General features: G+C 41.5%; 1 protein-coding gene across 1 annotated transcript; it reads right to left on the minus strand.

The window, feature by feature from the left end:
- Window positions 1–1,835: 1,835 nt before the first annotated feature.
- optc (opticin) lies at window positions 1,836–34,510 on the minus strand. The gene is made up of 8 exons (XM_029684137.2): window positions 34,362–34,510; window positions 29,158–29,340; window positions 27,724–27,936; window positions 27,324–27,495; window positions 26,489–26,647; window positions 6,352–6,554; window positions 5,989–6,084; window positions 1,836–2,570 (listed from the first exon to the last, which is right to left on the minus strand). The coding sequence occupies exons 3-8, from the start codon at window positions 27,919–27,921 to the stop codon at window positions 2,403–2,405; spliced, it is 996 nt and encodes a 331-aa protein (XP_029539997.1). The 5' UTR covers window positions 27,922–27,936; window positions 29,158–29,340; window positions 34,362–34,510; the 3' UTR covers window positions 1,836–2,402.
- Window positions 34,511–72,089: the final 37,579 nt, after the last annotated feature.

A 72,089-nucleotide genomic window follows, 5' to 3' on the forward strand; every position in this document is an offset into this window, starting at 1 on the left:
ATTATATCGCTGCCAAAGTTTTAACTTGGTGGCACAACAAATTATCTCTGTTGATCAATATGTAAAGAGTAATTTAAGAAGCCACTTCAGTCACACTGTACACTAGATGCATGCATTTTGAGCGAAGCTCCAAATGTACAGTGCATTCAGAAAGTATTTTTCCCACATTTTGTTGTGCTACAGATTGAATATAAAATACATTGAGATTTTGCGTCAATAGCCTACACAATACCCCATCATGTCAACGTGGAATTATATTTTTTAGATATGTTTACAGGTGTCCTTCCTAACTCAGTTTCACCATGACGCCAATGGTGACTTTAAAACAGTTACAAAGTTGAATGGCTGTGATAGAAGATATCTGAGGATGGATCAACAACATTGTAGTTGCTCCACAATACTAACCTAAATGACAGAGTGAAAAGAAGGAAGTCTGTACAGAATAAAAATATTCCAAAACTTGTGTTCTGTTTGCAATAAGGCACTAAAGTAATAATACAAAACATGTGGCAAAGAAATTAACTTTATAGCCTGAATGCAAAGCATTATGTTTGGGGCAAATCCAACACAACACGTCACTGAGTACAACTCTTCATATTTTCAAGCATGGTGCTATGGCTTCATCATGTTATGGGTATGCTTGTCATTGGCAAGGGCTAGGGAGGCTTTTAGGATAAAAATAAATGGAATAGAGCTAAGCACAGGCAAAATCCTAGAGGAAGACCTAGTTCAGTCTGCTTTCCAACAGACACATTCAGCTTTCAGCAGGAAAAACACCTACAACACCAGGCCAAATATTCACTGGAGTTGCTTACCAAGACAACATTGAATGTTCCTCAGTGGCCTATTAACAATTGTGACTTAAATTGGCTTGACAATCTATGGCAAAACTTGAAAATGGCTTTCCAGCAATGATCAACAACCAACTTGACAATACTTGAAGAGTTTTAAAAATAGACTTTCCAAAAAGGACTTGCCATTGTAATCACTGCCAAAGGTGATTGTAACATGTATTGTCCAAGGGGTGTGCAAATACTTATATTTATGTATTTAATTTTCAATACATTTGACAACATTTCATAAAACATGTTTTCACTTTGTCATTATGGCGTATTGTGTGTAGATGGGTGAGAAAACATATATTTAATCAATTTTGAATTGAGGCTCTAACACAATAAAACGTGGAATAAGTCAAGGGGTATGAATACTTTCTGAAGGCACTGTATTGAAAGACTGTGAGGAAAAGAAAATGGAAGTATGTAAACTGACTGAGAATGATTATTTTGTTGACTACATGGAAAAAATTAGTAGGTGACTGTGAAGGCTTCTGTGGGCATAATGTACCTTATACAAGGCTTTGGCACCGCACTATCAAATGTTAATCGAGGCCTTTTCACCACATATAGTTCATACGGAAATCCAAAGAGATCCACCGCTGTAAAGATCTTGATCACCACATAGTTTGCATTCAATTCATATCTATGTCATCAGTCTCTTTGCATAGCTAGCCCTCTACACACTATGCACTCGTGGAGATCTGAGAATATTGGGGAGGTAAAAGCACTTTGGCGGAAATTACACGTAGCCAATCAGTAGGGAAAGTGGACCAACACTAAATTGTAATCGCTCCCCACAGATCTACACAAATCCATAACGGACAGGGGCTATAGGGTTCAATTTGCGATTGGTAGATGTTTCTCTCTGACTTCACTGCTGTTTTACTGAACACAACCCAGTGATGAGATAATAAATGGAATTGAAAATAAACCAAATACAATATCATGTTGATCTGGCTACTCTACCTTTAAATGATATTAATACACGGGAAGTGACAATCATGGAGCAGTGTTTATACTTTAATTGATTAATTTACATTGTCGATTAACAGCCAAACTAAGTGAATCACAGTTGTTTTTATTATGGTCAACCTATAATAAAGAATGACGATCTCATTGTGAGGCGACACACATGTTTCAGTTGGTCTAAAGTAGCAGTCAGACAGGCAGACATACAGACAGTCGATGCAGTGGCAGCTGTTTTCCTCTGCCCAGGTTGGATTTCAGCGTGATTGATATCTGTCAGGTGCAAGCAAACGGCCCCTCATTTATCTGGCCATCTGCCAATCAATCATTCAGCCTCTTACTGGCGTGACATCACAGGTGTCTCAGGATTGAGTTAGCAGCTAATATTAAAGAGATAGCGAACCAGAATAGAATGAACAACTCCCCCTTTCCATCCTTCCTTTCCCCACCCCTCACACTCATCTCTGTCTTTGATTTGCTTTTTTTAAATGAATATTTTCTCTTTCCTTTTCCTCCCTCACCCTCCCTACCACCGCCTTTGTAGACCCATCCCTGCCTCCCTCTCTGCAGAGCCCCTCCCTGGCCCCCTCAATGCTCCCCTCAGTGACTCCCGATAGGCAGGCGAGGCAGGCAGATGTAGGACGAGGCAAACAGGTTGATGTTGACAGGGTTTCCATCCAGCCTGATGTCCTCCAGGGAGCGTCGTATGTAGTTACGGTCGTGGCTGTTACAGAATGTGTCCACATGAAGATTCTGGATGTTGTTGTTCTGGTGGGGAGAGGAGAGGAGGAGAGAGTGAGACAGAGAGACAGAGAGAGACAGACAGACGGACAAACAGAGAGACGGGGTGTGTGGGGGGTTATGTGTTACTTTGAGGAGGAAATTAAACTGGATGAAGCTGAGACATGATGGCAGACGTCATTAGAGTAATTCATTTAATCTGGAGAGCTGCTCCAATTTGACTCTGTACCCGTTGAGAATCCATGACTACAGAGGAGAGGAGAGAGAAACCAGGTCGTCACTATCTGACCAAGTTGCAATGTCGGAAGCTCCTCCTAGTTCTACAATTTCTCTTTTTAAATTATGATTTTAAACCTAACTCTAACCCAAATCTTAACCACACTGTTAACCTTATGCCTGCCTAAATTAAGACCAAAAAGCTAATTTTTGTTTTCAGAAGTCATTACGACTTTGCAGCTTGGCCATTTAGTGGTTATCGAAAAGCCAGGTTATACTGGATCTGAAACAGTATGGGGGACAGCCTGAGGATTGCTGTAGAGATGTGTGGGGTGAAAAGTTAGTCTCCTCTATTTTCAGCCCTCAGAGAATACTAGGTTTGAGACAGAGTCTGCAGAAATGTGTACGCTAGTCTGGTTGTGCTGGGTGTGGGGAGTACCACAGGAAAAAAAATTGAAGTATACAGTACTGGAATTACTATATTTATATATTATACTATTCACTCTAGTGTTTTCGCGCAGTGTTTTTGTACAAAAACACTAAAGTGAATACTGTAATATTTAATTGAGTGTTTTTACAGATATGACTAGTATATTGTAGTGTTTACTGTGTTTTTTTGCAGACATTGCTGTAGTATTTACAGTAGTATTTTTGCAGACATTATTGCAGAATACTGTAGGACAGTACTATTTTTTTTGCTATCTTTTGGGGGATTTGTCCTTGAGTGAAACCTACTGAACAAATACAAATATAGAAAATTGTCCATAACCTGTAAGGAGTTAGAATTGGGAACTGAACGGCTGCTCCTTTCAGTAATCTGTAGGTAGGTAGGACTAGAACCTGATTGGATAGTTCAAAGCTTCTGCTCTTTTCTATCCATTTCATCTCGTGGGATGAGAGGAGGAGGCAAGGCAGGCAGGGGCAAGGAGGGCGTGGTTGACTCAAGGCTTGGTATTAAGTGTGCATTGAGGTGCGGGGGTCGCAGGAGTTTGCAGATTTTTTTTTAACAGTACGGCCTTTTCTTAGTAATTCTCTATGGGTTGACCCTGTGACCTCAGTGTCGGGATTGTGTTGTCCTTTGTATTTCCATTAAGACTCTTTATTGTCTGCCAGAGATGCATGGGTTGGAGTCTTTGCCAAACTGTTTCTAGAATGAGGTCCAGGTATTCTGGTTCTGCAGGGTAAATTGTTATTTGATATGTTTCTGAAGCTGGTTTATTTATGATTTGGTGTGGGAGGGGGGGGGGATCTGGTCTTGATGTATTTTCTCCTTAATTATATTTGGACAAGGTAAGGTGGGATTTGTTGTTTTGGTAGCCTGATGGTAGTTAGAGAGATGGTATCCTCCCATACCTGGATAAGGACATTCCCCAGCCTCTCCACCAGCTGATAGAGCAAAAATTGGGATATGGGCAGGGGAATGGGCAGGGTATATGCTAATGAAATATTAGCATATCTGTAGCCATGAAGTGCTTTGAATGGCTAGTCATGGCTCACATCAACACTATTATCACAGAAACCCTAGACCCACAAAAATGTGCATACCGCCCCAACAGATCCACAGATGATGGAATCTAATTTGCACTCAACACAGGGGCCCCTCAGGGGTGCGTGTTCAGTCAGGGGTGCAGTCAGGGGTGCGTGTTCAGTCCCCTCTTTACTTCCTGTTTACTCATGACTGCACGGCCAGGCACGACTCCAACACCATCATTACATTTGCCGATGACTCAACAGTGGTAGGCCTGATCATGACAACGACGAGACAGCCTATAGGGAGGAGGTCAGAGACCTGGCCACGTGGTGCCAGCACAACAACCTCTCCCTTAACATGATCAAGACAAAGGAGATGATTGTGGACTAGAGGAAAAAGAGGACCAAGCATGAACCCCATTCTCATCGACGGGGATGTAGTGGAGCAGGTTGAGAGCTTCAAGATCCTTGGTGGCTACGCCACCAACAAAGTAACATGGTCCAAATACACCAAGACAGTCGTGAAGAGGGCACAACAAAGCCTATTCCCCCCCAGGAAACTGAGAAGATTTGGCATGGGTCCTCAGATCCTCAAAAGGTTCTACAGCTGCACCATTGAGAGCATCCTGACAGGTTGCATCACTGCCTGGAATGGGAACTGCTCGGCTTCCGACCGCAAGGCACTACAGAGGGGAGTGTGAACGGCCCAGTACATCACTTGAGCAAAGCTTCCTGCCATCTATGACCTCTATATCAGGCGGTGTCAAAGGGAGGCCCTATAAAAATTGTCAAAGACTCCAGCCACCCTAGTCATGGACTATTCTCTCTGCTACCGCACAGCAAGAGGTTTCGGAACGCCAAGTCTAGGTCCAGAAGGCTTCTAAACAGTTTCTACCCCCAAGCCATAAGACTCCTGAACATCTAATCAAATAGTTACCCAGATTATTTGCATTTCTCCCCCCACCCCGCTTTACACAGCTGTCATCTATGCATAGTCACTTCAATAACTCTATCTACATGTACATACTAGCTCAACTAACCAGTGCCGCCACACATTGACTCTGTACTGGTACCCCCCTGTATATAGTCTCACTATTGTTGTTTTACTGCTGCTCTTTAATTACTTGTTACTTTTATCTATTATTCTTGTCCATATTGTTTGGAAACTGCATTGCTGGTTGGGGGCTCGTAAGTAATTATTTTACTGTAAGGTCTAAACCTGTTGTATTCGGCGCATGTGAATAATACAATTTGATTGTATTAGTCACATATAGTATTCTACAATATACTACAACTTTCTATAGTAAGCACTACACAATCGAGGGGTACTACAGTATTATACAGTGTGGAGTATTCTACAGTATTCTTCAAAATGCTACAGCAAGTACTACACGTGATCGAGGGGTCCTTTTTTGTTGTTGAGGATTTTAAAGTATACTAGAGTTTACTACAAAATGCAATAGAATGATATAGTAAGTACAATAATATTCTCTAGTAATCTGTAGTATTCTTTATGTGGGGCGTGTGAGGTGTATGAGCGGTGTGTGTGGGATGCATGAGGAGTGTATGAGAGGTGTGTGCGGTGTGTGTGAGCTGTGTGAGGGGTGTGAGTGAGGTATATGAGGAGTATGAGTGGTGTGTGAGGTATGTGAGGTGTGTGTGAGCTATATGAGGGGTGTGAGTGAGGTATATGAGGAGTATGAGCGGTGTGTGAGGTATGTGAGGTGTATCAGGGGTGTGTGTACATGCATGTTGATACCTGCAGGTGTAGTACTCGGAGGCTCTCAGGTAGTGGGACAGGGATGTAGTCCAGCTTGTTATCAGACAGATACAGGAACTCGAGCAGGTTCATCTCCTGTTTAGGCCAGATGGAGTAAAACAACAATGTAAAACATCAATAAAAGCCACCAGAGGGAGCTCCATCTCTATTCAGTCAAGAGGAACTGTATCCTACAATACTGTTCAGCTACTTTGGTATTTACTGTTCGATGATGTTGTCAAAAGGAATTCCTTCTGGCATTTACATCAAAGAATTAATCAAAATTATAGCTAGAGTGTATGTGCGCATGTGAATGTATTTATGTGTGTGTGTGTGCAAATGTGTGTGTGTGTGTGTGTGCACCTTAAACCCATCTGTATGTAGTCCATTGCTGATCAGTCTGTTGTTGCGCACATCAATGTATCTGAGGGTGGGTGGGAGTTCTGGCAATGCCTGCAGGTTGTTATCAGCCAATAGGATGTCCTGGAGCTGTGATAGGGGGCGGAACGCATCTTCATCCACACCAGAGATCTGGTTCCCTGTTAAGTCGATGCTCTTCAGCTTGTCTGGAACGCACAGACCAGGGGGTTGAGGTGAACATATACTATATCACACACAGTGTTGGGTAGGTTACGTTCTGAATGTAATCCGATACAGTTACTAGTTTACAGTTACTAGTTACCTGTTCAAAATTGTAATCAGTAATGTCATTTTTGGATTACCCATACTCGGTAACATAATCAGATTACTTTCAGTTACTTTTGGATTACTGGTATTATGCCCCCCACACACATGCTCACCTCCTTCTTGACTTTTCCTAAGTCTGTTTAACAAATGCATGTTAGAATTTCGACATCACAAACAGAATCTGTGGTATAAAGCAGTCTTAAGAGGACATTATTTTCCCTGAGTGCCAAAAAATGTATTTTTCAAATCTTTCTACATGCAGGTAAGAAGTTTTGATTTCTGTATATTTGATTTGTACATATAGTATCCGAAATATCAGAGGATAAGGTTTCCAAAAGACTTGCCATTGTCAAATAACTCTCTCAAAAGTGAAGAGATGAGCTCTATTTCAAAATATCACTGCTTCCAAGAATAACTACTGTTCCCACTCCACACATGTCAAAAGACAGGCTACAGCAGGGGTACTCAGCTCTTACCCTACAAGGTCCGGAGCCTAATTAGCATAATATAAAAATCTCCATAAGAATCTGTCAAATTGACCTTTTCACGTGTGAGTTCCAAATATCTCTAACGGTCGCCCCAGCTTGAGTTGTTTTATTCACATGTCAGAATGCACTCACTGTTCCAAAATATGATTATTTCGCAACAGGACAGTTAACATGCACTGCCTGCTAATTATCTATAGGCTATGTTTCAACTTGTCAATTTCTAATTATTTTCTAACAACAGTTTGAATTGAGGTGTGTTCCGCCGTCTCATTAATTCACAGAGAAGTAGCCCATTTCAGCGTCACGGGTCATTTATGTTTGAGGCTTTACTGAGCCAGATAAAATATCTCTCTTCCAAGAGAACACACCAAACTTCACACGTTTGCACAGATCAAGTATGCAAATAATAGCGCAGTTTTGCAAGAATTTGAAAATGTTCTTGCTGGTGCTGGCTTTCCCTTCCATGTTGTTTTCCTTATTTTCTGTATATCGTGTTCTCGTTTCTACTGTAAGCGCATACCGTATGTATGTACAGTTGAAGTCGGAAGTTTAAATGATGAAATCTCGCGTCTTGTGACGGCCGGCCGCCCAACAACCTGCCCGCTTGACCCTATTCCCTCCTCTCTTCTCCAGACCATTTCCGGAGACCTTCTCCCTTACCTCACCTCGCTCATCAACTCATCCCTGACCGCTGGCTACGTCCCTTCTGTCTTCAAGAGAGCGAGAGTTGCACCCCTTCTGAAAAAACCTACACTCGATCCCTCCGATGTCAACAACTACAGACCAGTATCCCTTCTTTCTTTTCTCTCCAAAACTCTTGAACGTGCCGTCCTTGGCCAGCTCTCCCGCTATCTCTCTCAGAATGACCTTCTTGATCCAAATCAGTCTGGTTTCAAGACTAGTCATTCAACTGAGACTGCTCTTCTCTGTATCACGGAGGCCCTCCGCACTGCTAAAGCTAACTCTCTCTCCTCTGCTCTCATCCTTCTAGACCTATCGGCTGCCTTCGATACTGTGAACCATCAGATCCTCCTCTCCACCCTCTCCGAGTTGGGCATCTCCGGCGCGGCCCACGCTTGGATTGCGTCCTACCTGACAGGTCGCTCCTACCAGGTGGCGTGGCGAGAATCTGTCTCCTCACCACGCGCTCTCACCACTGGTGTCCCCCAGGGCTCTATTCTAGGCCCTCTCCTATTCTCGCTATACACCAAGTCACTTGGCTCTGTCATAACCTCACATGGTCTCTCCTATCATTGCTATGCAGACGACACACAATTAATCTTCTCCTTTCCCCCTTCTGATGACCAGGTGGCGAATCGCATCTCTGCATGTCTGGCAGACATATCAGTGTGGATGACGGATCACCACCTCAAACTGAACCTCGGCAAGACGGAGCTGCTCTTCCTCCCGGGGAAGGACTGCCCGTTCCATGATCTCGCCATCACGGTTGACAACTCCATTGTGTCCTCCTCCCAGAGCGCTAAGAACCTTGGCGTGATCCTGGACAACACCCTGTCGTTCTCAACTAACATCATGGCGGTGGCCCGTTCTTGTAGGTTCATGCTCTACAACATCCGCAGAGTACGACCCTGCCTCACACAGGAAGCAGCGCAGGTCCTAATCCAGGCACTTGTCATCTCCCGTCTGGATTACTGCAACTCGCTGTTGGCTGGGCTCCCTGCCTGTGCCATTAAACCCCTACAACTCATCCAGAACGCCGCAGCCCGTCTGGTGTTCAACCTTCCCAAGTTCTCTCACGTCACCCCGCTCCTCCGCTCTCTCCACTGGCTTCCAGTTGAAGCTCGCATCCGCTACAAGACCATGGTGCTTGCCTACGGAGCTGTGAGGGGAACGGCACCTCAGTACCTCCAGGCTCTGATCAGGCCCTACACCCAAACAAGGGCACTGCGTTCATCCACCTCTGGCCTGCTCGCCTCCCTACCACTGAGGAAGTACAGTTCCCGCTCAGCCCAGTCAAAACTGTTCGCTGCTCTGGCCCCCCAATGGTGGAACAAACTCCCTCACGACGCCAGGACAGCGGAGTCAATCACCACCTTCCGGAGACACCTGAAACCCCACCTCTTTCAGGAATACCTAGGATAGGATAAAGTAATCCTTCTCACCCCCTTAAAAGATTTAGATGCACTATTGTAAAGTGGCTGTTCCACTGGATGTCTTAAGGTGAACGCACCAATTTGTAAGTCGCTCTGGATAAGAGCGTCTGCTAAATGACTTAAATGTAAATGTTTAAATCCACTTTCGTTGGAGCAATTAATACTCGTTTTTTTCAACCACTCCACAAACAAACTATAGTTTTGGCAAGTCGATTAGGACATCTACTTTGTGCATGACACAAGTAATTTTTCCAACAATTGTTTACAGACAGATTATTTCACTTATAATTCACTATATCACAATTCCAGTAGGTCAGAGGTTTACATACACTAAGTTGACTGTGCCTTTAAACAGCTTGGAAAATTCCAGAAAATTATGTCATGGCTTTAGAAGCTTCTTATAGGCAAATTTACATAATTTGAGTCAATTGGAGGTGTACCTGTGGATGTATTTCAAGGCCTACCTTCAAACTCAGTGCCTCTTTGCTTGACATCATTGGAAAATCAAAAGAAATCAGCCAAGACCTCAGAAAACTAATTGGAGACATCCACAAGTCTGGTTCATCCTTGGGTGCAATTTCCAAATGACTGAAGGTACCACGTTCATCTGTACAAACAATAGTACGCAAGTATAAACACCATGGGACCACGCAGCCGTCATACCGCTCACGAAGGAGACGCGTTCTGTCTCCTAGAGATTAATGTACTTTGGTGTGAAAAGTGCAAATCAATCCCAGAACAACAGCAAAGGACCTTGTGAAGATGCTGGAGGAAGCACAAAAGTATCTATATCCACAGTAAAACGAGTCCTATATCGACATATACTGAAAGGCCGCTCAGCAAGGAAGAAGCCACTGCTCCAAAACTGCCATAAAAAAAGCCTTTTTTGCAACTGCACATGGGGATATGTGTATCGTTCATATCTGCTGGATATATGCGACACAGTCCCTCTCCAAAAAAACACATATTTGGTTAGTAGAGACCCTACTGAGTATTTTCCAACCCACTTTAGCTAAGACAGGTAGAAAAGTTTACACTCTACTGTTTTGAATTGAAAACCTGGTCTAGGTGTGGAGAAATGCTAAATGCGAAATATAAGGCAAACAACTTCTATATTTAAATATTTAATAGACAAATACAGACAGAGACAGACAAATACAGACAGACATCGACAGTATAGTATCCTGGGAAGTCTGGGGGTTGGTGACAGAGGGAAGGTACATGCCACGACATTGGCTCCTTCTGTTGGGAGTACACGGGCTGGGCACCCCAACGCGGATGGCTCCATGTAGAGGTAATTAGGGGAGAGTGCCAACCAGCCGTGCAGGCCACATAAAGGGAGCACCGTGGCACACCGCGAGGAGGGACAGAGAGACAGACAGAGCAGAACCTGAGAAGAAGGACCGAGCCAAACCCACGTTATTTTGTGATGTTTATTTTGTTGCCTTGTAAAGTTGTGTTTTCTGACTAGAACCTCCCTTTCTCTGTGTTAATCTCTGCGCGCACAACCCAAACCCCACGGTTTACCACAGACGTAGAAAGACAAATACAGACATAGACAGATGTATTGGAAGACAGACACATTCCTCGAACAGATTTGTTCACAGCAAATCTCTCCCCCTCCAGCTGGCAGGGCTGACCTAAATACACTCTTGCCTTCGCTGTTTGCTGTTTCACCCTTTTGTGCCTGGTGCCAAAGCATTAAATCAAGGCTGAGATCTTGGGGTTGAATAGACTATACATTTGAAACATAATTGCTTAAGGACACCTATGGCTGATTTTATGGCTCAGGGGCCCATATACCAGTTACTGAGGCCTGCTTTACGGTGACCTCTGGCCTGAGAGAGGGTACCTAGAGGCCAAATTCCAATAGGGAATAAATATTGGAAAATATAATTATTAACACTACAAGCCAATTTGTATCCCATGTACAGTCCATTGGTGGCTATGGAATTAAGTGCTACTGGATATATACGACACAGTCCCTCTCCAAAACGACACATATTTGGTCAGTAGAGACCCTACTGAGTATTTTCCACCCCACTTTAGCTGAGAGAGGCAGAACATTTCTCTCTCTACAGCCCAATATTCTCAACATAAGTGTGAACCTACACTGATTGTACAAAACAGTAAGAAAACCTGCTTTCGATGACACAGACTGACTAGGGGATTGCAGGTGAAGGCTATGATCCCATATTGATGTCACTTGTTAAATCCACTTAGATCATTATATATGAAGTAGAGGAGACAGGTTAAAGAAAGAGTTTTAAGCCTTGAGACATGGGTTGTGTATGTGTGCTAATGGAGGGTGAATGGGCAAGATAAAATATTTAAGTGCCTTTGAACAGGGTATGGTAGTAGGTGCCAGGCGCACCGGTTTGTGTCAAGAACTTCAACGCTGCTGTTTTTTTTTACACTCAACTGTTTCCCTTGTGTATCAAGTAATTGTCTACCACCCAAAGGACATCCAGCCGACTTGACTGAACTGTGGGAAGTATTGGAGTCAACATGGGCCAAATGAACATGACGTCATCAAGTCATCCCTTTTAAAGCCTGTGGGGAATATAAAACGCCGCACCATGAAATGCAATGGCACAACCAAAGAAAGCTTTTTCTAGACTGAAATATAGGTGCTATGGTCAGAGGTCGAGAACAACCAAAATATAGTATTTTATTTGACACGCTCAGTTATGACTTGACAAGTAAAAATATAAAACATAGCTATAAAGAGAGAACCATTAAGACAAGTTGCTTGAGTAGGCAACTAAGACATCCATTGTAAACAGCTCCCTCCTGTAGTCGTATAGGCAAACATTTCCGTTCTTAGGCCAAATTGCTGTTCTGCTGAATGAACAAGTCATGCGTTCCACCTGGCCACCACATTCAGCAGTGTATTTTGCACATCACATAACCTATCACCTGCATATTAAGTGAGGGGAAGCGTTTTCTGTTCACATATTTGAACTTGTTTTGGGATGCTGCTTTTATGGAGATGTGGGTGCCATCTATTGATCCATTTATAAATGGGAATTGATTGACGCAACCTGGACTCAGGGGTAGACCTATCATAGTAAATATAAATCCAAGACATGCCAATTAGAAGTTATGTTTCGTATTGGTAAGTATTTGTGGATGTTACAAATTTGTACAATATGTTTCGAATTAGCAAAACATATGATATGTAATGAATTCCCATTTGTTGTGGCTAACATTAGCTAGGTGGCTAATGCTAACCTTAGCTAGGTTCTAATGTTAGCTAAGCTAGGGGTTAGCATTAGGGGTTAAGGTTAAGATTTGGGTCAGGAGTTAGGTTAAATGGTTAAGGTTTGGGGAAGGGTTGGCTAACATGCTAAGTTGTTGAAAAGTAGCTAAAAAGTAGTAAATCGTTGCAAGTTGTTAATTAGCTAAAATGGTCCATGATGAGATTCAAACAGGCAACCTTTGAGTTGCTAGACGTTTGCCTTATACAGTCGTGGCCAAAGGTTCAGTCCTGTGTCATGCCAACAGTAAAGCATCCCGATACCATTCATGTGTGGGGTTGCGTCTCAGCCAAGGGAGTGGGCTGACTCACAATTTTGCCTAAGAAGACAGCCATGAATAAAGAATGGTACCAACACATCTTCTGAGAGCAACTTCTCCCGACCATCCAGTAACAGTTTGGTGATGAACAATGCCTTTTCTAGCATGATGGAGCACCTTGCCATAAGGAAAAAGTGATAACTAAGTGGCTCGGGGAACAAAACATTGATATTTTGGGTCCATGGCCAGGAAACTCCCCAGACCTTAATCCCATTGAGAACTTGTGGTCAATCCTCAAGAGGCGGCTGGACAAACAAAACCCCACAAATTCTGACAAACTCCAAGCATTGATTATGCAAGAATGGGCTGGCAGTGGGTCAGGATGTGGCCCAGAAGTTAATTGACAGCATGCCAGGGCGGATTGCAGAGGTCTTAAAAAAGAAGGGTCAACACTGCAAATATTGACTCTTTCCATCAACTTCATGTAATTGTCAATAAAAGACTTTGAAACTTATGAAATGCTGGTAATTAAACTTCAGTATTCCATAGTAACATCTGACAAAAATATTTAAAGACACAGGCAGCAAACTTTGTGGAAATTAATATTTGTGTCATTCTCAAAACTTTTGACCACGGCTGTACACCTAACCATCCACCCTGACTAACCACCCTACTTTAGTTTGCGCTTTAAGTAACCTTCTGTCTTATGTAACTAAACCAAAGGTAACATCATACTAACTTGAGTGTCATAAATTTACATTTACTATGTCATGTCTAGTCTATGAGACCAGGCTGATTGATGGCCTGGTCTCTCTATGAGACCAGGCTGATTGATGGCCAGGAAACCTCTCTTCACTTCAACCTGTTTTGCGATGGTCTATGGAAATTGTATGTAACTGTTCATTTTGCTGATGATTGCATCCAAAACATTGGCTCATGGAGGGCTGTGAAATACCCATCGTCAAGTTCTAGCTGAAAAGTGCCCGTTGACAAAAACCTGAGGGTGGATATAAGCACTTGGATGTGCACCGGAATGGCATGCATGTTTGTCTTTCTAAAGTAGGTTTTAAATCCTCGCAAAAATATTGGTTTTGGGAAACGATATCTGATGAGCCAATCCCACCTTTCTCTAAAAACGGGCTCTCTGCGAAATGCAATATGTGCAAAATCTTCCAACAGAGAAAGATCAGCCATCTCTCATTCAATGCCCCAGTATCTCAGTCTTTTATAATATTTCAACAATAAATTAACTTTCACACGTGCCTCTAGTTGCTGTACTTTACATGGATTATTATTTAAAAATGTTAAATGATTTACTCTCACAATTTCACACATGTTCAACATACATTTTCCCCATTCACTAGGCTATGCTTGACAAGCAGTGCCCCTATTCCACCACTTGGCACTGTGCGTCACGATCATGGCTGTGAGTAATTTATGCACACGCTCAAACAAACGTTCATAGTGATAGATCTCACACTTTGTAAATGATCCCATTCATGGTATCACTCAGATATAGGACAGACACTTCAGGGCAAACTTCCTTTTGATTTTCTTTGGGACTATCTGTTGTTCTATGTTTGTAAGGACTAATAGCAGTAAGGCCAATAAAAATGTTCATCAAATATTTTTTATACAGTGCATTTGGAAAGTATTTAGACCCCTTGACATTTTCCACATTTTGTTACGTTACTGCCTTATTTTAAAATATATTCAATTGTTTTTCCCCGTCATCAATCTACACACAACACCCCATAATGACAAAGAAAAATCCTGGTATTTTATGTTATTAATGTTAGCAAATTTATAACAAACCCCCCCGAAAAAATCACATTTACATAAGTATTCAGACCATTTACTCAGTACTTTTCGGAAGCACCTTTGGTAGTGATTACAGCCAGTCTTCTTGGGTATGACACTACAAGCTTGGCACACCTGTATTTGGGGAGTTTCTCCCATTCTTCTCTGCAGATCCTCTCAAGCTCTGTCAGGTTGGATGGGGAGTTTCGCTGCACAGCTATTTTCAGGTACCTCCAGAGCTGTTCGATCGGGTTCAAGTCCGGGCTCTGGTTGGGCCACTCAAGGACATTCAGACACTTGTCCCAATACCACTCTTGTGTTGTCTTGGCTGTGTGCTTAGGGCTGTTATCCTGTTGGAAGGTGAACCTTCGTCCCAGTCTGAGGTCCTGAGCACTCTGGAGAAGGTTTTCATCAAGGATCTCTCTGTACTTTCTGATCTGCTCTGTTCATCTTTCCCTCGATCCTGACTAGTCTCCCAGACCCTGCCATTGAAAAACATCCCCACAGCACGATGCTTCTACCACCATGCTTCACCGTAAGGATGGTGCCAGTTTTCCTCCACACGTGACGCTTGGCATAAGGGCCAAGGAGTTCAATCTTGGTTTCATCAGACCAGATAATCTTGTTTCTCATCGTCTGAGAGTCCTTAAAATTCCCTTTGGCAAACTCCAAGGGGGCTGTCATGTACCTTTTACTGAGGAGTGGCTTCCATCTGGCCACTACCATAAAGGCCTGATTGGTGGTGTGCTGCAGAGGAGGTTGTCCTTCTGGAAGGTTCTCCCATCTCCACAGAGGGACTCTGAAGCTCTGCCAGAGTGACCATCGGGTTCTTGGTCACCTCCATGACCAAGGCCCTTCTAAGGCCCTTCTCCCCGATTTCTCAGTTTGGCCTAGTGGGTAGCTCTGGGTAGAGTCTTGGTGGTTCCAAACATCTTCCATTTAAGAATGATGGATGCCACTGTGTTCTTGGGGACCTTCAATGCTGAAGAAATGTTGTTGTACCCTTCCCCAGATTTGTGCCTCTACAGAATCCTGTCTTGGATCTCTAATAACATTTCCTTCCACCTCATGGCTTGGTTTTTGCTCTGACATGCACTGTCAACTGTGTGATTTTATATAGACAGTTGTGTGCCTTTCCAAATCATGTCCAATTAATTAACCAGAAGTTGTAGAAACATTTCATGGATGATCAATGGAAACAGGATGCACCTGAGCTCAATTTATGTTGTGTCTCATGTCAAGGGGTCTGAATACTTATGTAGATACATTATTTATAATTTTATTTGTAATACATCTGTTTTCTCTTTGTCATTATGGGGTATTGTGTGTAGATTAATGAGATAAACAATAATTTAATTTGTTTGGTATTAGGCTGTAATGTAACACAATTTGGAAAAAGGGAAGGGGTTCGAATACTTTCAGAATGCAATGTATATAAAAACAAAGATCTAAATTCAGTAGCAAAATTATCCTTGCTATGACCTACCTAAAACAATTCCATATAGCTTAGTAGAACCCCCCCAGACTGTAATGGATTAATCATACAAAGAGCATCAATGTCTCCACCACCACTACTGACCCCATCGTAAACCATAGCAAGCACTGTGTCAAAGGTGCACTTGGTAGAGACGGATTCCTGCTCTTTCAAATCTAAATCAAACTTAGTGCCAACCTTTAGAAGTATGGCTGCAGTGCCATACTTGTGTCCAAACTTACTAGTAGCATCAGTGCAAAGGGTGAGCTTATTCAAAGCATCCTCCAGATGTCACATTGAAACCTGTCATGCCTCCAAAACCATGTGAATGCAGAATATTGGACCTGGTCACCTGTCAACCTGTGACCCACCAAGTTTTTCCAAAACAACCTTGACAACCTGTGATGCTTTTACTGAAACAACACACATGGTAGTGATAAAATCCATACAAACCTCTCTAACAGCATCTGTGTAACAGCTTCAGCCTCATCTATCCTTTCCTTGTACAGCCTCTCCCCTCCCTGAGACGCTCACACTCCTTTTCCAGGTTCCTCCTACCACCAAGTTCCCTATCTAACTCCTCTACAACAGAGTCTGTCTCTCGAGCACATTCCAACACAGCAACACTGTCATCTTCATCACAATCTCCTACAAAAAAAGTATATCCTGACTCTAGCATCATTTTAGGAAGATGAAACACTCTCTTATCAAAACACCCTGTTTCAGTCCAGCTAAACGTTTCCTGTTTGCTTTCATTCAATGTAGACATCAATCCACTGATAGATTGCGGAGAGTTTACTGTCATCAGCAATGTAAGCCCCAAGATCAAAGTTTTGCTGCAGCACATCTAAAATCAAGTCATGACTCTGACAGTGGGACAGTCACCTGAGCGCGGTTGCTTATCTCCAACATAATGCCATTAGTCAACTGGTCATCACCAAACTTACATGGCCCTTATATAGACAAATAAAACTCAATTGCAAAATCCTGACTTCCCCTACCGTCCATACTACAACTGCTGCTGTGTCTCCACCTCCCCACAGGCCGAAGTAACAATTATCCCTGGCAGTGCAATCGTTTAGCTGGACACATTGTGCCTCATTGGCTAAAATACAGACAATCAGATCATAAAAGCCAGTGGTATAGACATGTAAACACAGACAACCCACTACTCTCTTCAAACACACACCTGGCAGTTATTTGGGGAAAAAGTTCAACAAAATATAGCTGTGAGCAGTAGGACCTGGGGTTCACAGGATGACAGAAAGGACACCGGAAGTGTAGGATAACAAAACGAGCACTTTATCGTGTATGAACTATCTTCAAATATGTACAATCAGTGAAAGCATTACTATGTGTACCCGTCTATACCACAAGGATGACGCAAGTGAAGTTTAGTCTAGTGCTTTAGGTTGGTTATCTTTGAATGCAGCAGGTAATCATTCTTAAAGTCAATACTTAATGTATTGAGTTTATATTCCAATTATGGGGTCAATTTGACTAATGGTTTCTGTTAATATTTGTGTAATATGTTCAGCATTACTTTGAATTCAGCAGCGAATCATTCTTAAATTCATTAGAAGCTAATTCGTTGAGTTTAAATACCACATGGAGTCAATTTCAAATCAAATCTAAATGTATTTGTCACATGAGCTGAATACAACAGGTATTACAGAACAGTGAAATACTTACTTTACAAGCCCTTAACCAACAATGCAGTTTTAAGAAAAATATGTGTTAAGTAAAAAATAGATAAGTATAAAATAAGAAATAAAAGTAACCGCTTTACATTGCAGTAGCAGAGAGAAAAGTCTATGACTTCGGTGGAAGGAGTCTTTGACAATTTTTAGGACCTTCCTCTGAAGCCGCCTGGTATCGAGCATGGCAGGAAGCTTGGCACCAGTGATGTACTGGGCCGTACGCACTACCATCTGTAGTGTCTTACGGGCAGAGGCCGAGCAGTTGCCATACTGCGATGGTGCAGCTGTAGAACTTTTTGAGGATATGAGGACCCATGCCAAATATTTTTCAGTCTCCTGAGGGGGAATAGGTTTTGTGGTGCCCTCTTCACGACTGTCTTAGTGTGTTTGGCCTATGATAGTTTGGTGTTGATGTGGACACCAAAGGACTTGAAGATCTCAACGTGCTCCACTACAGTCCCGTCGATGAGAATGGGGGCGTGCTCGGTCCTCCTTTTCCTGTAGTCCACAATCATCTCCTTTGTCTTGATCATGTTGAGGGAGAAGATGTTGTCCTGGCATCACACAACCAGGTCTCTGATCTCCTCCCTATAGGCCCGTCAGGAAGTCCAAGATCCAGTTGCAGAGGGAGATGTTTTGTCCCAGGGTCCATAGCTTAGTGATGAGCTACAAGGGCATTATGGTGCTGAACACTGAGCTGTAGTCAATTAATATAATTCTCACATAGGTGTTCCTTTTGTCCATTTGCGAGGTCAGTGTGGAGTGCAATAGAGATTGCATCATATGTGGATCTAATGGGGCGGAATGCAAATTGGAGTGGGTCTAGGGTTTCTGGGATAATGGTGTTGATTTGGGCCATAACCAGCCTTTCAAAGTACTTCATGGCTACAGATGTGAGTGCTACGGGTCGGTAGACTTTTCGGCAGGTTACCTTAGTGTTCTTAGGTACAGGGACGATGGTGGTTTGCTTGAAACATGTTGGAATTACGGACATACAAGGTGATGTCACTTGCCTTGTCTGTCACTTGCCTGTTGGCCAGCACACTCTTAGAGTATACTTCCTGGAAATCCGTCTGGCCCTGCGGCCATGTGAATGTTGACGTGTTTAAAGGTCTTACTCACATCGGCTACGGAGACGTGATCACATAGTCTTCCCAGAACAGCTGATGCTTTCATGCATGTTTCAGGGTTACTTGCCTCGAAGCGAGCATAGAAGTAATTTAGCTTGTCTGGTAGGCTCGTGTTACTGGGCAGCTCGCGGTTGTTTTTCCCTTTGTTATTTGTAATAGTTTGTAAGCCCTGTCACATCCGACAAGCGTCGGAGCAGGTGTAGTACGATTCGATCTTAGTCCTGTATTGACGCATTGCCTGTTTGATGGTTCGTCGGAGGGCATAGCGGGATTTCTTATAAGCTTCCGGGTTAGAGTCCCCCTCCTTGACAGTGGCAGCTCTAGCCTTTAGCTCAGTGCAAATGCTGCCTGTAATCCATGGCTTCTGTTTGGGGTACATACGTGTACTCCTCAATGCCATCGGAAGAATCCCGGAACATATTCAAGTCTGTGCTAGCAAAATAGTCCTGTTGTCACGACTTCCGCCGAAGTTGGCCCCTCTCCTTGTTCGAGCGGCGATCGGCGGTCGACGTCACCGGTTTTCTAGCCGCCACCGCCACTTTTCATTTTCCATTTCTTTTGTCGTCATTGTACACACCTGGTTTCCATTCCCATAATTATATGTTCCTTATTTAACCCTCTTGTTCCCCCATGGTTTTGTGCATGTTTATTCGTTGTAAATTGGTCTGTATTTCTGACCTTATTATTATTTATTATTATTTTCCTTCTTGGAATATTTGATGTTTTGAGTAAAGTTACGTGAGTAGAGTTACGTCCCACTTCCTGGTTGGATTTTTCTCAGGTTTTCGCCTGCCATTTGAGTTTTGTTATACTCACAGACATCATTCAAACAGTTTTAGAAACTTCCGAGTGTTTTCTATCCAATACTAATAATAATATGCATATATTAGCATCTGGGACAGAGTAGGAGGCAGTTCACTATGGGCACGCTATTCATCCAAAAGTAAAAATGCTGCCCCCTATCCCAAAAAGGTTAACTGCTAGGCTACCTGTCGCTGTCAGTGTATGCCGATGACTCAAGTTTTTTTAAAGTCCACAATCTGGATCCCTGCACAGTCTCATTGAAGATTTTGATCACTTTTCTAGCCTCTCTGGAAAAAACCTAATTATACTGTTTTAAGTTTTGGATTGCTGAAAGACAGTGTTTACACTACCTTGTGGTTTACCAATAAAATGGGCAGATGGTGAAGTAGACATACTTGGTATTCACATCTCAAAAAATATTAATTAATTTATCACAATCAATATCAATAGAAGGTTTGCAAAAATTGATACGATTCTGCAACCATGCAGAGGTAATGTTTGTTGAAAGATCTCATTTGGTCCTATCACAGTTTACTTACTTACTAACGGCGCTGCCTACTCCAGACGACTCATTTTTTAAATCATATGAACAAAATATATTTCACTTTATTTGGAATCCTAAGCCAGACAAAACTAATCGTGCCTAATTATATAATGAAAATTGGTTTGGGAGACAAAAATTATTAAATATTAAAGCTTTAAACCTGTCCCTAAAAGCTTCATTCATAACCCAAAATGGTTCTCTAGTAGATTATTAAGAAAGGCTCATTCTTTTGGCCTTTATACAGACTTCTCATTTCCGACAAATGGAAAATTAAATTTTGTTTAAAGTATCGCCCTTTCTTAAACAAGTCATACAAAGCTGGTTACAATTTCAGTTTTATCCTCCAGAAATGTTATGGTTAAACTCAAATACTGATTAATTTAAAAAAAAACATTCTTTATGGGAAAATGTAAAAAAAAATATATATATATTTATTAATTAAATTACGAATAGAAACGGTGGAGTTATGTCACATATGCAGATATCGGAAATATGGGAATGTCTGCTCAATCCAAAATAGAGGAGGCAAAGTGGAAAATGGAGAAGGTAGGGTGCTTGTTTGCCTGCCATATATTAAAGATACAAATTGGCTGAAATGAATTGGCATAAATAGAAAAATATACCAGTTTAATTTGAGGACAACAGGTTGCAAAATAAATGGGAAGAGATTTTCGATTACCGATTCCATAGCACATGGTTTATGAACTGGTACAAAAAACAACACTTGATTCAAAACTTGAGAGTTTTTAAATTTAAATTATTATATAAAATTCTTGCATCCAACAGAATGCTATATATATATGGGGCATACAACAATCTCAGCTCTTATATTGCCCTTATGTAGCTTGTTTCTGATCACAGGTTCCGTAATGGTTCAAAAATCACAACATGCACTTAAAATAAACCTTACAAATAGCAGTTTTGAGCAATTTGGAAAGCCAGAGTCAGTCAAAAATAATATAATAATACTCATAGGAAAAGTTTTCAACTTTAGCTCATAATCTGTGGATACTATACAATTATAAAGGTCAAATAATTATGTAAAACATCACAGCACAATTGAAAAAGATATGGATAATGGAAATCATACAAGGGTGGTCTATAGTGATAGATGGGACACACACACACACACACACACACACACACACACACACACACACACACACACACACACAGTTGTTTTAATGGAAGGTCTTTCATGGCCATGCAAGTGCTAGAACATGCAAAACAAAACAAAAATGCTCTAAAACTTTAATACATTCTTACATTTTTATTGTACTTTAATTATCTAGCTATGATCAACAAACAATTTGAGCTTGAAGAATTTACAAAATAACAAAGGGCAAATATTGTCCAATACAGGTGTGCAAAGCTCTTAGCGACTTACCTAGGAAAATTCACAGCTGTAATTGCTGATTCTAACATGTATTGACTCAGGTGTGTGAATACTTATATACAATTATTTCTGTATTACAATTTCAATACATTTCTAAAAACATATTTTCACTTTGCCATTATGGGATATTGTTTGTAGATGGGCATTTATTTAATTCATCTTGAATTTAGGCTGTAACACAACAAATACGGAATAAGTAAAAGGGTATGAATACTTTCTGAAGTTACTGTAGATTTGTGTTAAAAAAATACAAATATTTCCTGAGTGTTTTTAGATCTCCTGGATATAGGCCATACACTTAAAATCCGTATTCCTTAAGATGTATTTTTAGACTGTCTAAAAATGTATGCATTTGTATGGGCTATAGTAGTAAATTAATATTTTTCTCAAGTCATTGGATACCGAAGAAAAAGTGCAGAGAAGCAAAAGATTGAACTTTCCCCCTTTAACACTATCAACGTTTCGCTCTACTGTGGGAATTGTGCTCAAATCATCACAATATTATCCACTTTCAATGTAACAAACTGAAACAAAACAAACTATGCAAGACTTATTTTGCAAAACAAACTGTGCAAGAGATTCTATTGCATTGACATGCAAAACTCTCGAACGTGCCGTCCTTGGCCAGCTCTCCCGCTATCTCTCTCAGAATGACCTTCTTGATCCAAATCAGTCAGGTTTCAAGACTAGTCATTCAACTGAGACTGCTCTTCTCTGTATCACCGAGGCCCTCCGCACTGCTAAAGCTAACTCTCTCTCCTCTGCTCTCATCCTTCTAGACCTATCGGCTGCCTTCGATACTGTGAACCATCAGATCCTCCTCTCCACCCTCTCCGAGTTGGGCATCTCCGGCGCGGCCCACGCTTGTATTGCGTCCTACCTGACAGGTCGCTCCTACCAGGTGGCGTGGCGAGAATCTGTCTCCTCACCACGCGCTCTCACCACTGGCGTCCCCAGGGCTCTGTTCTAGGCCCTCTCCTATTCTCGCTATACACCAAGTCACTTGGCTCTGTCATAACCTCACATGGTCTCTCCTATCATTGCTATGCAGACGACACACAATTAATCTTCTCCTTTCCCCCTTCTGATGACCAGGTGGCGAATCGCATCTCTGCATGTCTGGCAGACATATCAGTGTGGATGACGGATCACCACCTCAAGCTGAACCTCGGCAAGACGGAGCTGCTCTTCCTCCCGGGGAAGGACTGCCCGTTCCATGATCTCGCCATCACGGCGCTAAGAACCTTGGCGTGATCCTGGACAACACCCTGTCGTTCTCTTACTAACATCAAGGCGGTGGCCCGTTCTTGTAGGTTCATGCTCTACAACATCCGTAGAGTACGACCCTGCCTCACACAGGAAGCAGCGCAGGTCCTAATCCAGGCACTTGTCATCTCCCGTCTGGATTACTGCAACTCGCTGTTGGCTGGGCTCCCTGCCTGTGCCATTAAACCCCTACAACTCATCCAGAACGCCGCAGCCTGTCTGGTGTTCAACCTTCCCAAGTTCTCTCACGTCACCCCGCTCCTCCGCTCTCTCCACTGGCTTCCAGTTGAAGCTCGCATCCGCTACAAGACCATGGTGCTTGCCTACGGAGCTGTGAGGGGAACGGCACCTCAGTACCTCCAGGCTCTGATCAGGCCCTACACCCAAACAAGGGCACTGCGTTCATCCACCTCTGGCCTGCTCGCCTCCCTACCACTGAGGAAGTACAGTTCCCGCGCAGCCCAGTCAAAACTGTTCGCTGCTCTGGCCCCCCAATGGTGGAACAAACTCCCTCACGACGCCAGGACAGTGGAGTCAATCACCACCTTCCGGAGACACCTGAAACCCCACCTCTTTCAGGAATACCTAGGATAGGATAAAGTAATCCTTCTCACCCCCCTTAAAATATTTAGATGCACTATTGTAAAGTGGCTGTTCCACTGGATGTCTTAAGGTGAACGCACCAATTTGTAAGTCGCTCTGGATAAGAGCGTCTGCTAAATGACTTAAATGTAAATGTATGTAAATGACTCATGGACCGACTCTACACAGACCGGTGTACCATAACCAATCAGAGCTGCAGTACGACTATATGCAAATAACTATTGCCATATCTGGATCTGTGCCATTCATTTTGACCTGGACTTTGTTAACTTCTTATGGCTGCAGGGGCAGTATTGAGTAGCTTGGATGAAAAGGTACCCATTGTAAAAGGCCAGCTCCTCAGTCTCAGTTGCTAATATATGCATATTATTATTAGTATTGGATAGAAAGCATTCTGAAGTTTCATTCTGAAGAGTATAACAGGACTGATATTGCAGGCGAAACCCTGAGGAAAATTAAACCAGGAAGTGGCTTCTATTTTGAAAACTTCATGTTCCATAGCCTCCCTTTGCTCCATTTAAAGGGATATCAACCAGATTCATTTTCCTATCGCTTCCTCAAGGTGTCAACAGTCTTCAGACATAGTTTCAGGCTTTTATTTTGAAAAATGAGCCAGAAAGATAACATCGCGTCAAGTGGTCGCATGAGTTTTGCTAGCGCAACAGAGTTTGGACAGCCATTGCTTTTCCCTCTCCTACTGATGAAGACATTCGCGGTTGATATATTATCGATTATATATTTTAAAAACAACCTGAGGATTGATTATAAAAAATGTTTGACATGTTTCTGTGGACATAACGGAAATGATTTGGAATTTGTCTGCGTTGTCGTGACCGCTCTTTCCTGTGGATTTCTGAACATAACGCGCCAAACAAACGGAGGTATTTTGGATATAAAAATAATCTTTATGGAACAAAAGGAACATTTATTGTGTAACTGGGAGTCTCGTGAGAGAAAACATCCGAAGATCATCAAAGGTAAACGATTAATTTGATTGCTTTTCTGATTTTCGTGACCAAGCTACTTGATGCTAAGTGTACATAATGTTTTGTCGAGCGATCGATAAACTTACACAAAAGCTTGGATTGCTTTCGCTGTAAAGCATATTTTCAAAATCTGACACGGCAGGTGGATTAACCTCTCTAGGATAGGGGATGCTAGCGTCCCACTTGGCCAAAAGCCAGGGAAAATGCAGCGCGGCAAATTCAAATAAAATGATATAAAAATCAAACTTTCATTAAATCACACATGTAAGATACTAAATTAAAGCTACACTCGTTGTGAATCCATCCGTCATGTCAGATTTTAAAAAGGCTTTTCGGCGTAAGCATAAGAAGCTATTATCTTTGTTTACAACAGTAAACAAAGATAGTAGCATATTTCAACCCTGCAGGCGCTACACAAAACGCGGATATCAAATCTAAATCATGCCTTACCTTTGACGATCATCTTTTGTTGGCACTCCAATATGTCCCATAAACATCACAATTGGTCCTTTTGTTCGATTAATTCCATCCATATATATCCAAAATGTCAATTTATTTGGTGCGTTTCATCCAGAAAAAAACAGCTTCAAAATTTGCGCAACGTCACTAAAAAATATCTCAAACGTTACCTGTAAACTTTGCCAAAACATTTCAAACTACTTTTGTAATACAACTTTAGGTATTTTTAAACATTAATGATCGATCAAATTGAAGACGGGTCTATCTGTGTTCAATACAGGAAGACAACAAAAGTTACTTTTCAAGTCTTGCGCAATCTCAACAGTGTTACCCAGTTCCGAGATGGCCGTACCTCTTCATTGTACAAAGGAATAACCTCAACCAAATTCCTAAGACTGGTGACATCCAGTGGAAGTGGTAGGAACTGCTAACAAGTGCCTAAGAAATATCGTTTCCCAATGAGAATTAACTGAACAGACAGAGACCTCAATTTTTTTTTATTCTGAATGGTTAGTCCTAGGGGATTTGCCTGCTACATAAGTTCTGTTATACTCACTGGGCATGCTATTTATCCAAAAGTGAAAATGCTGCCCCCTATACCTTAAGAAGTTAACAAAAGGCTAAGCTGTGTTTTCCTATGTTGCACTTGTGATTTCATGAATATAAATATTTTTAGTAATGTTCATTGAATGTGGCTATGCAATTCAGCGGTTGTTGATGACAATTATTCCGTTAACGGGATTGCAGCCATAACAAGTTAAAAGCATGAGCGGTTGCGCTTGTTTTGAGATCAAAGTGAGAGCTACATGTAGTCACCTGTGCACATTTGTTAATATTCTTTGCTAGTTAGTGAGTTAGTAGCCCAGTTATAGCTAATTTGGAGTCAACAATGGGTGAGTGGTTGCTTCCTATGAGAGCACAAGATCTTTGAAAAGCAAGTCAGGTAAAGAGCTTTTTTATATCTTAAAGGGGCAGTATTGGATTTTGAGACTGTCTTTAATAAGCTAAGCAGCCAATAGGCAGAGGGTAGCATAATTTGTCTGATTCTCTGTAATAATGATATGGGAATAATAATGAGTTTTACTTTGTAAAGTGGTTTCTTGTATCAAACAACACAACATTTTCAGCCACTGCCTTGTCTGAAGGACAAGTGGATAAACAGGTTATTGTCAAGCTGTGTACGTTTATTTTCAGAAGTATCAGGGATTTTAGGCCTACATTGACCACCACACCTTTTCTGCTGCTGTAGACTGAATGATAGAACAGCTATTTCTATGTTCAAATGTTATGAGATGCATTTTTATCCATTGTTTTCCATTTTATCCATTGTAGGCCACTCTGGTAGGTCTACATTATGATCAAATAGCCGCAGCAGCCCGTGTAATCACCCTCACTACTTGCAGGGTGATTTGTGTGTGTGTGTGTGTGTGTGTGTGTGTGTGTGTGTGTGTGTGTGTGTGTGTGTGTGTGTGTGCGTGTGCGTGTGCATGCCTCTGTGCCTGTGTGTGCGCGTGCCTGCATATATCTTACTGAGGTTGATGAAGTCAGTGTTCTTGACGTGTCTGATACTGTTGAAGCGTCCGTAGAAGTGTGTGGTATCTTTAGGCAGTGGAGGAATCTGCTCCAGGTTAGCATCATCACAATACACACTTCCACTGATGCACACACACAGCAAACATGTAGGCATACCTGCACAGAGACAGAGAGAACATTACAGACACACACACACACTCCTACTGGTATGCATGCATGACTGTAAGTCACTTTGGATAAATATTATTTATAAATATTATTAATACTATTATTACCCATATTATTACCCTCTTGCTCTTTTGCACCCCAGTATCTCTACATGCACATAATAATCTGCACATCTATCACTCCGGTATTAATGCTAAATTGAAATTATGTTCACCTCTAGGGCCTATTTATAGCTTACCTCCCTACTCTTCTACGTTTGCACAAACGGTAAATAGATTATTATTTTTTTTCCTTTTGTACATTTGTTTATGTGTAACTCTGTGTTGTTGTTTTTGTCGCACTGCTCTGCTTTATCTTGGCCAGGTCACAGATGTAAATGAGAACTTAACTTGCTGGCCTACCTGGTTAAAAAAAGGTGAAATAAAACATGTAAAAAAATGTATGTGTCTGCTAAATGACATATTATTATTATTATTATTATTATACACACAGCAGACACGTAGGCATACCTGCACAGAGAGAGATTACATTTTGCGCACACACACACACACACACACACGTAGGCATACCTGCACAGAGAGAGATTACATTTTGCGCACACACACACACACACACACACACACACACACACACACACACACACACACACACACACGTGGCTCACCCAGGCCAGTGTCGGGTCCAAACAGGCCTGGTCCTTTGAAGTCCAGAGTTACTGGAGCCAGCGGAGGGGTCGGTCTGGGGAACAGGGTCATCTCCTCCTCATACTCAGGAGGGGGCATGTTGGCTGGGGGAGGGGTCTCAGGAGCAGGGGGTGCCACCGTCCCCACCTCGATCTGCTCTCACAGAGAAGAGTACATTAGTAGATTGACCAATTCACCTCTCTCAACCACTCTCTCTAGTTTCCCTTCTTTCACTCCCATCATTCCTCCCTTCCCTCTCACACCTATTCCTATCGCCCATATTGTCCACTCTTACTTTTCTTCTCTCTTTATCTTGCCTCTCCTCTCTTGTTCCTTCTTTCTCACCCGCTAGTCTCTCCTCTCTCCTCCTCTCCTTCTCACCTCTTGGTCTAGGTCTTCATAGTCATAGTTTTCTCCATTGAGGTCCAAGTTTTCCCAGTCTGTCTCTCCATTCATATCAAAGTCATCCAGGTCATAGGGCTGTTCGTCTGGCTCTGCCCCCCCCTGAGGGGCACACACACTGGGGCAGGGGCCTAGCAGAGTCAGGGCAAAAGCCACAACCACACACAGCAGGGCCATTCTCAGGCTACACACCTGGGATAAGAGATTGTCAGTCAAAGCGTTAAATTCAGTAGGCTTTGGTTAGTGCTAATGCTAGCATCTAAAAATGTACCAAATCATCTTAAAAATACAGCACTTGGTTTCAATTCATGATAAAGCAACTGTTGTAAATTAATTCTGTATGATCGCAATCAGGGATAGTAACCTGGTAGATTTTTTGGTTAGTAAACCCCATCTGCATGGTAATTTATCTATATTTTACAGGCTCTTCTATTTTGTTTTTAACAAGGGCATTAGTCCAATGTTTGCATGACCTCTAGGGTCCACCTCTCCCTACTGCCTCCGGCCTGTCTAGCCTAAGTATAGCTGGAGATGTCTTGGTTCACACACACGCGCACACAGACACAGATACACACACACACACAACTCCAGATGTCCACTGTCTCAGACACAACCACCTCCAAGGGCAAATCAAATGCAACTGGATATTTCAAACGATGTACAGTCTTTTTAGGTTAGATCTCCACATTTCCCTGTTCTCCGAATGTGACCCTGTATGTTTTGGTGTTTGTTTCTGCACCTCAGATCTGACCTCAGATCAGACCTAAGGTTGCCAAGAGGTCACATCTAGGATCCCTGTTGCTTTGGAACCAAGGGAGTATTGTTGAGTTGTTGGTAAGAATGCAGATGGAATGTTTGCTCTGAAAGCAGACATGAGTGTGTGAGTCTGGCCTTGGGTTTGTCTGGTGCCAACAGAACTTAACACAAGTCATACACAAAACAGGATTATGCACCAGAAGTTATATTATTTGATGACCAATAAGGTCTATTGAATGGAATATTGAGATGACTGATATTATCAACAAACTGAGTGCTGATATTGTACTAGTCAAGCTACAGCTACAGAAACAGCAGGGATGAGTTTCAAGGGATGTCAATTGAATGACTTAAACGTGTGCATAAATAGAAATGATATTGTACGTAATGAGTCAGCAAAATCACAGTAATGTTGTTGCCAATCAGACAAATATCCAAATCACACTCTGGGACATGACACTAACAAAAGTGGAATTATACCACTTTATGATGATGTGTACCGATTGACATGACCAGTTTATTGTATTAGTCCCTTACTAAATACAAACCCCATTGGCCCTTGAGTCATTCTCTAGTGACAGTGGGGTTTAGCAGCACAAGAGTATGCTTAGAGAGAAAACCAAAAACACTGTGTAGTAGTCATGAAATATAACTTACCAGTGTCAGGAGTTAACTAATCCCCTTTTTATCCTCTCTCTTCTCCTGTTTTCTCCTTTAGAGTGCTGGTCCAGCAGGGTTCAATAATACCCTCTCCTTGTCTCTCCTATATTGTCTTCTCCTTTAGAGTGCTGGTCTAGCAGGGTTAGCCAGTGGAGGAATGGACCCCTGTTGTTCAGTTGGCTGGTGAGGGACGTGGCCAAAATAATGGGTCATTATTAGGAGAGGTACATGGGAGGGGGGAGAAAAGGGTGCATTTGAGGGAAGGCAAGGTCATTTAGGTCAACATGTACTCAGCTGTTACTAATCCCCCCCCCCCCCCCCCACCACACACACACACACGTACACACTCTCACACAGGCACACATTCCTACTTCTCCCAGACTGGAACTCCACATCCAAGCCTTTTCACCAGTTACAGTACCTTCAGAAAGTATTCACAACCCTTGACTTTTTAAACATTTGGTTGTGTTACAGCCTGAATTTGTGAAACTGCATTACACACAATAACCCATAATGTCAAAGTGTAATTATGTTTTTATAAAATTTTACAAATGAATTAAAATGAAAAGCTGAAATGTCTTTGAGTCAATAAGTATCGAACCCCTTTGTTATGACAAGCCTAAATAATTTCAGGAGTACAAATGACCTTAACAAGTCACATGGACAAACTCTGTGTGCAACAATAGTGTTAAACATGATTTTTGAACAACTACCTCTTTGTACCCCACACATACAATTATCTGTAAGGTCCCTCAGTTGAACAGTGAATTTCAAACACAGATTCAAGACCAGGGAGGTTTTCCAAGGCCTCGCAAAGGGCACCTAAATGGGTAAAAATGTAAAAAGCAGACATTGAATATCCATTTGAGCATGGTAAAGTTATTAATTACACTTTGGATGGTGTATCAATACACCAAGTCACTACAAAGACACAGGCGTCCTTCCTAACTCCGTTGCCGGAGAGGAAGGAAACCGCTCAGTGATTTCACCACGAGGCCAATGGTGACTTTAAAACTGTTACAGAGTTTAAAGGCTGTGATAGGAGAAAACTGAGGATGGATCAACAACATTGTAGTTACTCCACAATACTAATATAAATGACAGAGTGAAAAGAAGGAAGCACTTACAGAATAAAAATATTCCAAAACATGAAACCTGTTTGCAATTAGGTAATAAAGTAAAACTGCAAACAAATTGGCAATTATCTTTATGTGCAGAATACAAAGCGTTAGGTTTGGGGAAAATCCAACACAACACATCAGTGAGTACCAGTCTTCATATTTCCAAGCATGGTTGTGGCTGCATCGTGTTATGGGTATACGTGTCATCAGCAAGGACTAGGGAGTTTTTCAAATGGAATAGAGCTAAGCACAGGCAAACTCATAGAGGAAAACTTGGTTCAGTCTGCTTTCCAACAGACACTGGCAAACAAATTCACCTTTCAGCAGGACATAAAATAAAATGGCAAATATGCACTGAAGTTGCTTACGAAGACGACATTGAATGCTCCTGAGTAGCCTAGTTACAGTTCTGAGTCAAATCGAATTGAAAATTGATGGCAAGACTAGATAATGGTTGTCTACCAACTTGAGTTTGAAGATTTAAAAAAATAACAATGTGTACAATCCAGTTGTGCAAAGCTCATAGAGAAAGCCTCACAACTGTAATTGCTGAAAAATTTAATTCTAAAGTATTGACTCAGGGGTGTAAGTACTTATGTAAATTATATATATATGTATTTAATTTTCAATACATTTGCTAACATTTCAAAAAATATGTTTTCACATAGTTATTAAGGGGTATTGTGTGTAGATGGGTGAGAAAAATTATCTATTTCATACACTTTTTATTTAGGCTTTAACACAACAAAATATGGAGTAAGTCAAAGGGTATGAGTACTTTCTGAAGGCACTGTATAGATATTGTCCTGTGGATGACAACATTCTTGGACATCCTGGATGCGATTTTTGGATGAATATTTGGATGAATATGAATATTTATTTTTATTTTTGCCCACTTATTCTAAGCGTCCTATCTACCCCAAATGTGTTGCAATGGGTTAGAAGAGGTTTCAAATGTACTATTCAACATTAGGTTTTTCTAAATGTCCCATCCTTCCAAATGTTTTATTTGTGACCGTAGGCATACCCCCCAAGGACTAGGGTAAGAGTGAGGGTTAAGGTTGCACTGAATGACCTAAATCTGTTTCAACACATCCCACCCCGTGAACATGACCCAGGTCACCAGCACAAGGAACTCTAGCCAAACAGAACCCTTCTCTCATTCTCTTTCAGAAAACAAATGGATGGCATTGGAAGTTTAGTGGATGGCAGTGCATGAGGTGATTTCCCCCTCTCTCAATATAACACACTTTGAGCTCTTAGGAAAAACATGTGCTTTATGTATTTTACCTAATGGAGTTGTGAAAGCTGAACTCTCAAGCTAAACTCTAAACCTGTTCTCCGCAGACTCTCCTGTGGTCACTAGTCAAAGGGTTTGACATTAACCCTTGTGTGGTGTTCAAGTTTGTTTGTTATTCACCCAATGTTTGCGGGTCTGATGAACCTACAACATTATTGGGTTTTCAAAACAATACAGCCATAATAATTTATGTAAAAATACTTAATTCTTAATACATAGATGTTGACTTACATCAATTACAAGCAATATAGACACCATTAACTGTTAATATTTTCCATTTACCTCTGCTAGATCAATTTTTTTTTAAAGCACAATAAATTAAATTATAATGAAGACATGGGTGGAATAAATCATGTTTGTCTTGAACAAAAATAAATGAAGCAAGGTTTCCATCGCTTTTGATGTTTTGCTTTGAACTGAACAAATTTTACATACAGTATTTTATGGAAATGATAAATGAGAACCGTTGAAAACAAATTAAGGTCAGTTTATAAACCACAGAGTTTTACTGGGTGTGTGTTGCAAATGTACTTGCAAGTGTACTGTGTCTTCTTGTCCTTCTTGGGTCCACACACATTGCAGTGCTTCTTCTTTTTGATACCGGATGAAAACACTTAGCTTAGGAATTTTACTCACTCACTCACTCACTCACTCATATAGTCACAGCAGGTAGGAGAGTCAGACACACACACATGCAACAACATCACTCACACTTACTTCTGGTATTGGAGTTGCTGGTTCTGTGGGTCGGGCAGATAGGGCACCAGCATCCTCTTCCTGAATCCTCCTCACGATGGCTGCAGAAGCTGGGGTCATTGGGATATGTTAAATTTGAGGTCTTGCCCAGCTCCTCAAGAAAGAGCCGTCACCTCTGGAGCTTTCCATCTTTTCCAATCTGGGTTCAACGCCATCCAGATGATAAACGCGTTGTACGCCGAGATGTCCAGGATGCTGAAGAATATCCCAAGTGTCCAGTGTAGGGTCCTTCTTTTGCAGCTGTAGCCAGTCACTAGCCTAAATTGTCCAACCCTCCTTTTTGAGGTCCATTATGATTTCTGGTTTTTGATGTTCCTGGCCATCTCAGGGGCTCCTCCATCTTGCTTCCTCGTATACACTTGCAAGTTCGACGCATATGATGAAGCAGCATCACAGGCAGCCCAGATCATGATTCCATATTTTGTGGGTTTAGACGGTATGTACTGCCTGAGGGGGCAGCGGCCCCTAAATGGCATAAGCTGCTCATCAACGTTAACATTGGGCCCAGGGTTGTAAAACAGGGGAAGCTGGTCCACCTACTTGTCCCACACTGACCTGATTGCAGCTAGCTTGTCTCTCTGCCGCCGAGCTGGTCTGGTGTCTCTGTTATCGAGGCGGATAATCCTGGAAATAATGTGAAAGTTTTCCAGAGACATTGATGCACAGAAAAGTTCTATGTTAGTTTCTGCATCCCACATGGATTCTGTGGATTCCCCATTGGATCTGAAAACACCAGCAAGGATAAGAACCCCAAAGTATGCATGTAAATTAGTTTGGTCCATCCCTTTCCATCTCTCTCCAAAAACATGCCTTCCCTCCAAATGATTGCAGTCCAGATTGATTTTCTGGATGGTTTCTGGGTTGAATAGTTCAAAAGAAGACTTTATGTCCTGCACATGAGTAACCGCCACCCTTGCTGGCCCTGGTTGCATCATTATCACATTGGCAGCCATGTGGGGTGGTTCATTCCTTGGGCAAGAAGACTATTCAATTTCACATTTTTTTACATCTAAATTTCTATTTATCCTGCAGGCTGCTGATGGGCTGGTCCTGGGGCTGGCTGAGGGTCAACCTCACCCTCTTCAACCAACTCACTGTCAGACTCCAAATTGACAGTGACATTATCCTCATATCTTCCAAAGTGGAAGACGCTCCTTCCACACTAACTCTGCAAAAAAGGCCCTATGAGCAGAGATCATTTTTTTGCCATACTAATTGATTGTGGTAAGGAGCCACACATGCAACGCTATTTATTTGTTGTGTCCCTCCCCCAATTGGCACCTGGCTGGGGTACAGTGTGGGAAAATACAGATTTGTTTTTACAATGGTTGAAAATAATATATTGTAATAACATTGTGTAGGTTCCCAACAAGACATTGTGTATAGTTTCACACACTACAAAGGGTAAAGAGTGCGAGAAAAGCAGGAGACAGGCAGTGAGATAGACAGGTTCGTCGTGCTATGTTGAAACAGCACTTTTGAAGACAGAGAAGGCACACAGCAAACATTTTTGTTTCATTTTTACTTGTCTTCACTTACACACACACACACACACACACACACACACACATTGATTACCCTCGGGTAATAGTGGACCCGAACATCACATATGTAGTATAAATGTGTAGGGGGGTGCACAATGCAAATGTTTCTTTACAGAAAATGAGCCAAGGTCAATGAGTCTCAAGTTGAAAAAATAATTCATTGTATCATTTTTCTTTTAGGAAACATTGAAAATGGGTGCCACAGACCCAAACACCACCCAAGGATTAAGTTCCAAATCCATTCAACTAAAGTATGACAGACACTATGATGTGTGATTTGTTTTATTCTATCAACTTCATGTTGTTTTCAACTCACTTCATTTAGCTTTCTGTCTCAGTTTCTGCTTCACAACACTTTTCAATTGCTCTTTCATTTCCATGTTTTGGCTGCCGTAACTCGCAATACACTACCTCTGCATTCCCACAAAATCCCATTAGGATTACCATAACATTGGAATTACTTACGAATCCAGTACTCACCTGTCACATTGATTACTTGAAAATATTCCAGTTATTCCTCATGATAGTTCTGTCAGACTCGAGTTATAATAGAGAAATTGTGTGTGGTGCATGCATGCGTGCATGTGTGAGTGCGTCCGTGTATGTGTTTGGCTGGATTAGCCAAAGAATGAACTCAGCCCCCTGGCAGCAAAGAAAGCTGGGAACAAAGTAGAATATAAATGGGCCAATATGGCATTATGATTAGAGGGAGATTGAGAGAGACTGTGTCAAGGGCTATACTGATTCAGTAAATGTGACTGTTACTGATCAACTGTTTCAAGAGGGTATCTAATACATTACGATTACTAGTGGTGTAAAGTACTACTTAAATCGTTTTTGGGGGTATCTGTACTTTTACTTTTACTCCACTACATTCTTAAAGAAAATATGTACTTTTTACTCCCATACATTTTCCATGACACCCAAAAGTACTCGTTACGTTTTGAATGCTCAGACAGGACAGCAATGTGGTCCAATTCACACACCTATCAATATAATGCGTTGTCATCCCTACTGCCTCTGATCTGGCAGACAGTGTTTACTGAGTCTGCCAGATCAGAGGCAGTAGGGAAGACAACGCATTATATTGTCCGTAAATTTTAAAACAAGAAAATATTGCCCTCTGGTTTGCTTAATTAAAACGTCTTATGGCTGGGGGGCAGTATTGAGTATCTTGGATGAATAAGGTACCCAAAGTAAACGGCCTGCTCCTCAGTCGCAGTTGCTAATATATGCATATTACTGTTAGTATTGGATAGAAAACACTCTGAAGTTTCTAAAGCTGTTTGAATGATGTCTGTGAGTATAACATAACTCATATGGCAGGCAAAAACCTGAGGAGAAATCAAAACAGGAAGTGAGAAATCTGAGGTTGGTATGCATTCAAAACAGTTCCCATTGAAATCTCCTTCAGATATTAATGAACTTGCACTTCCTAGGGCTTCCACTAGATGTCAACCGTCTATAGAAATTTGAATGAGGCTTCTACTGTATTGTGGGACTAAATGACAGCAGAATGATTCAGGTGTCTGGCAGTCAGCCATTTCCTGGTCACGCGCGTTTCACATGATAGCGACCTGCGTTCCATGGATCCTCAAGACACAAAGGAATACTCCGGTTGGAACTTTATTGAAGATTAATGATAAAAACATCCTAATGATTGATTCTGTACTTAGTTTGAAATGTTTCGTCGACCTGTAATATAACTTTTTTATAAAGTTTTTGTCCGACGTAAAACTGAGCGAGCGTTTGGATATGTATACCAAACGCGCTAACAAAAGTAGCTATCTGGACATATATAACGGACATTATTGGACAAATCAAGCATTTATTGTGGACCTGGGATTCCTGGGAGTGAATTCTGATGAAGATCATCAAAGGTAAGGGAATATTTAGCATGTAATTTATCGTTTATGTTGACGACAACATGGCGGCTAATTTGACTTGATTGTTTTGAGTGCCATCTCAGATTATTAAATGGTTTGCTTTTTCCGTAAAGTATTTTGAAATCTGACACAGCGGTTGCATTAAGGACAGGTATATCTATAATTCCATGTGTATAACTTGTATTATCATCTACATTTATGATGAGTATTCTGTTGAATTGATGTGTCTATGCAAAATGACTGGATGTTTTTGGAACTAGTGAATGTAACGCGCCAATGTAAACTCAGATTTTTAAAATATAAATATGAACTTTATCAAACAAAACATACATGCATTGTGTAACATGAAGTCCCATGAGTGTCATCTGATGAAGATCATCAAAGGTTAGTGATTAATTTTATCTCTTTGTGCTTTTTGTGACTCCTCTCTTTGGCTGGGAAAATGGCTGTGTTTTTCTGTGGCTTGGTAACATAAACGTTTGTGGTGCTTTCGCCGTAAAGCCTATTTGAAATCGGACACTGTGGCTGGATTAACAACAAGACTACCTTTAAAACGGTATAAGATACAAGTATATTTGAGGAATTTGAATTATGAGATTTCTGTCGTTTTGAAATTGGGGCCCATCACTTTCACTGGCTGTTGTCATATCATCCCGTTAACGGGATTGCAGCCCAAAGAAGTTTAAATATACGGAATTTGATGTATAGCTTTAACTTTAACTTTGTACTTTTACTCAAGAAATGACACTAGAATATGTGTATCAATTTGTATCAATTTATCAGAAGTACGTCATCGATGACGTCCGAAGCTTCAATTGATCACATGCTCGTGCCCAACCCGGCTCTTGTGTGCCCTCTCATGCCCAACCTAGTTCCTGTGTGCTCTACGGGAGGCTACTTGAGGAGAGAGGGTGGCCATATTCAGTTTGTACCCCCTGCCGCCTGTGTCTGCTAGGTCACACACCGTGTGCCTCTCTTACCAAACTTGTTAATATATGTAGCGGTAGTTAAGTCCCTTGTTTATTACAAACGGACTGTGCTGTGGTCAAAGTGTCTAGCTAGGTTAGGCTAAAAAGCCTCCTGGCTAACTTCCTGTGAGTGAAACTTACTAGCTTTCCCCCGGCGTTATGGCAACCCCGTTCCTATTTTCAATTCCTTGAGTGGAGGGAGTGATGAAGCGGCGTTAGCGTGCAGCTCCAATGAAGAAGCAGCCCCCCAAGCACTTTAGCAAAGGGCCTTGGCACAGGTCTGAGTGACAAGTGCGTCTCTGCACAAAAAATATTACTGTGCACAACAGTGCCCCCACGCATGGCAAACGGGTTACTATGTCAGCCATTGTCAGAGCGCCCTGTGTCTGTATACAGAGCGCCCTGTGCCCGTATAAAATCTCATGGAAGCACAAAGTATGTTGGAAAATTGTCCATGTTTAATACTGCCCCCTCTGGGTTATATAAATCTCCCCAGGGTGAGAGTGATAAATTGGGGAACTGTCCACAAAGGTGCCCCTACCCTGTAGGTGGCTCATTACTGGGACTCATTGCAGATTCCTGTCTGTAGCTCACTAGTCCCTATGAGGTGTCTAGTGATACAGGTTACAGGTTATAGGTGATTAGTTGTTGGTAGCGGAGTCGAGAGAACAAGCAGGGTTGGACACGACCACCCTATTATCCCACACTGTTGTTCATATGAGAATTATCCTACACGCAGTCTCTGTGGTTCATATGAGAAGCCAAATGAGCTGTCTGTTTCCAGCTCAACACTTCACTCGAGGGAATTAGATTAAATTCTTCCCTGTCTGTTACCACAGAAGGGGTACATTCCCAGCTAGGTTACAAGGTACTTTGTCGCCAGTGCCTATGACTGGTCGGTAGGGAAACCTCCATGGTAAAGATTTTTCCCTGTGTCTATTTTTAATCTTTGTGGGATGACAGCGTGGTATTGTCCAACCCTGCTCATTCTCTCGACTCCGCTATCAACAACTAATTGCCTATAGAACACATAACCTGTATCACTAGACACTTCATAGGGCCGACGTTAGCCAGGATGCTTTTTAGGCTAAGCTAGGCTAGCTAGACTCTTGTGACAACATTAATTCAAGTGGCATGGCCAATCAGGGTACGGCAAATAGCCAGAGCCTGTGTACACAGAGTTGGTCTGGCTTTAGGCAAACCTTGGAACCCCGGGTTCCACAGTGTTCACAAGCGTTAAAAGTGTTGTCTCCCGCATGAGAGTTCGATTAAAAGTGTCCCTCGTCCATTTTCGGACACACGGTTGTGGTGGAAATGGAAGAAGAAGCAATCTCACCCAGTCCGCAACGTGGCGTCCCGACCCTTCAGCTCGCACCTCACAGGAGTTGCGATGCCTATTCTGACCAATGTCTTGCATGCACAGTGTCACCCTGGATCATGTGAACAGTGATGTCAGGGAACAGGATACAATTTGTTGTCTGCGCCCCATGCTTCTGCAGCATCATCGTGTTGACAGTTCGCAAAGTTATTCCTATGTCGAAGATCCAGGACGGCTGATACAGCCGGTATTCCTGGTTATGAAAAGTGATTAGACCTACGTACCCCCAACAAGCACCTCAGAGTTTACAAACTCAGAATGCTCACAAACTGCCGGGCTATTACAGTGATTGACTGGTGATAGTGTTTCATGCTAGTGTCCCGTATTATTTCTTCATAGGAAACCAGAAAAAGAGCAGTCTGACTCCATCTTAGCGCATTCCATTTCTGGGTCTCAAGCTAGATTGTGACGCGTATTGCGATTTTTCTGTCCCCACGGAGGGTGTCTGGGTTCCGGCTCTGCTTAGCCAAATTTCGGCTGCGTCACAGTATTTTTTCGCCAGTGCCTATGCCTACTGGGGATGATGGCTTCTTTGAGAGAAGTTTTTCCAATGGAGCTATTGTTGATGAGGGCCTTCCAGCGCTGAGTGCCAATCTCTTTTGGAAACAAAACACGTTTTATAAGGAGGATGGGATCCTCCCAAATCATTTGGGTTCCTGGATCCTTTCACAGCATTATAAGGCTGTGTTGAGACAATGATTTATCAGCCCAGCTCAGCTAATCCCTACCATTGTGATGCAGAGTTGTCATAATGCTTCAACAAATTACACAAGGGGCCTTGGTAGACACAATGTAAGTAACCTAATTTATTTCCCACGAACTGCCCTGAAAGCCTCTGCTACAGTAGTAATCATGTGCCTATGAACCAGATTTATACTGTTATCACTGAGGCGGTGTGCCTCCGGAGGAAGGCCACCGTGTGCAGCTCACCCTGCACTTTCATAAATAACATGAGGATATCTACTTCTGCTAAGCTTCCAAGTAAAGGATTGAAAACAAGTTACCGTCCTGAAAGAAAAGTGCTTAAGATAGCCTACGTTAACATATGTAGCTTAAAATAAACAAGGTTAATGAAATCAATAATTTGCTAGTAACAGATGACATTCATATTCCGACCATCTCTGAAACTCACTTAGATAAAACCTTTGATGATACAGTGGTAGCAATACAAGGTTACAGCATTTACAGAAAAGATAGAAATGCCAATGGTGGAGGTGTTGCTGCTTATATTCAGAACCACATTCCTGTAAAGATTAGAGAGGATCTCATGTTAAATACTCTTGAAGTAACATGGTCAAAGGTTCATCTGCCTCACCTAAAGCCCATTCTTGTGGGAAGCTGCTATAGACCATCAAGTGCTAACAGTCAGTATCTGGATAACGTGTAAAATGCTTGATAATGTATGTGATACCAACAGAGGTATATTTTCTGGGGGATTTAAATATTGACTGGCTTTCATCAAGCTGCCCACTCAAGAAAAAGCTTCAAACTGTAACCAGTGCCTGCAACCTGGTTCAGGTTATCAGTCAACCTACCATGGTAGTTATAAACAGCACAGGAATGAAATCATCAACATTTATTGATCACATCTTTACTAATGCTGCAGAAATGAGCTTGAAAGCAGTATCCAGATCCATCGGATGTAGTGATCACAATATAGTAGCCACATCTAGGAAAACCAAAGTTCCAGTGGCTGGGCCTAATATAGTGCATAAGAGGTCATACAATGCATTTTGTAGTGATTTCTATTTTGTTGAATATTTGTTGGCCCGTGGTGTGTAATGAGGATCAAACAGACACTGCACTTGAAACATTTATGAAATTGCTTATTCCAGTTACTAATAATAATGCACCCATTAAGAAAATGACTGTAAAAACTGTTACATCCCTGTGGATAAATGAGGAATTGAACAATTGTATGGTTGAGAGGGATGAGGCAAAAGAAATGGCAAAAAAGTCTGGCTGCACAACCGATTGGCAAACATATTGCAAATTGAGAAATCATGTGACTAAACTGAATTAAAAGAAGAAACTAAAATATGAAACAAAGATAAATTACGTAAAGAATGATAGTAAAAAAGCTTTTGAGCATATTCAATAAAATTCTGGGAAAAAAGGCAAACTCAGCTATCATTCATTGAATCAGATGGCTCATTCATCACAAAACCAACAGATATTGCCAACTTCTTTAACCTCTACAGGATTTTCCCACCCCTCTTTCGGTTACAAGCAGAGGGATGGGCCTGGAAAATGTAACCACTCAAATTCATATTATGAGCTATGGATGCAAAGACTGACTATCCATGATGTCAGTGTATTTTGATTTATTTAGGGGCTAAATCAGCTTTAATATTGCAGATAGATTGTAGCTTCCAATTGTCTGCATCATTTACAATCCCCAATATATATTTTTTCTAAATATATACAGTACCAGTCAAAAGTTTGGACACAACTACTCATTCAAGGAGTTTTCTTTATTTGTACTATTTTCTACATTGAAGAATAATGTATGTGTTATTTCAACAGTATGAAATAACACATATGGAATCATGTAACCAAAAAATTGTTAAACAAATCAAAATATATTTTATATTTCAGATTTTTCAAAGTAGCCTTAATGACAGCTTTGCACACTCTTGTCATTCTCTCAACCAGCTTCACCTGGAATGGTTTTCCAACGTTCTTGAAGGAGTTTCCACATATGCTGAGCACTTGTTGGCTACTTTTCCATCACTCTGCGGTCCAACTCATTCCAAATCATCTCAATTGGGTTGAGGTTGGGTATTGTTGAGGCCAGGTCATCTGATGCAGCACTCCATCACTCCCCTTCTTGGTCAAATAGCCATTTACACAGCCTGGAGGTGGGTTGGGTCATTGTCCTGTTGAAAAACCAATGATAATCCCACTATGAGCAAACCAGATTGGATGTTGAATCGCTGCAGAAGCTATAATGGTTAAGTGTGCCTTGAATTCTAAATAAATCACAGACAGTGTCACCGGCAATATACGCTGTCGTATACGTCGATCCAAAGCATCCCAAACATGCTCAACGGCTGACATGTCTGATGAGTATGCAGGCCATGGAAGAACTGGGGCATTTTCAGCTTCCAGGAATTGTGTACAGATTCTTGCTACATGGGGCAGTGCATTATGCTGAAACATGAGGTGATGGTAAGGGGATGAATAGCACAACATTGGGCCTCAGGATCTCATGGTATTTCTGTGCATTCAAATTTCCATCGATGAAATGCAATTGTGTTTGTTGTCTGTAGCTTATTTCTGCCTATGCCATAACCCCACCGCCACCATGGGGCACTCTGTTCAAAACGTTGACATCAGTAAATTGCTCTCCCACATGACGCCACACACGTGGTCTAAGGTTGTGATGCCAGTTGGATGTACTACCAAATTCTCTAAAACGACATTACAGAATAAGGAATAAATTCAATTGCCCTGGGGGCTACGAACAATTGGGGAAAGTCGTATTCCTGGTAGTAATGCTAGTTACCACTACTCTGATAACATAAGGTTGTTTCCGGCTGTAGATAATGACACAAAAAAAATATGGGCTAATTATGTAAGAAATAACACACAAAAAAACAAAATACTGCAAATTTGCATCAAGAGCTAGAAGCAGAGCTGCCATATCTGTTGGCACCAATTTATAAACCACAAGCGCCATTCAGAAAGACTGTCAGGGTTAGGAACATTGTGAGGTGACTACCTAACCATTTAAACTGGAACAACTATATCAGTAATGATTGAATTTTTTTTTATTTGATTAGTTTAGAAATATGCATGTTAAATATCTTTGTGTATCATAAGATTAATCCATCTATCAATGTACATGCAACACACAGATATTACAAAACATTTTTAAAAATCTACCTGCAAACAGCATGCTGGGAAATATTATATTTATTACTATTGTTTTACAGTAACTTACAGGTAACTTGCTGCCAGTAAGTTACCGCAAATAAAACAGTTTTACAGTACCAAAGCTGTTACTGTAATCCATTGACAGTACCCTTACTGGTACTGTAATTTATTGTAAGGGATGAGGGACCCTTGTTCGAATTCAGGATGTGATGTTGCAATTTGAGTAATTTCCACAAGTATTTTGTGTGCTTGGTTTATAATGGAAAATGATTTATTTGTATGAGGTGCCTTTATGATTGTGTCTTTTTTTCTAAAACATAAAACAGTACTGCCACAAACAAAGTAATGCATATCAAATAACAAAACAGGTACCAATTAACTAAGAATAAAATATAGCATAAAAATAATAAGCTAATAATGTTTTCTCTCTTGTTTCAAAAGATGTGCTTTGATTTTGTTGCCCGTGTGCTGTTTTGTTTGTTGTATCATTCTATTGTGAATATTCACAAATAAAGTGAGTGAACGGATACTGTGTTTTCCGTATTTTTTTACGGTCATTTTTACAGTAATGTCCATAATACGTCAAAGATTTCCTGGACTTAGATTTGTTCCCCAACAGTGCAATGTAATTTACGGTACTCTACTGTATTCCGTTTATACAGTATGTCACGATTTCTTGAACAGTAATTTACCTTGACTATTAAAGTATTTTTTTCTTCAGTATAGGCATAACCTATAACCATTACTTTTTGTGCTATGTTTCTCTGTCTGCATGCTATGTCTTGCTTGTCCTATGTTGCTCTGTGTGGGCTCACTGCTCAATGATTGTCTGTATTGTAATTGTTTTTAATCACCTGCCCAGGGACTGCGATTGAAAATTGGCTAAACCCGGCACTTTTACCGAAATGTTGATTCATGTGCACTGTCCCCTTAAAAATAAAAATAAACTCAAACTCAAACCAATGTAGGCATCATTTTTAACAATGTGATATTGTGCTCCAAAGGGATAACTTGAAATAACATGATGTTGGTTAATCAGGAGCGGACTGGGACAGAAAATAGTCCCTGCCATTTCTAACAGACCAGACCATGTTTTTTATTGAGATCCGCACAACGACCCTTCTTTAAAAGTTTGACTCAAGTTAGACAGGCCCACTATGCTCAAAATGGATCAGCCGATCTGAGTTTAATAAAATAATAAAATAAAATGTTTTTCATGATGTATTAGCCTAGTAATATTTAGGCATAAAATATGAATTTGGCCTCTTGAAATCCTTGCCAAAAACACAAGATATAGTCTACTGTTACAGGTAGGTCTACATTATCTATGAGTTGATCATATAGAAATGTTTCCATCCACCGATTTTCGTACCGTACAAACCGTATACCATATCAAATCAGCCGTGAAGGAAACAGAAACTGTGTTTGTTCGACATGGTGGAATCTTTTTGTGTCCGAAACGGTGGTGGAAACTCCTTTATGCTCAAATATAGATATAATAACTATCATATCGGAGTAAAATGTTCACGCGATTATAAGGTGTGCTCCTCACACTTACAACTCAGAAAACCCTGTAGTTTATTAGGCTATGGATTAAATACATTTTTTGATGAACTTCACAGGGGGGTGTTCTGCACAGTCATCTGATGCTCCTGTCCAATAAATATTGAGGGTCTTATTCTGCTGATTTGATGATTAATGCTTGACTGCCATTTTGACAAATAATAATCTCATCATGTAGAGCAGCCTACCCTTACAGCCTACCCATTCTGTATTTGCTAACTGTTGGCTAGAGCGCAGGTGCCAATACCAGAGTAGGAACATTTGCTATTTACCGCAACAGTTTGTCACAAAACTACTTGTGGAGTTGAAAATGAAACACAATGAATTTAAGATTTTTATTCTGTACATGAAAACTAAATGTTGTGTCCACTATGTCATCGCGCACTGAATTTTATCCACAACAAGTCTGTTTGGTGGAAACACCACTGGTGGAAAAATGTGTACATTTTCTTAATGAGGATTTTAGAATATTCACATGAAATTCTGTCACCAATTGGATGAAAACATAACTATTGGAGCAGGAACAACTGACTTGTCTTATTATCAAGACACCTGCTGGTAACTCTAAACTGGTTAGGACAGCTCGTGAGGTGTCATAAATACACACACACACACACACACACGCACAAGCTCTGTTTCTTGCTCTCTCTTTTCACTCCATATACCAATTAAGCTCTGTTATCTTCCTTCACACATTCCTCTGCTAAGTGTTTTTTACAGGCGGGCACAGGCCAAGATAAAGAAAGAGAGAGTTAAGGGAAAGTAGAGAGAGGTCAAGAAAAGGAGTGAGGGACTAAGGTCATGGAGGAGGAGGCGGAGGAGGAGGAGTAGGAGGACATTAATTAGACTGAAGAAAGGAGAGTAAACACAATAATATGCTGGGTTGTTTGGTTGACCCAACAGCTGGGTTGCAGGTGTTGGATCCCTTAGTTGGGTTGCTTTCTTTAAAAACAGCTGGGGTTTGCTGCTGGGTACTGGGTTATTGGTGCTGGGTTATTGAGATATGACCCACCGGGTCAGATCAGAAGACTGGAGGAGTAGTTTAGTAGGGTTGTGGTTTCCAGATAGTTCTTTTTAGCCACCCATAATAGTGTGAATGTGTTCCTTAAAATCAAAGGCATTTTTGTTTATATTATGTGAGCTCTGAAACGCTGCAGGGTCTCTATGCATGAGTTCAATCAACAGATGTTAAATATCCCCACTTGCCTTTAAAACCACTGGGAAATATACCATTACTTTTAATTGCCAATCTCTTCCTATTAAATGGATGCACTTGAATACAACAATATGGTTCATGGATGCCTCTCTTTGTCTAGAATAATCATGGCAACAATGCATTTAATTATTGTGCAAAAAAATGTTGTAAATATGTGTATAAAACACAACACTAAATATATGAATATATTGCAATGGAAATGTATAAAATCTTGGCAGTGGCATTATAATGCATTACAATTTATGGCTATGTACAGTGGGGCAAAAATATATATATTTAGTCAGCCACCAATTGTGCAAGTTCTCCCACTTAAAAAAATGAGAGAGGCCTGTAATTTCCATCATAGATACACTTCAACTATGACAGACAAAATGAGAAAAAAAATCCAGAAAATCACATTGTAGGATTTTTAATGAATTTATTTGCAAATTATGGTGGAAAATAAGTATTAGCCCCGAACCCAACTTTTCATAGCCAATAATTCAATGTATCTCTACCGCTCCTGCTGTCTCTAGAGAGTTGAAAACAGGTCTGAGACAGGTAGCACGTCCGGTGAACAGGTCAGGGTTCCATAGGTGGAACAGTTGAAACTGGAGCAGCAGCATGGCCAGGTGGACTGGGGACAGCAAGGAGTCATCAGGCCAGGTAGTCCTGAGGCATGGTCCTAGGGCTCAAGTCCTCCGAGAGAGAGATAGAAAGATTTAGAGAGAGCATACATAAATTCACACAGGACACCGGATAAGATAGGAGAAATAGTCCAGATATAACAGACTGACCATAGCCCCCCGACACAAACTACTGCAGCATAAATACTGGAGGCTGAGACAGGAGGGGTCAGGAGACACCGGTATCCGACGATACCCCCGGACAGTGCCAAACAGGCAGGATATAACCCCACCCACTTTGCCAAAGCACAGCCCCCACAGGACTAGAGGGATATCTTCAACCACCAACTTACCATCCTGAGCCAAGGCTGAGTATAGCCCACAAAGAAAGCAATACGCAAAGTCTTATGTAGCAACAATGTTACTATTGTGACAATCACAAAGTTACTAAACATGTATAAAAACCTGATGCCAAGTTTTACCATATTACCTTATGTTTCACTCATTATGGAAATCAGTGGAGACTCCTCAGAGGAGGAAGAGGAGGATCATCCTTATCAGTGAAATTTCATAAAAAATAAAAATAGTGAAACATTAAAAAATGTATCCTTTTTAGATAAAACTATATTAAATATGTTCATATGTCACCAAATACAGTAACTTCAACAGCATTGTCTGGGGGACCACCATGGTGCAGCCGGAGGACAGCTTGCTTCCGTCCTTTTCTGGCTACATAGACTTCAATACAAAACCTAGGAGGCTCGTAGGCCTCACCCCCTTCCATAGACATACATGGTAATTATGACCACTTCCAGAGGACGTCCTCCAACCAATCAAAGCTTTTGCAGTATGAACTGACATGTTGTCCATCCAATCATACAATTAGGATCAAAGAACGATCCTATTGAGTTGTTTTGGGATTGTACCACAGAGCATTAATGGGGGTTCTTGTTGAAGAACCCCTTTCATTCTCTGGGGTCAACGGAAAGGTGTGAATTAAAAGCGAGGATTGACCTCTGCCTGAGATCAGTTTCATGAAGTAGGATGAAAATGTGAGGGCATTCAATATCACCTGGTATCAAATATATAGCTGGTTATTAACAGGGAGCCTTTCATCAAACCGCCTGTATTGCTGGCTTGTCTGCGTTTTTGTGCGTGCAAGAATTTGCTTTTAGAGGACACAGCGAGATGGAAAATTCCGCAGACAGGGGCAACTACAACAAACTTGCAGCGGTAATTGCACGTTACGATGCTTTACTTGCTGAACATGTCGAACTTTCGACTGTCTTTTCTGGGATGTCGAAAACAATTCTGAATGATTTGATAACTTCCATCCCATCGCCCATGAAAAGATTAAAGAGAGTTTGACGCAGCACATTTTTTTTCCACTTTCCTCCGGTATTTATTTAGCAAAGATGATAACACATAATCACTCCGGACAAACAAAAACTCATTATATAAATGTTGCAGCAGCCTAGGCTACACATAAACATTATAAATCTGACATGCTGTAAACTATTTTTCAGTCTGATCAATTGTACACTACTAATAAGAGCAATTACATACAGCCTATGCGCCCTGTCCACCTGGTCAGGGTAAACTAATTGGTAACGTTAGGTATTTAAAGTCCATTTGTGTGTCCGGAGAAAATGTGAATGTGATCAAATTTAGTTTACATAAAAACTTGGGCTTGCTAAACTGCATATATGTTTTTAATCCATAATGATTAAGTCTAATTAATGAATCAACATAGTAGTGATGACGATGTGAGTAAATGTTTTATAAGGCCTACTGTACAGTTGCATAGGCTTTCATGATGCAAACATGCATAAAGCAAACTCAGCCCTGTGAGTTCTATTGTCTATCAGTTGTTGTCTATGTGTCTGGGTAGAGGAAATCCCCATCCTAATCTAGTTTATATGAACAAATATAAGGTAGCTGCAGTTTGACAGGGTTTTAATCCTCCCCAGGAACAGGAGTTTTTTCAGGAGTTAAAAAAAAATTATGTGACCTGATTTGGAAAAACTGGTCCCATCATAGCACATATAAAACCTTTCTACAACTGAATAATCACTGTCATACCTTATAGGGTCCAGAGTTGTCCTAGTTAGGTTAACATATAAGGAAAAACTCCAGGGCCCAGGGGGTAAAAATTGCCCCACCGCTCTGGGACCTACAGTGGTCAGTTATCGTCAGGTATGTGACAGATCAGGGCTTTATTCAGGTACTTTTACTTTGATGTGTCAAGTGGGCGAGATGTGCAGTCTGTGTTTAACTTTCTGAATTTTGAGTTGTCTGAGTTTAAGTTCATAGAGAAACTCTTTGTCCAAACCTACGATGTCGAAGCTGTAAAAAAATGTATCTGCTATTTGTATTTACAGCTAAGTCCCCTCCTGTTCCCTAATTAAGACGGGATGACTACTCCACTCCACTACCTTTGTCAACTCTCTCCTGAGATGCACTGAAGCCATGTCTCATGTGCCCACTCATTCACTGGCACATTGAATTTATATACGTATTTTCTCTCATTCCTGTATGTAAAGTCAATCGCGTTATTACACATCAATGCCTTTACTCATTGCTTGGACTAACTCATTCTTAGGTCTTTTGTCTAACTGTGTAGTATGTTGTGTTATTGTTTTGTGTCTCCCCAGTCAAATCCTGTCCTGTACTGGTCAAGCCTCTGAACACCTCAACTCATGCCTCATACCATCATTCAATCACTGCTGTGATCCCTTTCCAACACGGTGTAAGTATCCCTCTCATTCCAATTCTCCATAATATGATACTATAAATGTCTTTATTAAATGCTTTAGGTTAAAATAATTAGTCTTTGACGATTTTTGAAACACACTTTGTCGTTTCTGCGTGTTATGTGCCTATATAAGGTAGCTGCAGGTAGTGTCCCATCCTCCTCAATTTTTCAAGTCACCAGCCTCCACTCATGGAAATATTTTTTTTTTGTCATTTTGAAACTGCAAAAGTGTTCTACTTTAATGTTGGGGTGATTCCATGTCCCTCATGTATTTGATTCTTGGCTATCGGCTATAATATTAATATCGAATAGCACTCCAAACCTTGTGATTATGATAATATAGTTAGACTAATTCAACTAACTTTTTCACATGACTGGGCAGGGGGCAGGAATTGATGGGCCTGGGAGGGCATAGGCCCACCCACTTGGGAGCCAGGCCAACCCACTGGGGAGCCTGCCCCAGCCAATCAGAATGAGTTTTTCCCAACAAAATGGCTTTATTAGAGACATAAATACTCCTCAGTTTCATAAGCTGTCTGGAGGCTGGTCTCAGACAATCCCACAGGTGAAGAAGCCAACTGTGGAGGTCTTGGGCTGGTGTGGATGAGGAGGAGGAGGGGTGGGAATTAGGCTGAAGTAAGGAGAGTAAACAAAAACATGCTGGGTTGCAGGTGTTGGGTCACTTAGTTGGGTTGATGGATTATTGCTGCTGGGTACTGGGTTATTGGTGCTGGGTTATTGAGATATGACCCACCGGGTCAGATCAGAAGACTGGATGCATAGTCTAGTAGTGGTTTTCAGATAGTTATTTTTAGCTACCCATAAGAGTAAATGTTATTCCTGTGAATGTGTTCTGTTGTTTAGGTCAAATATTGACATTGGTATACCTTATAACAATATGTAATAAATAATCTTAATATTATAGAAGAATGTGGAAATGCAATAACATATAATGAAAGTTAGAGTTTTCAGTAGGTAAACTTAACATGATGAGCCGGAATTACATTTACTCTCACAGGTCTCCTAACTGAAAGCCTTGACCCTAATAAGCAAAGCCTCCTGAAAATAACCCAAGGATGACATTAAAAAAGACCAAGCCATTAGGTCAACCCAGCATGAGAGTAAAAAAATACACAACTGATGCTTAAATTAACCCATGCTTGGGTAATCCCAACAAACCAACTTGTTAGGTTATTCACACAACCCAACAGACTGGGTTAAAATAACTTAGCATGTATTCTGCCCAAAATTTACAGAGTGCTGGGTTACCAAATAACCAAATTAGGTTATTGTTAAGTTAACCAAGCATGTTTTAGAGTGAAAGATGGAAGGAGAAGGGCAAGACAGGGTGCTGGGGTAAAGAAAGGAGGTGGAGGTGTATCAACCTTTAAGATGAGACAAGGATAAAATCAGTCTTCTTGAGGGCCGGTGGCAGTATTCGGTATTTCGGAGGACTGACATGCCCAAAGTAAACTGCCTGTTACTCAGGCCCAGAAGCTAGGATATGCATAAAATTGGTTGTATTGGATAGAACATTTCTGAAGTTCTGAAGTTTCTAAAACGGTTAAAATAATGTCTGTGAGTATAACAGAACTGATATGGCAGGAGAAAACCCGAGGAGAATCGATCCAGATATTCTTTTTAGGTGTCTGCCCATCCAAATCCTTGTTTATGGGAATATAAAAGGAATACCTCCCATATTGCAGTTCCTAGGGCTTCCAGTAGATGAAAACAGTCTTTAGAAAGAGTTTAAGGCTTGTTTTTTGAAAAATGAGCTAGAATTTGTAGTTTTTCTAGGTGGCTCCCATTTTGGCTGTGGTATTGTTGCGTGTGGATGAGATTGTGCACTTCGTTATATATCTCCGGTAATGAACATACTATTCTCCGTCTTAAATTGTATTGTTTATTTACATATTAGGGTACCTGAGGATTGATTAGAAACGTTGTTTGACTTGTTTGGATGAAGTGTAACTTTTTTTAACTTAACTTTTGAGATTCATTTGTATGCATTTTGAACGAGGGAAACCGGTGGATTACTGAATCAAGTGCGCCAAATAAACTGACTTTTTTGGGGATATAAAGAAGGACTTTATCGAACAAAAGGACCATTTGTTATGTAACTGGGACCCTTGGGATTGCAAACAGAGGAAGCTCTTCAAAGGTAAGTGATTTATTTTATTGCTATTTCTGACTCTCGTGATGCCTCTGCTTGTTTGGAAAATGTTTGTAATGCTTTTGTATGCGGGGCGCTGTCCTCAGATAATTGCATGCTATGCTTTCACCGTAAAGCCTTTTTAAAATCTGACAAAGCGGCTGGATTAACAAGAAGTTACGCTTTTAAATGATGTAGGACACTTGTATTTTCATGAATGTTTAACTTCTTGCGTCGAGCCAACCCGGATCCGGGATCATGACTACAGCCTCAAGTCATTACCATAACGCAACGTTAACTATTCATGAAAATTGCAAATAAAATTAAATGAATATGCTAGCTCTCAAGCTTAACCTTTTGTTAACAACACTGTCATCTCAGATTTTCAAAAATATGCTTCTCAACCATAACAAACTAGCATTTAGCATTTAGCGTTAGCATTTAGCATTAGCATTTAGCGTTAGCATTAGCAGGCAACATTTTCGCAAAAACATTCAATAAATCATTTACCTTTGAAGAACTTCGGATGTTTTCAATGAGGAGACTCTCAGTTAGATTGCAAATGTTCAGTTTTCCTGAAAGATTATTTGTGCAGGAGAATTCGATCCGTTTTCTGCGTCATGTTTGGCTACCAAAAAAACCCCGAAATTCAGTTATAAAAACGCCAAACCTTTTCCAAAATAACTCCATAATATCGACTGAAACATGGCAAACGTTGTTTAGAATCAATCCTCAAGGTGTTTTTCTACATATCTCTTCAATGATGTATCGTTCCTGGAAGTGTGCTTCTCCCTCTGAATGGCATGGTAAAATGATTGCCACTGAGAATTGCGCACCAATTTAGACAAAGGACACCGGGCGGACACCTGGCAAATGTAGTCTCTTATGGCCAATCTTCCAATGATATGCCTACAAATACGTCACAATGCTGCAGACATCTTGGACGAATGGCAGAGAGCATAAGCTCGTTCACGGCACATTCACAGCCATATAAGGAGACGATAGTAAAACAGAGCTTCAAAAATTCTGCTCATTTCCTGTTTGAGGTTTCATCTTGGTTTCGCCTGTAGCATCAGTTCTGGGGCACTCACAGATAATATCTTTGCAGTTTTGAAAATGTCAGAGTTTTTTCTTTCCAAAGCTGCCAATTATATGCATAGTCGAGCATCTTTTCGTGACAAAATATTGCACTTAAAACGGGCACGTTTTTTTATCCAATAATGACATAGCGCCCCCATAGGTTGAAGAGGTTAATATTACGATTTTGTATTTTGAATTTGGCGTGCTCCGATTTCACCGGATGTTGTCGAATTTCATCCCGCTAGAGGGTTTTGAGCACTAAGACGCTAACTTATTCGGGATCGGTGTCCCGTGAGCTAGGCTAATATGATTAGCATGAGGTTGTAAGTAACATTTTCCCCGGACATAGGCATATCTGATATTGGCAGAAAGCTTAAATTCTTATTCATCTAACTGCACTGTCCAATTTACAGTGAAAACATACCATGCTATTGTTTGAGGAGAGTGCACAGTTTTGAACTGTGAAAGTTAATAATAAACAAATCAGGCACATTTGGGCAGTCTTGATAGAACAATTTGAACAGAAATGCAATGGTTCCTTGGATCAGTCTAAAACGTTGCACATACACTGCTGCCATCTAGTTAGTTTTTTCTCTGTATTATCTTTTGCGATCTATTGTGTTATATTCTCCTACATTCCTTTCACATTTACACAATATTCATAGTATTTCCTTTCAAATGGTACCAATAATATGCATATCTTTGCTTCAGGACCTGAGTTAGGCAGTTAGATATGTCATATTAGGCAAAAATTGGAAAAAAAGAGTAGATCCTGAATAAACGATAATATTTGTAGTATGTTTACAGCATGTTCATTGTCAACATTTTGACTACTGCCTTCTTATACGTTTGCCAGAGCAGTCAAGGTCAGAGCAGATTTAATGTGTTATGGTGTGAGAGAGTTTGTTTTCACATAGCTTAGACAGGCTCACTCAACTTACTCGTAAATACATAGCCACAATTTCTAATTAGTTCTAGTGCCACTAGCAAAGAGTTTACAGATTTCCTTTGCAAGATATTCATATACACTGCTCAAAAAAATAAAGGGAACACTTAAACAACACAATGTAACTCCAAGTCAATCACATTTCTGTGAAATCAAACTGTCCACTTAGGAAGCAACACTGATTGACAATACATTTCACATGCTGTTGTGCAAATGGAATAGACAACAGGTGAAAATTATAGGCATTTAGCAAGACACCCCCAATAAAGGAGTGGTTCTGCAGGTGGGGACCACAGACCACTTCTCAGTTCCTATGCTTCCTGGCTGATGTTTTGGTCACTTTTGAATGCTGGCGGTGCTTTCACTCTAGTGGTAGCATGAGACGGAGTCTACAAACCGCACAAGTGGCTCAGGTAGTGCAGCTCATCCAGGATGGCACATCAATGCGAGATGTGGCAAGAAGGTTTGCTGTGTCTGTCAGCGTAGTGTCCAGGGCATGGAGGCGCTACCAGGAGACAGGCCAGTACATCAGGAAACGTGAAGGAGGCAACAACCCAGCAGCAGGACCGCTACCTCCGCCTTTGTGCAAGGAGGAGCAGGAGGAGCACTGCCAGAGCCCTGCAAAATGACCTCCAGCAGGCCACAAATGTGCATGTGTCTGCTCAAACGGTCAGAAACAGACTCCATGAGGGTGGTATGAGGGCCCGGCGTCCACAGGTGGCGGTTGTGCCTGCAGCCCAACACCGTGCAGGACGTTTGGCATTTGCCAGAGAACACCAAGATTGGCAAATTCGCCACTGGCGCCCTGTGCTCTTCACAGATGAAAGCAGGTTCACACTGAGCACATGTGACAGACGTGACAGGCTGGAGACGCCGTGGAGAACGTTCTGCTGCCTGCAACATCCTCCAGCATGACCGGTTTGGCGGTGGGTCAGTCATGGTGTGGGGTGGCATTTCTTTGGGGGGCTGCACAGCCCTCCATGTGCTCGCCAGAGGTAGCCTGACTGCCATTAAGGACCGAGATGAGATCCTCAGACCCCTTGTGAGACCATATGCTGGTGCGGTTGGCCCTGGGTTCCTCCTAATGCAAGACAATGCTAGACCTCATGTGGCTGGAGTGTGTCAGCAGTTCCTGCAAGAGGAAGGCATTGATGCTATGGACTGGCCCGCCCGTTCCCCAGACCTGAATCCAATTGAGCACATCTGGGACATCACGTCTCGCTCCATCCAACAATGCCACGTTGCACCACAGACTGTCCAGGAGTTGGCGGATGCTTTAGTCCAGGTCTGGGAGGAGATCCCTCAGGAGACCATCCCCCACCTCATCAGGAGCATGCCAGGCGTTGTAGGGAGGTCATACAGGCACGTGGAGGCCACACACACTACTGAGCCTCATTTTGACTTGTTTTAAGGACATTACATCAAAGTTGGATCAGCCTGTAGTGTGGTTTTCCACTTTCATTTTGAGTGTGACTCCAAATCCAGACCTCCATGGGTTGATAAATTTGATTTCCATTGATCATTTTTGTGTGATTTTGTTGTCAGCACATTCAACTATGTAAAGAAAAAAGTATTTAATAAGAATATTTCATTCAGATCTAGGATGTGTTATTTTAGTGTTCCCTTTATTTTTTTGAGCAGTGTATTTTATATAGTGTTTTATACACATGTTTACAAATTGTTATGCACATATCTTGACGTAACATTGTTACCATAGTTATACAACACAAAGATAGGCATTCACAAATCATTATGTTGTATTCAAGGTCATCCAAGTAATAGAAAGAGATCGATTTATTGGCATGTATATACTGACTGCATGCATTTTTCCACAGCAATTCAAATTAATGGAATATTTCCCAGTGGTTTTAAAGGCAACTCTGAATACTTAACACATTTTGTTTGCATTCATGCATACACACCCTGCAGAGTTTCAGAGCTTACAAAATATCAGTCGTTCATACCTCGACAAAAATGCCTTTAATTTGAGGAGGCAGGTATATGCTTGTACCTCTTATTTACAAGATGTAGCAATGCCTTCCATTTGGTGTTTGGTGGTCATAATGAGGGTGTTGTTGCTCTTTGATTTATACATTATAAGGATTCTGCAATAACTCACGGGACACCGATCCCGAATAAGTTTTAAGTATAGCTATTAAATCTCAATGTTACTTTGCATCAAATTTTTATTTCACTCTAGTAAAAGTAATCTAGTCCAGCACCAATAATACAATGAAATACCAAGGTTTTCCCAGCTGATAAACTATTTAGTTAAGAAAAAAATGGGCTTCTTGTAAAATGTTACACAAGAACAAAGGGAAATTACAAGTTAGTGTTTCTGTTTTGCAATAGCAACAGAGTACTTCAACTGAGAACCTTTGTAAATTTTGTCTTTAAAAAAAACTTTTCTACAAATGCATTCTCTTTTCTATTGGACCATGCTCTTTTCCTGACCTGGCAGCTGCCTTCCCAGTCACCAGGCCTCTGTTTGGAGATCTGCTTCCACACACACCAGACTGAGATTATTCACTGCACAGCCCATTGTCCATTGCTCCACTGGCATTCACAGGGACAATTTGTTAGTAATTTGCATCCTGAAGTGTACAGTAAGTGATCTAGTCTGGCTACCATGGCCAGCAAATCATTCCCGGCTTGTAATTGTATCATTTAACCTCACTCTCTTTTTTATTTTTTATTTCAACCAAGTAGGCTAGTTGAGAACACGTTCTCATTTGCAACTGCGACCTGACCAAGATAAAGCATAGCAGTTTGACACACACAACAACACAGAGTTACACATGGAATAAACAAACATACAATCAATAATACAGAAAAATCTATATACATATATCTATAGATAGAAAATATATATACCGCATGTGCAAATGACGTAGGATAAGAGAGGTAAAGGCAATAATTAGCCCATGGTGGCAAAGTAATTACAATACAGCAATTAAACACTGGAAAGGTAGGATGTACAGAAGATGAATCTGCAAGTTGAGATACTGGTGTGCAAAGGTGCAAGATAAATCAATACAATATGGTGATGAGGTAGATTGGATGGGCTATTTACAGATGAACTATGTACAGGTGCAGTGATCTGTCAGCTGCTCTGACAGCTGGTGCTTAAAGATAGTGAGGGAGGTAAGAGTCTCCAGCTTCAGAGATTTTTGTAGTTCGTTCCAGTCATTGGCAGCAGAGAACTGGAAGGAGAGGCAGCCAAATGAATAATTGGCTTTGGGGGTGACCAGTGAGATATACCTGCTGGAGCGCGTTCTATGGGTGGGTGCTGCTATGGTGACCAGTGAGCTGAGATAAGGCGGGGCTTTACCTAACAGAGACTTGTAGATGACCTGGAGACAGTGGGTTTGGCGACGAGTATGAAGCGAGGGCCAGCCAACGTGATCATACAGGTCGCAGTGGTTGGTAGTATGCGGGCTTTGGTGACAAAATGGATGGCACTGTGATAGACTGCATCCAATTTGTTGAGCAGAGTGTTGGAGGCTATTTTGTAAATGACATCGCCGAAGTCGAGGATCGGTAGGATGGTCAGTTTTACAAGGGTATGTTTGGCAGCATGAATGAAGGATGCATTGTTGCGAAATAGGAAGCCAATTCTAGATTTAACTTTGGATTGGAGATGTTTTTATGTGAGTCTGGAGAGAGATTTTACAGTCTAACCAGACACCTAGGTATTTGTATTTATCCACATATTCTAAGTCAGAACCATCCAGAGTAGTGATGCTGGACGGCGGGCAGGTGCGGTCAGCGATCGGTGGAAGAGCATGCATTTAGTTTTACTTGCATTTAAGAGCAGTTGATGGCCACGGAAGGAGATTTGTATGGCATTGAAGCTCATCTGGAGGTTAGTTAACACAGTGTCCAACGAAGAGCCAGAGATATACAGAATGGGGTCGTCTGCAGGTGCACCCATGACCAGCTCTGAAACCAGATTGCATAGCAGAGAAGGTACGGTGAGATTCGAAATGGTCGGTAATCTGTTTGTTAACTTGGTTTTCAAAGACCTTAGAAAGGCAGGGTAGAATAGATATAGGTCTGTAGCAGTTTGGGTCTAGAGTGTCTCCCCCTTTGAAGAGGGGGATAACCGTGGCAGCTTTCCAATCTATGGGAATCTCAGACGATATGAAAGAGAGGTTGAACAGGCTAATAATAGGGGTTACAATAATTTCGGCAGATAATTTTAGAAAGAGAGGGTCCAGATTGTCTAGCCCGGCTGATTTATAGGGGGCCAGATTTTGCAGCTCTTTCAGAACATCAGTTATCTGGATTTGGGTGAAGGAGAAGCTGGGGAGGTTTGGGCAAGTTGCTGTGGGGAGCGCAGGGCTGTTGGCCGGGGTAGGGGTAGCCAGGTGGAAAGCATGGCCATCCATAGAAGAATGCTTATTGAAATTCTAAATTATTGTGGATTTATCGGTAGTGACAGTGTTACCTAGCCTCAGCACAGTGGGCAGCTGGGAGGAGGTGCTCTTATTCTCCACAGACTTTACAGTGTCTCAGAACTTTTTTGAGTTTGTACTACAGGATGCAAATTTCTGTTCGAAAAAGCTAGCCTTAACTTTCCTAACTGCCTGTGCATATTGGTTCCTAACTTCCCTGAAAAGGTGCATATCATGGGGGCTATCCGATGCTATTGCAGAACGCCACAGGATGTTTTTGTGCTTGTCAAGGGTAGACAGGTCTGGAGTGAACCAAGGGCTATATCTATTCCTAGTTCTAAATGTTTTGAATGGAGCATGCTTATTTAAGATGGTGAAAAAGGCACTTTTAAAGAATAACCAGGCATCCTCTACTGACGGGATGAGGTCAATATCATTCCAGGATACCCCGGCCAGGTCAATTAGAATGGCCTGTTCGCAGAAGTGTTTTAGGGAGTGTTTGACAGTGATGAGGTGTGGTCGTTTGACCACAGATTACGGATGCAGGCAATGAGGCAGTGATCGCTGAGACCTTGGTTGAAAATGGCAGAGGTGTATTTGGAGGGCGAGTTACTTAGGATGATATCTATGAGGGTGCCCGTGTTTACGGATTTGGGGTTGTACCTGGTAGGTTAATTGATCATTTGTGTGAGATTGAGTGCATCAAGCTTAGATTGTAGGATGGCCGGGGTGTTAATTTTCTAACGGAACCCCCCCCCCATTCAGCTGAAAAGGTGGTGCGGGAAATTCAAAAATATTTTTTAGAAATATTTAACTTTCACACATTAACATCTATGCCTACATATTTTTTTTAATTAGTTTGTTATCCAATAGGCCACATCCTATCCTAGACCACAATTTACCCATCCCCCCTTTGATACCTGGCTCTGCCCAGGTAACAACCTTGCCTACTCTAAACAATGACTTCGGTAAGATTAGTAAATTATCCTTATGTCTGACATCATCATGTAGGAGTGCCCCTTTCATTCTCCACATGTCCAATTCTCCCTTGGGTGTCCATTCATATCAATCCTGTACCAATTCTCTGTCAAGTGTCTTATCCACTTTAAGCATGTCCCAGTTTAGGTCACCTAGCAGCACGAGCTCAGAAGATAGATGGGGGGCAATCGATTCACATATGGTGTCCAGGGCACGGCTGAGGGCAGAGGGTGGTCTATAGCAAGTGGCAATGGTGAGAGACTTGTTTCTGGAAAGTTGAATTTTTAGAAGTAGAAGCTCAAATTGTTTTGGTACAGACCTGGATAGTAAGATAACCTGCAGAGTTCTATCTCTGTAGTAGTAGATTGCAACACCGCCCCCTTTAGCAGTTCTATCTTGTCAGAAAATGTTATAGTTAGGGATGGAAATCTCAGGGTTTTTGGTGGTTTTTCTAAGCCAGGATTCAGACACGGCTAAGACATCCGGGTTGACAGAATGTGCTAAAGCAGTGAAAAAAGCAAACTTAGGGAGTAGGCTTCTACTGTTAACATGCATGAAACCAAGGCTTTTACGGTTACAGAAGTCAGCAAACGAGAGCACCTGGGGAGTAGGAGTGAAGCTAGGCACTGCAGGTCCTGGATTAACCTCCACATCACCAGAGGAACAGAGGAGAAGTAGGATAAGGTTACGGCTAAAGGCTATAAGTACTGAGAGCACGTTCGGAACAGAGAGTAAATGGAACAGGTTTCTGGGCACGATAGCGTAGATTCAAGGCATAATGTACAGACAAAGGTATGGTAGGAAGAGAGTACATTGGAGGTAAACCTAGGCATTGAGTAATGAAGAGAGAGATATAGTCTATAGAGACGTTTAAACCAGGTGATGTCATTGCATATGTGAGAGGTGGAAAAGCATGGTTAGTTAAGGCATATTGAGCAGGGCTATAGGCTCTACAGTGAATTAAGACAGTAATCACTTACCAGTACAGTAATGGACAAGGCATATTGATATTAGGGAGAGGCATGCGTAGCAAAGTGATTGTATGGGTTAAATCAGTGGTTGGGCTGGCTGGGGACACGGCGATTCAGATAGTTAGCAGGCCGGGGCAGGCAAGCTAGCAGTTAGCAGGCCGCGGCTAGCAAGCTTGCATAAGGGTCTTAGAGGGACGTTGCGATGGGGGAAAAGTCTGTTTTTGCCTCAGTCGGTGAAGTCGATAGACCAGTCATGGAAATAGTAGGGTTCCAAGTGGCAGAGGGGTCCAAGTCCAATTGAAAAAATGGGTATAGCTACAGGAGTAGCCCAGGAGCCCTAGCCGGGAGATGGGTCTAGCATGGGCTAGCCCCAGGCTAGTTGGTGTTTGCTTAGGATGGAAACGTTTGCCAGGAGTAGTCAACCTGGGTTGCGGTTAGCTAGCTGCCATGATCCAGATGAAAGGGTACAGAGTTTGCGATAGGAATCCGGGGATATGGAGAGAAAAATACATCCGGTATGCTCTGGTTTGAAATGCGTTCTATGAACTGGCGAGAGCTTTCCGAGCTAAAGGTTAGCTGACTGATAGCTGGTAGCTAGCTAGCTAGGTAGCTTCAATTGAGGTATTCCAGATTTGGAGGTAAATAGAAATACTTTAGAAAAAAACAGATCCACATCACATTGGGTGAGGCGGTTGCAGGAGAGTATTTTGAAGTTGCCAAAATATTAAAAAGAATGCGAAGAAAAAGATTTTAAAAAATGTATATACATGGGACGAGACAAGACAATGACGTCTGACTGCTACACCATCTTGGAATGCTTATCTTGGAATGCTCTCTGGCTTGCTACTCTTCCCGAGACTGTGAGATTGTGTGATCTGTTCAACGGTTTTCTTCCGCTGAAGGAGGAGGACCAAAATGCAGCGTGGTTAGTGTTAAACATCTTTAATATAGACCATTTTTTTAATGTTTTACATTTTACCTTAATTTAACTAGGCAAGTCAGTTAAGAAAAAATTCTTATTTTCAATGACAGCCTAGGAACAGTGGGTTAACTGCCTGTTCAGGGGCAGAACAACAGACTTGTACCTTGTCAGCTCAGGGGTTTGAACTTGCAACCTTCCGGTTACTAGTCCAATGCTCTAACCACTAGGCCACGCTGCCGCTAAGCTATGATAACCGAGAACACTACAAAAAATACAAAACAATAAATGTGAAAACCGAAACAGTCCTGTGTGGTGAAACAGACACGGAAACAATCACCCACAAAACCCAACACAAAACAGGCTACCTAAATATGGTTCCCAATCAGAGAAAATGACTAACACCTGCCTCTGATTGAGAACCATATCAGGCCAAACATAGAAATATACAAACTAGACACACAACATAGAATTCCCACCCTGCTCACGTCCTGACCAACACTAAAACAAGGAAAACACAAAATAACTATGGTCAGAACGTGACAAAAATGGTAATATATATATATATATGTGTGTGTGATTGTAACCCTAATTGTTTTCTCTGTTTTATTTTTTCTTGTTTTAGATTTGTTTTTGTTTTTCAATCTAAAAATTACAATTGTTCATAGAGTAACAACACAATTGGATGTTCTGAGTCCATGTCATTGGTTAAATCACATCATAAGACAAATTTGTTTAGGTCTTGAAGAATATGCAAATGATATACTTAATCATGATATACCTTTGCCAGGTAAGCCTACTTATCAGATAACATTTAATTAGAAGGTTTTGAGAAATGTGATAGACAAACACGCACAGCAGACAGACAAACACGCACAGACAGACAGACAGACAATATTGGTATAAATTAATTGGCAGATATTGTGTTAGGTTTAGCTTTTTACGCCATTAGTGGATAACCAGGACTGGGATAATGTCAATGTTGCATTGCTCAGATAGTAGCTGGGAGCTCGCGGTGTCGGATACTTGTGAGATTTGTTTATGATAGTTTGTGATGTAAATACAACAAGAAAAATTGCATATACTTTCGGAACTATTTGCTGAGCTACTTGGTGGTTACACTCAGTGCATTCAGAAAGTATTCAGACCCCTTGAATTTTTCCACGTTTTGTTATGTTACAGCCGAGGTGCGCCTGTGTAATGATCATGATGTTTATTTTATTTATTTTTTAGCCCTTTTTCGTGATATTGAATTAGTAGTTACAGTCTTGTCCCATCACTGAAACTCCCATATTGACCCGAGAGAGGTGAAATTCGAGAGCCATGCGTCCTCAAACACAATCCTGCCAAATCACGCTACTTGTAAGACACAACTGGCGACAGAAGTCAGCATGCAGGCGCCTTGAGTCACTAGAGCGGAATGGGACAAGGACATCCCGGCCGGCCAAACCCTCCCCTAACCCGGAGGACCCTGGGCCAATTGTGCGCCACCTCATGGATCTCCCGGTCACGGCCAGCTGCAACAACGCCTGGGATTGAACCCAGGTCTGTAGTGACACCTCAAGCACTGAGATACAGTGCCTTAGACCACTGCTCCACTCGGGAGGCTCCATGCCCCCAGATGGTGAAGGTAGGAAACAACATATTCACTTCGCTGACCCTCAACACTGGGACCCCACAAGGGTGCGTGCTCAGTCCCCTCCTGTACTCCCCTTTCACCCACGACTTGTGGCCATGCACGCCTCCAACTCAATTATCAAGTTTGTAGATGACACAACAGTAGTGGGCTTTTTTTACCAACAATGATGAGATCGCCTACAGGGAGGAGTGTGGTGTCAGGAAAACAACCTCTCACTCAACTTCAACAAAACAAAGGAGATGATCGTGAACTTCTGGAAACGTTTGTCAATTTAAAAGGCTAACTGATCGTTTGAAAACCCTTTTGCAATTATGTTAGCACAGCTGGAACTGTTGTGCTGATTAAATAAACAGGTAAACTGTCCTTTAGACTAGTTTGTGGGTTCGATTAAAGACTCAAAATGGCCAGAAACAAAGAACTTTCTTCTGAAACTCGTCAGTCTATTCTATTCTTGTTCTGAGAAATTAAGGCTATTCCATGAGAGAAACTGTCAAGAATCTGAAGATCTCGTACAATGCTGTGTTCTACTCCCTTCACAGGGCCCTAACCAAAATGGAAAGAGGAGTGGGAGGCCCCACTGAGCAAGAGGACAAGTACATTAGAGTGTCTAGTTTGAGAAAAAGATGCCTCACAAGTCTCCACATCAACAGTGAAGAGGCGATTCCGGGAGAAAAGAAAATCTTTGTTTCTGTACATTTTAAGCCTGTAATCGAACCCACAAATGCTGATGCTCCAGATACTCAGCTAGTCTAAAGTTTTCAGCTGTGCTAACATAATTGCAAAAGGGTTTTCTAATGATCAATTAGCCTTTTAAAATGATAAACTTGGATTAGCTAACACAACCTGCCTTTGGAACACAGGAGTGATGGTTGCTGATAATGGGCCTCTGTATGCCTATGTAGATATTCCATAAAAAAAACAGCCGTTTCCAGCTACAATAGTCATTTACAACATTAACAATGTCTAAACTGTATTTCTGATCAATTTGATGTTATTTTAATGGACAAGAAATGTACTTTTCTTTCAAAAACAAGGACATTTCTAAGTGACCACAAACTTCTGAACGGTAGTATATATATATATATATATATATATATATATATATATATATATATATATATATTTATAACTTGCATGTATTCAAATACCTTCAAATAAGGAATGAAAACAATAATCTTCAGCGAAAGCATTCATTCACTGCATTTGACTTGAGCTGTAATGTTGTAACTGCCAGCACCCATCCAGCCCTGAGTTGGTACAGTAGGCTACACACTCACTTGTTAAATTAGCTAGCCTCTCACCCTATGTAGCAATATTATAGCATATCAAGTCACCCGAATGACATGTCAGTCATCAACTATTTGCCAGATGTCTGACTGTAATATTCTGTCTCGTTTCTCAGTTCTAACTAGGGGCTATGTAGTAGACTCATGTGTCTGTTTCTACAGTCCATTTGAGGTGACTAGTAGTACCACCAATGTTAAATGTAAAGCTGTGTGTGGCCTTTCCACCTGAGAGCTGTTCTTTGTTTCCGATGGGAACAGATAGAGGAATGTGTCACAATTCCAGTGGGTCAGACGTTGACATACACTAAGTTGACTGTGTCTTTAAACAGATTGGAGAATTCCAGAAAATCACGTCATGGCTTTAGAAGCTTCTGATAGGCTAATTGACATCATTTGAGTCATGTGGATGTATTTAAAGGTCTACCTTCAAACCCAGTGCCTATTTGCTTGACATCATTGGAAAATCTAAATAAATCATCCAAGACCTCAAAAAACAAATTGTAGACCTCTACAAGTCTGGTTAATCCTTGGAAGCAATTTCCAAATGCCTGAAGGTAGCACGTTGATCTGTACAAACAATAGTACGCAGGTATAAACACCATGGGACCACGCAGCCATCATACCGCTCAGGAAGTAGATGCGTTCTGTCTTCTAGAAATTAACATACGTTGATGCGGAATGTGCAAATGACCTTGTGAAGATGCTGGAGGAAACGAGTACAAAAGTATCTATATCCACAGTAAAACTAGTCCTATGTCGACATAACCTGAATGGCCGCTCAGCAAGGAAGATGCCAGTACTCCAAAACTGCCATAAAAAAGCCAGACTACGGTTTACAAGTGCACATGGGGACAAAGATTGTACTTTTTAGAGAAATTTCCTCTGGCCTGATGAAACAAAAATTGAACTGTTTGGCCATAATGACAACTGTTATGTTTGGAGGAAAAGGGTGGGATGCTTGCAAGCCAAAGAACTCCATCTCAACCCGTGAAAGACAGGGGTAGCAGCATCATGTTGTGGGGGTGCTATGCTGCAGGATGGACTGGTGCACTTCACAAAATAGATGTCAACAATTATTTGGATATATTGAAGCAACATCTCAAGACATCAGTTAAAGCTTGGTCGCAAATGGGTCTTGCAAATGAACAATGACCCCAAGCATACTTCCAAAGTTGTGGCAAAATGGCATAAGGACCACAAAGTCAAGGTATTGGAGTGGCCATCACAAAGCCCTGACCTCAATCTTATAGAACATTTGTGGGCAGAACAGAAAAAGTGTGTGCGAGCAAGGAGGCCTACAAACCTGACTCAATTGCACAAGCTCTGTCAGGAGGAATGGGCCAAAATTCACCCAACTTATTGTGGGAAGCTTGTGGAAGGCTACCCGAAATATTTGAGCCAAGTTAAACAATTGAAAGGCAATACTACCAAATACTAATTCAGTGTATGTAAACTTCTGACCAACTGGGAATGTGATTTAAGGAATAAAAGCTCAAATATATTATTCTCTCTACTATTATTCTGACATTTCACATTCTAAAAAATTATGTGGTCATCCTAACTGACCTAAGACAGGGAATTGTTACCAGGATTAAATGGCAGGAATGGTGAAAAACGGAGTTTAAATGTATTTGGCTAAGGTGTATGTAAACTTCCGACTTCAACTGCATCTCTGTTACACTATCCAGAGGATGACTATTGAATGAGTGATAGATACCAAACATAAATATTATATCATTATTCTATTTGGAACAGTGTTCACTGAGAATTACTGTGATGTTGTCTATATGTATGTATGATCCCTGTAGTTATTTATATCTGTTATAGGATGAACTCTAAATTACTCCCAAGGAGGTCATATTGGTCTCTCAGGAAGTCTGTCTCATTTAGAGCCGTCCCATCCCCCACACAAGCATTTAGATGCTTTGACACCCTGTGGAGATGTGCCATGAGGGTTAGGTTACTGTGGACACTAGGTCTCGTTTGATTAGTCAAATGGGGTTGGTCTAAGGTTAAAAGGTACACTTTCAGATGTGAGAAAAGGATTGAAATGCCCTTGTCCTCTCTCTTATCCTGTTTACAGTCCATGGAGGAAGGTTGAATGATCAATTCTAATTTCCTGGACGTCTAGGCTCTGGCCTAGTAAGCATCTCTTTGTCCATACTTCATCATGTAAGTTAACCTTAGGATTTTTATGCTTGGAATAATGCCTTGTAAATGCTTGTTAATGCTTTGTAACTTAGCGTTATGCCTTGTTTGTGAATCCATTCATTGTACAATGTTAATAAAATACATGCCTTTGATATAGAACATTCTCAGACCAATTTTTGCTAAAGAACGTCAACTCATTGCCTAATGCTTGCTTGTATATTTGAATTATCTTCATGAGGTCAGAAAAAAAAACATTTTAATGGGCACATTGCTTAGTCTTACTACGAGTCACATAGGAGGTATGTATAATATACTGTATATTCATATATCAAATATTACGTCCTACTACACTTAGAACAACCATTTAAATTCATTTTAATCATGTTTATAAAACTCATGAATGCAACTGTTTATGTCAAATTGTTTTCTGTTCTATTTGTATAGGTATTTATCCTGAAAAGAAAATGGTAAAACGCTTAATTCTGTGACTAGATATAAGGCCTGGACTTGCAGATAAATGAATGTCAGATAAAACTATAGCTGATTTCTGCTGGGGTTTCAGGACCGATAGAGTTAAAGCTGAAGCATACCCACACCTCTTGGAGTGATTAGACCATCAGACAGGTCTACACCTGGAGGAAATTATCGGCCCTTCCTTCACTTTGTACTTTATAGGGGTGGACTCTGTGTGAAGGTAGTTTACCTCCTGAATGGGTGGTTAAGTCTTTGGCCCTTAGTGAAAGGATGAAAGGGACCTGGATCTGACTTGTTATTCATAAATACTACTATATATCACAGCAGTAGGTTGTGTTAATCTGCCTGTTCACCCCACTAACATCCAGAAGGTGAGGTCAGTACATGTGCATTAAAGCTGGGACCGAGAGACAAAAAAACAGCTTCTATCTCAAGGCCATCACACTGTTAAACAGCCATCACTAACATAGAGGCTGCTGCCAACATACAGACCCAGATCTCTGGCCACTTTAATAAATTGATTTAATAAAGGTATCACTAGTCACTATAAACAATGTCACTTTATATAATGTTTACATACCCTACATTACTCATCTCATATGTATATACTGTACTCTATACCATCTACTGCATCTTGCTTATGCCGCACGGCCATCGCTCATCCATATATTTATATGTACATATTCTTATTCCATCCCTTTACATTTGTGTGTATAAGGTAGTAGTGAATTTGTTTGATCACTTGTTAGACATTACTACACTGTCGCTAACAATGTGTATGTGACAAATACAATTTGATTTGATTTTGATTTGATTTAATCTCCACTCTGAGCTGGCTAGTTCACATTGTACTATTCTGGGTCCATTAAGGTGCTTTAGGAACATATAAGCTGTCCAGGTCCTGGAAGAAGACATCTCCAGAGGACCAGTTCATTGATTCTGCAGGCCTTGATTTATTTTCCTTTTGCCTAGGTACACTGGCTTGATTAAATTGGCCATATCCTAGTCCACACTCGTAGAAAAAAAGTTTCCAAAGGGGTTCTTCGGCTTTCCCCATAGGATAACCATGTTTGATTCCAGTTATAACTTTTTTTGGTTCCAGGTAGAACCCTATGTGAAAACAGTTCAACATGGAACCCAAAAGTGTTCTTCCTTGAACCCAAAAGTGTTCTTCAAAAGGTTCTCCGAACTGGACAGCCGAAGAAGCTTTTAGGTTCTAGATAGCACCTTTTTTTCAAAGAGTGCAGGGCACCTTCCTAGATACTGTAATGAGTTATTTTTTGCAGAAGACTTGGCTATGTGTCAGCTGCTCGTGAAAAAGGAAACAGGGTTGTCGTTTTGCTTAAGTCAAAAGTTTGGACACACTTACTCATTCAAGGGTTTTTCTTTATTTTTACTATTTTCTACATTGTAGCATAATAGTGAAGACATCACAACTATGAAATAACAGATATGGAATCATGTAGTAACCAAAAAACACACATCACGACAAGAGAGACAACACAACCCTACATAAAGACAGACCTAAAACAACAACATAGCATGGCAACAACGTAGCATGGCAGCAACGCATGACTACAGAGCATTGTATCAACACAACATGTCAACAGCATGGTAGCAACACAACATGGCAGCAGCACAACATGGTAGCAACACAAAACAGGGTACAAACGTTATTGGGCACAGACAACAGCACAAAGGGCAAGAAGGTAGAGACAACAAAACATCACGCAAAGCAGCCACAACTGTCAGTAAGAGTGTCCATGATTGAGTCTTTGAATGAAGAGATTGTGATAAAACTGTCCAGTTTGACTGTTTGTTGCAGCCCGTTCCAGTCGCTGGCTGTAGTGAACTGAAAAGACAAGCGACTCAAGGATGTGTGTGCTTTGGGGACCTAACAGAATGTGACTGGCAGAACAGTTGTTGAGTGTGAAGGATGATGACTGCAGTAGATATTTCAGATATGGGGGAGTGAGGCCTAAGAGGGTTTTTAAAATAAGCATCAACCAGTGGGTTTTGCGACGGGCATACAGAGATGGCCAGTATACAGAGGAGTATAGAGTGCAGTGATGTGTCCTACAAGGATCATTGGTGGCACATATGGCCGAATGGTAAAGCACATCTAACCGCTCGAGAGCACCCTTACCTGCCAATCTATAAATTAGGTCTCTTCTGAATCAGGGTTACTTTGGCAGCTGGGGTGAAAGTGGAGCGATTACGATAGAGGAAACCAAGTCTAGATTGAACTTCAGCCTGCCGCTTTGATATGTGCTGAGAGACGGACAGTGTACCGTCTAGCCATACTCCCATGTACTTGTATGAGGTGACTACCGCAAGCTCTAAGACCTCAGAGGTAGTAATCACACCTGTGGGGAGAGTGGCATTGCTCTTACCAAACCACATGACCTTTGTTTTGGAGGTGTTCAGAATACGGTGAAGGGCAGGGAAAGCTTGTTGGACATTAAGAAAGCTTTGTTGTAGATTATTTAACACATAATCCGGGTAGGGGCCAGCTGAGCATAAGACTATATTGCCTGCATATAAATGGGTGAGCCAGATTCCTACTGCCTGAGCTATGTTGTTTGATAAAAGCGTGGGGCTTAGGATCGAGCCTTGGTGACAGGCAGTGGCTGAGAGAGCAGGTTTTCTGACTTTATACATTGCACTCTTTGAGAGAGGTAGTTAACAAACCAGGCCAAAAACCCCGTCAGAGACACCAATACTCCTTGGCCGGCCTACAAGAAGGCAATGGTCTACCATCCAAAAGCTTCAGCCAAGTCAATAAAACTAGCAGCACAACATTGCTTAGAATCAAGGGCAATGGTGACATCATTGGGGACCATTAAGGTTGCAGTGACACATCCTTAACCTTAGCGGAAACCATATTGCATACCAGAGAGAATACTATAGACATCGAGAAAGCCAGTCAGTTGATTATGGACAGGTTTTAAACAGGTCAAAATAGAAATAGGTCTATAACAGTTAGGATCAGCTTGATCTCCCCCTTTAAATAAAGGATGAATCATGGCTGCCTTCCAAGCAATGGGAACCTCACCAGAGAGGAGAGAAAGGTTAAAAAGATGAGAGATAGGTTTGGCGATGACCTTAAAGAATGAAGGGTCTAAACCATCTGACCCAGTTGTTTTTTGGGGGGTCAAGTTTAAGGAGCTTCTTTAGCACCTCGCTCAGACTCAGTGACCATCTGCAGGGAAAAACTTTGTAGCACGGCTGGGAACAATGAGGGAAGAGCATCGGGGGTAGTTGCATTAGAAGGGGTGGGGGGGGGGGAAGGGGGCTTGGTTGAGTCAAATAGGACTTAATTCAGTGGTGATTAAAGATCTCAGCCATGTGCTTCTTGTCAGTAACAACCACATCATCAACTGTAACAAGAGCCAGTCAGCCTGAGTATGCGTGTGCCGAGCCTTTTGCCAAATGCAATTTGTGAGGTGGAGTAACTCTGCAAGATCACAGTCGATCCAGGGGCTGAACCTGTTTTTGATTCTCATTTTCTTTATGGGGGTCTGTTTGTTAATTAACAATACCTCTGAAAATATCAAAAAGAAGGACCAAGAGTCGTCAACAGAGGGGATCATGCTGATTCTATACCAATTTACAGAGGCCAGGTCATGAAGGAAGGCTTGCTCATTAAAGTTTTTGGCAGGTTGTTTCACTGATTAGCCATTACAAACACAGGCTGTAAAACAGTGATCACTAAGGTTATTAAAACACCAAATTGATACCTATCAGGATTATTTCTTCTTACTCTCCATATCCCCAGATTCTTACCGCAAGCTCTGAACCTCTTCACCTGGATCATCGCAGCTAACTGCTAACCGATTGGCTTCTCCTGGCTAATGTCTCTGTCTCGAAGCAAGCACCAATTAGACTGGAGCTAGCCTATGCTAGGCCCATCTCCCGACCAGCTGAAGAGGTACATCAGCCACTCCTTGGGCTACAATACCTATTTTGCCAATTGGCCTGAACCCCTTTTATTGCCGATACGGAGCCCCGCCGATCCATCACGACTGGACTATCAACGTAATCCGCCCGAGGGGGTTTTTCAACTGGTTCCCCGTCACGACGTCCCCTGAAAGAACATCTGCTAGCCTGCTAGCCGTAGCCCGCTAGCTGTCTCGAGCACACCGGACTGTTAGTTGAAAAAGTCCCTCATCCAATTTCTTTGGGCTACTATACTTATTTTGCCAATTGGCCTGGACCCTTTTACAACACAGAGCTCTGCTGATCCATCAAGACTGATCTGTCTCTATGGGGGTGACACAGGGTTCAATTCTTGGGCCGACTCTCTTCTCTGTATACATCAATGATGTTGCTCTTCCTGCTTGTGATTCTCTGATGCACCTCTAAGCAGACGACACCATTCTATATACTTCTGGCCCTTCTTTGGACACTGTGTTAACTAACCTCCAGATGAGCTTCAATGCTATTACAACTCTCCTTCCATGGCAGCAACTGCTCTTAAATGCAAGTAAAACAGATCACTGCCCGCACTTGCCCCCCCGTCTAGCATCACTACTCTGGACGGCTCCAACTTAGAATATGTGCACAACTACAAATACCTAGGTGTCTGGTTAGACTGTAAACTCTTCTTCCAGACGCACATTAAGCATCTCCAATCCAAAATTAAATCTAGAATTGTCTTCCTTTTTCGCAACAAAGCATCCTTCACTCATGCTGCCAAACATACCCTCGTAAAACTGACCATCCTACCGATCCACGACTTCGGCGATGTCATTTATAAAATAGCCTCCAACACTCTACTGAACAAATTGTATGCAGTCTATCACAGTGCCATCCGTTTTGTCACCAAAGCCCCATATACTACCCACTACTGAGACCTGTACGCTCTCGTTGGCTGGCCCTCTCTTCATACTCGTCGCCAAACCCACTGGCTCAAGGTCATCGACAAGTCTCTGCTAGGTAAAACCCCGCCTTTTCTCAGCTCACTGGTCACCATAGCAGCACCCACTCGTAGCAGGCGCTCCAGCAGGTATATCGCACCGGTCACCCGCAAAGCCAATTTCTCCTTTGGCCGCCTTTCCTTCCAGTTCTCTGCTGCCAATGACTGGAACGAACTACAAAAATCACTGAAACTGGATCTCACTTCTCCCTCACTAGCTTCAAGCACCAGCTATCAGACCAGCTCACAGATCACTGCACCTGTACATAGCCCATCTGTAAACATCCCATCCAACTACCTCATCCCCATACTGTATTTACTTATATATCTTGCTCCTCTGCACCCAAGTATCTCTACTTGCACATTCATCTTCTGCACATCTACTATTCCAGTGTTTAATTGCTTTATTGTAATTACTTTGGCACCATGGCCTATTTATTGCCTTATCCTCCCTTATCTTACCTCATTTGTACTCACTGTGTATAGACTTTTTGTTTCCTTTTTCCTACTGTATTATTGACGGTATGTTTTGTTTTTTCCATGTGTAACTCTGTGTTGTTGTATGTGTCTAACTGCTATGCTTTATCTTGGCCAGGTCGCAGTTGCAAATGAGAACTTGTTCTCAACTAGCCTACCTGGTTAAATAAAGTTTAAATAAAAAATGTAATAAATAAATACAAATCAGCCGGGCTAGATAATCTGGTCCCTCTCTTCTTAAAATTATACGCTGAGATTGTTGCAACCCTATTACTAGCCTGTTCAACCTCTATTTCATATCGTCTGACATCCCCAAAGATTGGAAAGCTGCCGCGGTCATCCCCCTCTTCAAATTGGGCAACACTCTAGACTCAATCTGCTACAGACCTATATCTATCCTACCCTGCCTATCTAAGGTCTTTGAAAGCCAAGTTAACAAACAGATCACTGACCATTTCGAATCCCACCGTACCTTCTCCGCTATGCAATCTAGTTTCCGAGCTGGTCAAGGGTGCACCTCAGCCACTCTCAAGGTCCTAAACGATATCATAGCTGCCATCGATAAGAGACAATACTGGCGGCTATGATATCGTTTAGGACGGAGCGATTTGTCCTAAACAAATAATATTTTTGTAAAAACTGAACATTTGCTATCTAACTGAGAGTCTCCTCATTGAAAACATCTGAAGTTCTTCAAAGGTAAATGATTTTATTTGAATGTTTTTCTGGTTTTTGTGAAAATGTTGCCTGCTGAATGCTAACGCTAAATGCTACGCTAAATGCTATGCTAGCTATCAATACTGTTACACAAATGCTTGTTTTGCTATGGTTGAGAAGCATATTTTGAAAATCTGAGAGGACAGTGTTGTTAACAAAAATCTAAGCTTGAGAGCTAGCATATTGATTTCATTTCATTTGAGATTTTCATGAATAGTTAACGTTGCGTTATGGTAATGAGCTTGAGGCTGTATTCACGATCCCGGATCCGGGATGGCTCGTCGCAACAGGTTAAGCACACAGCCAAAACAATGCACGAGCGGCTTCGGGACAAGACTCTGAATGTCCTTGAGTGACTCAGCCAGAGCCCGGATCGAACATCTCAGGAGAGACCTGAAGAAATGCTCCCCATCCAACATGGCAGAGTATGAGTGTGTCTACAGAGAAGAATGGGAAAAACTCCCCAAATACAGGTGTGCCAAGCTTATAGCGTCATACTCAAGAAGACTCAAGGCTGTAATCGCTGCCAAAGGTTTTTCATCAAAGTACTGAGTAAAGGGTCTGAATACTTATGTAAATGTGATATTTCCATTTTTTTTGTAATACATTTGCAAAAGAAAAATGTGTACAATCCTGTTTTTGGTTGTCATAATGAGGTATTGTGTGTCGATTGTTGAGAGAGAAAAAATAATGTAATCCATTTTAGAATAAGGATGTAAGTTTAAAAAAATGTGGAAGAGGCTAGTGGAAGGGGAAGAAAGTAAGGAATTTGTCTGTCTTGCATTAAAGACCAAAATCATTTAAATTTCAAGACCTAAAAATTGACAACTGTGCCATATAGATTGCAAAATAG

The sequence above is a fragment of the Oncorhynchus nerka genome, linkage group LG15, assembly GCF_034236695.1.
Source record: "Oncorhynchus nerka isolate Pitt River linkage group LG15, Oner_Uvic_2.0, whole genome shotgun sequence".
NCBI classification, from domain to species: Eukaryota; Metazoa; Chordata; class Actinopteri; order Salmoniformes; family Salmonidae; genus Oncorhynchus; species Oncorhynchus nerka.

Coding starts and splice junctions, on each gene's coding strand:
- optc (XM_029684137.2), bottom strand. CDS start 27,921: ATGGCCCTGCTGTGTGTGGTTGTGGCTTTTGCCCTGACTCTGCTAGGC. Junction 6,555..26,488: donor CACTGACTTCATCAACCTCA/GTAAGATATATG, acceptor TGTGCGTTCCAG/ACAAGCTGAAGAGCATCGAC. Junction 6,085..6,351: donor TACATACAGATGGGTTTAAG/GTGCACACACAC, acceptor TGGCCTAAACAG/GAGATGAACCTGCTCGAGTT.